This window comes from Oryza sativa, chromosome 8, assembly GCF_034140825.1.
Source record: "Oryza sativa Japonica Group chromosome 8, ASM3414082v1".
NCBI lineage: Eukaryota > Viridiplantae > Streptophyta > Magnoliopsida > Poales > Poaceae > Oryza > Oryza sativa.
This window is the reverse complement of record NC_089042.1, coordinates 9,042,785-9,102,777: the sequence shown is the minus strand read 5'-3', so window position 1 is coordinate 9,102,777 and position 59,993 is coordinate 9,042,785. Positions and strand designations below refer to the sequence as shown.

Below are 59,993 nucleotides of genomic sequence, written 5' to 3'. Positions count from 1 at the left end.
TAGTCCCAATACACGAGATAAATCACGACCTAGTTTTTCTGGATCTTGTGGCATTGCGGCACTCGCTTCAAAGACTATAAATCCCCATGCACTCCCTAGCTCCTTCATCCCGCCGCGCCAGTCATGAGGGGAGTCTTGGACTCCGATATATCAAAGGAAATGAAAGCAAACAATGGTTCATTTTACTCGATATGTCATTAACACACTCACTATCCTTTTTCTCCATTCACAACACATGAAGTTCAGAACCGGCCATGACTAGGGTGTCGTCCCATCAGAATCACCTAGTCCACTAGGTCTAGGCCTATATGAGAAAAGCGGTCGTAGTTGTTCGTTTCCTACATATTTTCTTAACTCGGTTCTTACCTAGCCAGGGTCGGCGCTAACCTTTTCCAGGAATCACTCAATTTAATTCTTGCCACCCTAGCCAAAAAATAGTTTTGTTCATTAAATTTGGTTTTTCACAAACAATTTAGGTGTGCATCGCAAGTGGCATTTCATGTCTCTACTTGCAGCAATGTAACCACTCACTACCCGAAGTGATCACTCCCATCCCATCCAATAATCATATAGGATATGAATCATCTATCAAGCATGACTAAGAATTTATCGATAATTGATTAGGGACATAAAGTAGTGTATAGCATATTAGCATCAAGGTATATGGCAACAATATCAAAGGATATACACACGCAACAATGTGGGAATACAATTTAACATAGCATGCAATTTTAGTTGCAAACAGAACATTTGACGATAGGATCAGCATGCTCGAAGGAGCGGAATATGATGACTTGCCTTGCCTAGCTACATGAACCTTCTCCTCAGCGTCAAATTGTTTTTCGCACAAATGTAACCTAGACGGCGAACAGCTAACTCAAAATACGGTCCAGTGGCTAATTAATAAGGAATTAAATACCAATAAAAATGAGAAAAATAACAAGCCAACGCCAATAGATAAAGAGAGTATCTATGCATCTTTCGAAAGATTTTTATTATCATATCACACAGATTTTTAATCTTTAGATTAAAATCTAATAGATACAGTAAAAGACAAAAAGCAACTAAGAAACACCATAATGGACACTAATTGCCATATCTTCAAGAAAAAGACCAAATCCAATATAAATTTCAAAACTTACGTGCGAAGGTTCCAAAATTATACTGTAACTTATAAAAGTTACAATATAAGTTTATAAATTACACTGTAACTTACAAGAAAATACACTGCAAATTTGAGTGAGAAATCAGGTGAAAGATAAGAAAAATATATTTCGAGTGAGATATAGCAAAATCGATTGATAAATCTTGATTTAGATGAATTTAGGTAAAAGCTTCACTAGTGGTGATGGGGTTAAGGTGGACTAGGTCAATTTGACCAGTCAATGGCCCAGAGCCATATATCGGTGACATATATCATTAAACATCTTTTGATCAGAGTTTCTAAATAACCAGGAACCATATGTTATACTAAGGATTAAGGGGGTCATTATCTTAATATTTCATTAGTGAATAAGGAAGGATTAAAGAAAGGTGGGCCCTGCATGCTAGTTAGAGTAAGGTGGTGCAGAAGGGTGGTGGCGGCGTAAGAGGGCTAGCGGGGTTGCCGGAGCTTTAACACCCGACGGATGAGCAGCGGTGGGCCTTGGGGCAGGTTTACGCAGGCAGGGTTAAACCTATCGGTTTAGTCGATTTAATCGGTGCCCACCGAAATGGCGAAATTTCCGAAATTGCAAAGGTGAATATTGAAGCTAACCAAATTTTTCGAATTATGGGATTAGCTCAATCATCTCCATGGTCGAACTTGCCCTTACCCTGATATGCTAAAAATCATATATACAAGATATATACACATAAACAAAAGATGATGGTCACGCACCATTTACTTCCTTATATTCTCCTCGGTTGCCCCTCTCGCGTTGCTCTAGGAAAGTTCCTGCATACTCCTATTCAATTTTGTTGTCACCATATTTTACTCCAATATCCCAAAATTCATCAACCTTAGGAAGCAAAAACAGTCACCATATGTAGACAGATACACAATGAGAGATGTGATGTCCTCATGTGTATAGAAACTCCACCGCTTATTATGTTTTGCTGCAGTTGATTTGTTCGATCTGTCTTATAGCATCTATATATACTACTGTACTCTTGTTCGGTTCGTTTCACAACTTCATTTTTGGAAGACAGAACATAAGTACAACTTGTGTGTTGACGAAGGATGAAAAAAGTGCCTCTAGTCATGCGATTGTTGGAGGGCAAGCATCTGGACCAGCACCATGTTTTCATGACATTGTAAAGAGAAGAAATGCTTGTGTATGGAAATTGAAAGGATCCGGTTTACATGACAAGAATCGAGGAAGTCTGACTTGTAATGGCTCCATTCCACAATCCACATCCTGTCTTGCTGTACCATCAACTTGTGCAGCCTCACTTTCTCGCTTATGCTTATACTTATTAGCTAAAATTTAAATTTTTAACTTTAAATTTGAAATTGATTTGGGTTTTTTTTATCAAAGTTTATTTTTAACCTTTAAGTACATGTATAGGGAAAAAATATTTTTCGTTTACAAATAAGCCAAACAGTGGTGTCCGGAAGTATGGTGAAAATCCGTATTAGGGTATTCTGACTGCAACGTGGATTCAATTTGCCACCATGAAACAATGCACCCATGTGTATGAATGTAACAAGAAAATAATACGGCCTGCTCAGAAGACCTGTATAGGCCCGAAAACGGAAGCAAATTACAGGCCCGTAAACTTACTCGCATCAGACTGAGAAAGGCCGTTTGGGTTCGCCGGTTTTCCACCGCCGCCACCGCCTCCCCATCTCGATCCGAATCGCCGGCCTCCTCCCGCCGGCGATCTGCCTGGCCGGCATTCTCGCCTGCCGTCTATCTGCTCGGTCTGTGCCGCCGGAGTCGATCCGCGCGGCCGACCTCCTCGAGTCGCCGATCCAAGCGGTTGCCCGCTGGCATCGGTCCACGGCGGCGGCCATCCGCGCGCATCGTTGTCTTCAGGCCTTGGCGAAGCCAGGTTCATCAGCCATCCTTGTCATCTCATCTTCTACCCCTTTCGGTTTGCCTCATTCGCTTCATTGCACAGTGCACCCGAACAACATTTTTTTTTCCTTCTGGGATAATAAAATAACAAGGCTGTATTTTTTTTTTGGTTTCCAGTAATTACATCGGTAAAAGATTTACTGGTGAAAGATAGTACTAATCATCCAACCTGGCTCTAAATATATATATATTTTTAAAAAGGATTAAATGGTAAGATTTGTGCTGTTCTTTAATGTCATATTATTATTCTGATGTGATTTTTTCATTACTAAACAACAACAACTGGATAGTGCAAAGGTGCAAACGGGAGCAGGTTCAGGGGTCTGAGAAACCAAATTGCAAGTCCAGGGGGCTAGGTTAAATATTGGCGTAAAACCAATATTTACTCTTTTAAACCATGGGTAACACCTCCAAAATACAAAAATGAAATGGATAAAAATTACAAGAAGAGAAGAAAATAAACTGTACTGACAATATTCTGGACTTCAGAAACAAACAAAGTATGCTTCAGTAAGTAACAACTTCTCAAGCAGACAACCAAATCTAGTTACATTCATTGCTTACCCAGATTACTTCGTTGCTCGAAATTCATTATCAGGCATATGTATGAGCTGAGAATGCCTTCTTTATAGCATTCAATTCCTTGACTACATTATCCATCTTCATTCTTTCCCTTGGTGATTCCTTGCAGCATGCTAGACCAAGTCGAAATATAGGATAAACAACTAGTTGTGTCATATCTTGGGTGTTTCCATTGTAGGTTGCATTAGTGTCCAATATTTCCAATAGATTGTTAGGATAGGCTGTCTTGACATAATCGATAAGACTTGCCATACCATTGATAAAATTGTCAGTTGGTCTTCTTCCAGTAAACATTTCCAACAACAACACCCCATAGCTATATATGTCCCCATCCATAGAGACCGGAGATCCTGAGCCATATTCTGCAAACATATATAAATCATAAAAAAGTTTTAGTGGATACATAGTGAGTATGGGATAAAAGGTGGATCTCGCACTACAATTTTCAGTCAAATATAACATCAATATTACATTTTGTTTTTGCATCGCTAGGTCACATTAAAATACTATCGTATCATTTTGTTAAACTAGTAAAATATATAGAATGGAAATAATTATTGAGATCCTGACATAGTTGAGTTGAATAATATCCACTTACCTGGTGCAACATATCCAATTGTTCCTTTAATTACAAATGAGCTGCTTTCTTTGCACGGTTCAGCAATATTGATTATCTTTGCTAGACCAAAGTCCGTAACATGCGCCACCATGTCATCGTCTAAAAGAATGTTGCTTGGTTTAATATCACAGTGAACTATAGGCGGCACAATATGATGGTGAAGATATTCCAATGCCTCTGCCACATCAAGAGCAATATGCAGCCTTTTCATCAGATTTAGCCTTCTGTAGCTTGTGCTAATTGCTGCCGTGCTTGCATGCAGCCACTCATCTAAACTTCCATTACAAATGAATTCTAGGACAAGCGCCTTGAACTCATCACCATTTTGGTCTGATCCACTGCATATGGTGATCACCTTGACAAGTTTCCGATGTCGAATTCTCCTAAGAGCATCACACTCAGTCAAGAAACTTCTACTGGCTCCTCGTTGGCTAAGGTTAAGAACCTTGACTGCAATAGGTACTAGATTCTGATCAATAATCAAATTTCCAATGTAAACATTGCCAAAGCTTCCAGAACCAATCAAATTTGCCGGTGAGAATGACTCGGTTGCTGCTTGTAGTTCGGCATAAGATATCCTCTCATTCGTCTCATAAAGAAATAGGTTTTCATTATCAATGATATTCGGTTTCATCCTTGTCTTAATGAAGCAGTATGCAGTCATACAAAACAAAGAGAAAATCAAAGTTCCAACAATGCAAAAGATTAAGACATGTAGTCGATGCACTGAAGCCTGGTCTGAATCTTTAGATGGGCATGAAGGGAATTGCAAATCTGGAGGGCCGCCACATAGCATTGTATTACCTGAGAGTGACACTATAGTGCCATTACAAAAAATCCCTGTATTTGGAACAGGACCTGACAGTGCGTTGAAGGAGAGGTTTAGATTAGTTAGAAGCGTGAAATTCGCTAGAAATTCAGGTATGGGACCTGCCAAGTTGTTGTTAGAGAGATCAAGGATTTCAAGGCTCCTCAAATTGTTCAGATTTTCTGGTATTTGTCCCTGGAGAAGATTTCCTTTGAAATTTAGGAAACTCAATTGGACACAGCTGCCAATAGCTTTTGGGATTTCACCAGATAGCTTATTCATTGAGAGATCCATTTTGACAAGGCTGTTCAAGAGCCCAATCTGTCTTGGAATAGAGCCACTTAGAGCATTGTTGGAGAGGCTGAGAAGTTTGGTAAGGGAAGGTATTGTAAGTATTTCTTGTGGGATTTGGCCCATCAAGGCGTTACCGGAAAGATCCAAGTATTGAAGTTTTGTGAGATTGCCAAGGCTTGATGGAATGCTTCCATCCAGAAAATTATTTGACAAAGTGAGAGAGCTCAACTGTGAGGCATTGCCTAATGATTGTGGAATCTGCCCAGTGATTCTATTATGTGATACATAGATAGAATTGATTCTTGTAAGCCAGCCAATATCATGAGGTAAAGTTCCTGTGAAGAGATTATATGACAGGTTGAGAGATGTAAGTTTAAGCTTCCACAAATCTGCAGGTATGGTCCCAATTAATTGGTTGCCACTTAGGTCAATCCATGAGAGCTCTCCGCTCAGGTTTGCAATGTTAATTGGCATTGCACCAACAAGGTTGTTCTGGCCAACATCTAGCATTTGCAAGCTGCTACAATTGGTCAATGATGTAAAAAATTCCAAATCACTAGGCCGTGTGGCTTGGAGCACATTGTCTCCTAACGCAAAGAACTTCAGGTTACCATGGATGCCAATTTCCCTAGGAATCATGCCGTGATATTTGTTTCCACGAAGTTGCAAGGATTCGAGAGCAGATGCGTTTGAGAAGGTCGGTGGTATTATGCCCTCAAAATGGTTAGCAATAGTGCTAAAAATTTTTATCCTGGGAAGCTTAAAACCAATATCGAGTGGAAGTGATCCTGACAGTCTGTTGAAACCAAGATCCAAGAATCTAATGGAAGAAATATTGAAGATCGGTAGAGGAACATGGCCTTCCAACTGATTATCTTTGACATTAAAGTAAATAAGATTAGCCATTTTACCAAAAGATTCAGGGATGTTACCAGTGAAACGGTTCCCTTCAAGAACGAAGTGTGTCAATGATGTGAGGTTACCCATCCAGCTCAAATCTTTGCCATCAATGAAGTTCGTCTCTATGATAAACTTCACAAGTGTTGTGAGGTTGGAGAATGACTTGGGAACATTACCAGTAAGATTGTTGTGGCCGACATCGAAAATGGCAAGCTTTGATGACTGACCAAGATCATCAGGGATTGAACCTGACAGGTGGTTCGTGCTCAAGTTCAATGTACGAAGCTTTCGACAACCACCAAGGCTAGCTGGGATATCACCATCGAGGCTGTTGGCTGACAGATCAAGGACACGGAGGTGGGTCAGGTTGCCGAGCTGAGGGGAGATGGTGCCGACTAGGCCAGCGCCACTCAGACGGAGAGTGGTTACGCGACCTGGATGCCGGCGATTGTTGCAGGAAACACCAGTCCATTGGCAGATGACAGGTGCTGGCATGTTTGTACCATTGCCAGCGGTGTCCCAAGATGACATCACCTCTCTTGGGTCATCCCTTATGAGGGATTTGAATGACAAGAGTGCTGAGAGATCATCACCATTGATGGTCTGAGAGGTGACTGTTTGCAAGAGGAGGGCATGTGTGAGAAGAGAGAGCATGGTTTCCATGGCAGAGGAAGGAGGTTGAGAGGTTGCAATATGGTGATAACACTTGTTAACAAGAGTATGTCAGCATATAAGGTGTAGAAGAACGTAGGATGACTGCACTTCATTACATTTAGAAGAAATAAACAATTACAGAGAAGGGACCAAAACTCCAAAAGGTGACCCCTTCACACCAAAACCCACTCACACATCTCACCTGGCCGGCGCACGACCACAATATCCCTTGTGAAACGACTTTTGTGGTGATATTGTTTAATTTCACATGTTTTGTAACTTTTGTCTTGTTGATCAATTCATGCAATGGTTGTCAATGGAGATATAAACTACGTGATTCCCTCTTGTTGCATTGGCAAGCCAGAAATATTTCAGCACTCCTGAGAGCCACTATATTTGGAAGGTTCTGTTTTTTCTGCAAAATTAGTGATGCAACTTACATGTTTTCTTATTTAGTATTTATGACACCAACACACACTACCACCACTTTTACTGGCTGTGAAATGGATCCTTAATATAGTGGCTGTGAAATGGAGCCTTAATATCTCTCTTTCATTCTTATGCAAAGGAAACGTATAGTGGCTGCCAAATGCAGCCTTAATATATCTCCTTTACGTTAATTCAACAAATAATACAGAAATGTTTGTATTTTTCAAACTGTAAAATATTTGAAGTTAACAATTCAAAATGAACTTACTGTAGAGGCTTACATTTTCATGATGCTTAGGGGTTGTTTTTTTAAAATTATCAATCCGTATATATTTCAAATCTTTGTGATGGCTAATTAAGCAGAATTGACCCTGCAAATGATGTTTTGAAATAAGTAGATAACATTTTACTTTGAGAAGTATGGTCTCTATCAGGAATTAGTATTTGTGACAAAGACTATAGCATGCAAGACCAAACCTCGAACTGTTCAAGTGATGCTGAAATCTCGTACATGAAAACTAACAGTGTAAAAAAATTAGTCGTAAAGAGATAAGTTGTGTTGAATTCACTGTTCACCTGGCACAATCAACTCAATCAGAAAGTGACACATTTTGATAGTTCTATGTAAAATAGTTTGCCCACATGATTTTGCAAAACAATGGGTATTTAATATTGAGATAGTCAATTTTGAAGTTTACAGTTTCATCTGATTTGTTCAAAATATATGTTGATGCTTTGATCATTTACAATTTCGGTCTTCTGTTTGAGAAGACCGAACTTTCTTTAGACCATAAGGACCAGACCGAACTATTGGTCCAGACCGATTGCCCACCCCTAGTTAACAAGTTTACTTTCACTAACATCTGAACAAAAGAATCAGCAGCCTTTCTATTCACCGATTTCAAAAATACTGAAAATGGGAATATCCAATTCAGTTGTAGATTTGGAGGCAATTTTCCAATGTCGGCACAACATGACCAACATGTGAACTTTGTGATTGCACCATGCTATTATTTTGTCTTGCAAAACCTCTTTTCTAACTGTCCAAAAGATGGTCCAATATCAGATATGACATTTGACCTAACACCTATTCTAAACCACAGGGCTGTCTCCATAGCAGCCTGCATCATTTGGAACAGGAACACAAACAAACTGTTGCCTGGGAGCAGCAGTTTCATATGCTATTGTCTAGTGCGATGAAGTCACGATGCTTTTCAAAATTCGTGTTGTAACATTCGTGTTGTAACTTTGCTTCAAAAAAAAAAAATTCGTGTTGTAACATTTGTCATTTGTCATTTCCCCAGGGAATCCAAAGGTTAGACCGCATAACTTTCAGGTGATATTAGGGCCCTACAAGTTAGTGCTGTGCCGGCCATTGGAATATGATACTTGATGTAACGAAATGATCAATTATTGAGGCCTAACAATGTTCTTTACATTGATCCACGAGGAGTGTTGAAGTTGAGAAAGATGCTGACAAGATATCAACCAGACCCACTCAGCATCCTCATCCTCTCAACTGAACCTGGTTCTGCTGCAGTTTGCAGTGTATCTACAACTTTTAAGCTGCCACCTGTTTGTTGTTGTTGGATAAACCCCAAAACACTTCATTTTAGGAGTTTCATTTTCCCTTTGATTTCAGCACTTTTCGCCGTCGGCGCAGCGTGTTTATAGCAGTTCGTGTGCAACTTCTGTTTGCTATTCTAAATTAGAGGTAAAAAAAATCAAGAAAGTGTGTGGTTTTGGCTGCACAACCGTGTTCGATTTGTCCAATTTATCCTTCTTGATATGTGCTTTGTTTTTCCGTTTCCAGTCCATTGTCAGATTCTTGGTGCTCCTACTGCAAATCTGTTCATGGCAAGGCACAACTCCAACGGCTGTCAGATCCAAATCCAAGGGCTCACATGCTCTATGGTACTATAGAAATACTTAGGTTACTGTAACATCAGTATTGTGGCTATGTATCTAATACGTTCATCAGAAAAAAAAAACTGAAAAAGATGGATAAAACAGCATGGAGTCCTTCCCAATTGCCTCTCAAGCATATTCGCCAACAACGATCAACGTTTATCTTTGGGTTCAAACTAGAGATGTTGCTGAGTTGACGCATTGAACATTGACTTGCTTGTTAGTAATTTGGTAGACTTGTTGACTGCTTGATCTTTGATATCCTTTGACCTTTGATATGCATGCCATCTGTACTGTAACTCAGGAGAGTGAGAGAGGGGAGAATCGTAAGACATGACATATACTCCCTCCGTCCTAGAAAAAACTCAACCTCGTATTACGATGCGACACATTCTAGTACAACGAATTAGGACATACTCTATATCTAGATTCGACATCCTAGTACTATGTTGTCTTTTTTTTGGATGGAGGGAGTACTTAGTACATTCAGTACGTACTTGATTGAACTTATTGGTAATACTACAGGCGATTCAATCATTGATTACAGAAAAGCCTTCACTAGACATAACCTCGATTAAAAGGGGAAAACGACAGCTGACATGTTATCATCATGCAAATCATGGTGCGGCTCTCACGCGGTTGTTGTTTATGGTTGGACCCAAGCACCGTAGGAAGAGTGTGAAATGTACTAGCAAAAATTAAAAAATGCAATAGTATTGTGTAATGATATGTATATTTAATTTGTGCACGATGGTTTCTAATTTGTCATCATCGCTTCTCCAAAAAATATGCTCCTGGTTTTTCCCAAGTGAACTTTAGGTAGGCACCTCGGTACATTTCTAATTTTAGTGTTACTCCGTTAATGTTTTTTATCCATCCAATGTAATATACTATTCTTTATGACTCAACGTTTATTATCATGGACATCTTCTCAACAGTTTATTATCATGAACATCACCACCGGCACATTTGCTATCGGCATTACTTTCATCTTCGGCCAACTATTGTCAACAAAGTTATTTGCTTCATGAGTCTGGACTTCGTCAACGCTAAAATCCGACTGGATCACCAACATCATTATCTTCATCAGCAAAAGGAAACTGGAGCCATATCCGGCTATGTTTTCCTCTTTGTAACCTTGTCCGTCAACCTATATACATTAGCAAAAGATGGCAAGCGAGCCCTCCAAGGACATAAGCACGATCAGATCGTCAGATCAATATACATTCGGCGGATACAATCCCTTGAAATAAGTAGGGTATTACCTCTTATCTAGAGGGTCTGAACTTGTCTAAATCCATGTCTTCCGCATCCATTCACTTTTAGATCTCGTACGCTACCCCTTTTATTATTGACGGTTTACATAATCGATAGCTTACAAACTGAATTGAATTATTAAAATTTTGGCAAATAAACTCCTAATCAAAACAAAATGATAATGAACCTAATCTGAAATGCCAGTACACACCATCGTAAAGCGTCCGAGCCTTATCACTGCTCTTTTTTCTTCCCACGTCTGGTTGTAACCGATTCCCCACATAACATTAGACACATCTATCATCACCAAACTTTGAACATAAAATTAATCCATCTGTTCTACAGAGAAACCCTAGGAACCAGCACTACCTAGGAATCCTAGTTCACCCGCCACCATGGATGACCTCGCCGCAATCCGCTCACTTCCATCACGGACGACCTCTCATGGATCTGCCTGCTGGCCGTTATCGATAATCCATAGCTATCACCACCGACCAACTCCGCAACCTTCAACTGCCGAATTCAGTGTGCCCGAGGTCTCAAAGCCGCTGCACACACTGCGCGAGCCGCAAACCTTTTGACTTTTGTAGACACAGCCCACTTCGCCGTTGTCGATACCGCCTCGCCACATCCGTCTCCATGGTTGTCGTTGCTGCTAGATCTGTTGATCCTGAGCACCTAGGAAGCCAAATTCATCATGGAGACCATCAGGGAGGAATGGTGGCAGTTGCCAGAGTGGTGGGGGGACTACGAGGGGTGGAAGAGCGGGAGGGGGGGGGGAGCCAAGTTGTCTACCAATAGGGTGCCAATACACCATTATACATTTATAAAATGTTTATATAGCAACGAAAGATTTTTTACGATTGCATCCGCTCTTGTCCTACAATATAATGAATTTTATGGGAGGTAAACATGTCATCAAAAAGTGTATACATGCAAAATAACCAGAGACTTTGACCAAATAGAAAATTGGATGATCCAACCAACTAGCATACGGCCTGAAATTGCTAATTAGCGCGTACGCGCTATTAGCGCAAGTTGCGCGTGTTTCTAGCCCACGTGGCCCACGCCCTCACGAAGCCCATCTCTTTTCTCTTTTTCTTTTTTTCTCGCTTCTTTTTTTCCACCACGGGGAGACTGTGAAACGTTTTTTTTCCGTGATTTTTTATTTTAGAAATTGAATCTTTCATCTTTAATTTCTACTGAAAGTTTTGAATTTGAGTTGAAAGTTTTTAAGATTCGAGATGAAAATTTTTAAATCTGAGTTGAATGTTTTTGAATCTGAGATGAAAGTTTTTAAATCTGAGCTGAAAGTTTTCAAATCTTTAGTTGAAAGTTTTCAAATCATGACTTAAATAGTTGAAAGTTTTTAGGTTTTGAGATGAAAGTTTTTAAATTTGAGTTGAATGTTTTTGAATATGAGATGAAAGTTTTTAAATTCGAGTAGAAAGTTTTCAAATATTGACTTGAATTTTTCAAATCAAGATTTTAAAGTTTCAAGATGTGAGTTGAAAATTTTTAAATTTAAGATGAAAGTATTCAAATCTTGACTTGAAAATTTTTAAATCTGAGTTTAATTCTGGACTTGAAAGTTTTCAAATCTTAGTTGAAAAGTTTCCAAATCCTAAATAAGGCCCTGTTTAGTTCCCAAAACATCACATCGATCTTTTTATACATGCACGAAGTATTAAATATAGATAAATTTAAAAACTAATTGCATAGTTAGGGGGGAAATTGCGAGACGAATCTTTTGAGCTTAATTAGTCCATGATTAGCTATAAGTGCTACAGTAACCCACATGTGCTAATGACGGATTAATTAAACTAAAAAGATTCGTCTCGCGGTTTCCATGCGAGTTATGAAATTAGTTTTTTCATTCGTATCCGAAAACCCCTTCCGACATCTGGTAAAACGTCCGACGTAACACCCAAAAATTTTCCTTTTCGCGAACTAAAAAGGCCCTAAATATGAGTTGAAAGTTTGTTTCAGTCAACTAAACAAGAAGACACAAACGCATGACAAATTTTTATCAAAAAAAAACTTAAAAAACGGCGCCGTGAAAGTGCGCGCCTCCGTTGCTAGAGCGTACGCGCGGAACAGGAATCCCCCATACGGCCTGCTCGGAAGAATTGTATTGGGCCGAAATCAGATTAAATGACCATAAACTTATTCGCATCAGACCGAGAAAGGCCGAGTGGGTTCGCTGGTTTTCCACCACCTCCGGTTGCCGCAGCTGGTGACAGCCTCGATTCGATTAATGCGGTCTCCTCCCAGCGTCAATCTGCTTGGCCGGCTGCCGGCGTCGATCCGCTCGGCCGACCTCCTCGCATCGCCGATCCAAGCGGGTGGCCGTTGGCATCGACCTACGCCCTCGCGATGGTGGCGACCCACCGTTTCTGAGCCAGCCAAGGTTAAGACCGCACGGTTCCCTCACGAACGATCACATGTAAGTATACCACATCTAATTAAGTGGTGAACACATGATGAATTTTCTTCCACACATGTTTTGCAGATCGGTAGCAATATGGGCAGATGGCCTATTTATCGGAGACGACTACGCGTCGGATGTCCGACAAAATACAAAAAATCGGACGTCACGCCCAGCTCAGCATCTGTCACACGCAAGAGCGTCCATCTCAGCCTCTGTCACATGCGCAATTATATATCAGTCGAAGAGATATGGCATAGCCACTTACTAGTAGCTACATGCATGCTTAGTAGGGTAGTACAAGCTAGTAGGGTAGGTATAACACTTATTTTCCAAATTTTAAACTAGTTTATCTTTTAAATTATTTATCCAATTTACGATCCGATTACATCATTTAATTCATTGCAATTAAATCTTTAAAACAAGACCACACATGCATATATTTCGATGAAAAAAATATTTTAACTTTCTTAATGGTTTTCTTTGAAATGTTGCACATGTTATATTTAAATGTTTCAGCTAGTATACATATGTTGTTTCATTAGTTAATTTGCAAATTTTGTAGGTTGTTTTCCTTAAATGTTTCACTAAGTATTTAATAATGTTTCAATAGTTATAGTTTAATACTCATTAGTCATATAAAAATATTTGAACAATATCAAGTTTTTAAAATATTTTGTAAATCTCATATGACTTTTCTTGTTTCGCTCTCTGAGACTCAATGTTTCATATAGGTGGTTAATGGTGTTGCAGTCGATATTTTTTTAATGTTACATTTCTCTAGAACATTTTATACAACTGAAACAATTTTTTTAAGGGGGTGAAACAACATTTATTTTTTTTATCAAAATATAATTGTGTGATATCTTTTTATAAAAATATAATTGTAATGAATACAATGGTGTAATCGGATTAAAGAACGAATAATTATTTTAGATACAAGTTGTGATCCGATTGCACCGTTGAATTTGTTGCAGTTAAATCTTTACAAAGAGATCTCACATGATTATATTTTGTATAAATAAAGCATATATATTTATATTACTAATTGAAACATTTCTATATTATAAATAGAATATTGATTTGTAATCGCTGAAACATTACAAAATACACGTTGAATTATCGAAAGAACAACACGTGCAACAACCTAAATGACCTAGTGAAACATTTGCTAAAACATCCAAATAATACAATATGCAACATTTCAAATGAACTACTAAAATACCTTCTGAGGCATTCAAATAACACCACGTGCAACATTTCGATTGAGCTAGTGAAATACGTTCTGAAACATCACAAAAATACCTTCTGAAACATCCAAAGAACACGACATGGAACATTCCAAATGCAATAGTGAAATATCACAAAATACCTAGTTAAACATCACAAAATACCTAGAAAAACATCAAAATAATACAATGCAACACTTCAAAATGACCTAGTGAAACATTAGCTACAATATCACGAAATACCTCATGAAACATTCAAAGAACACCACGTGTAACATTAAAAAAATGATACCGTGAAACATCAGCCGAAGAAATCACAAAATACCTCCTGAAACATTAAAAAACACCATATGCAACATTTCAAAATGACCTAGCGAAAACATCATTAAATACCCATTGCAACAATTAAAAAATCCATTAAAAAAATAAAAAAATATATAGTCAAGTAAGATCTTGTTGTGAAGATTTAATTGCGGTGAATACAATGGTATACTCCAATTACGGATTAGATAAATACTTTATGAAATAAGATTATTTGAAGTTATACATTAAGAAGTACCAGCAAGCATATGAAAGGGAATAAAAAAAGGAGAGGGTGGACTACTTCATGTCAGAGCAGTGCATGCTGCATGCATGCAGAAGTTAGAGTGAGAGGGGAGGGGTTGCAAGTTGCAACGGGCAGGATAAAAAACATTCATCACATGGTTTGAGAAGAGGCGTGCGGGTGTCCGATTTTTTTCTTACCATCGGGCGTCCAGATAGGAGCGTTTTCCCTATTTATCACAACATTGTTCTTCCAAGATTGCTATCTTTTACCCAACTAATGTTCTTCCAAGATTACTATTACAATACTACTCTCTTATTTGTACTACCTGCAATTCAGACTTTGCTACACTGTTTGTCCATGTTCTTTTTATATCAATTTTTTAATTGGTGCTCAATTTAATCCTAAGGCAAATTTTGCTACAGGACACTTGTTATGTGTGGTTTTAGCCCTAGGATACTGCCCAAACTCACTTTTGGGGGAAAACACACCATAAACGTGGTAATTTGCCCGTGGACACCGCGCCGATTAAAATAATACTTTCTGGTTGGGGAGGAGTGAGAAATTGCGTGAAATGCCAAAAATGCCCTTGGGTCCACATGTCAGATCTATCTCCTATCTCTCTCCTCATCTCTCTCTTTTCTCTCTCAGATGGCGAGGACGGTGGCTGGCGGAGTGGAGCGGGGCGGCGGCGGCGGTGGACGAGCGCGCGGCCGGCGGAGCCACCCCTCGCTACCGGTGCCGTGCCCGTGCCTTCTCCGCCAGGCGTGGGGCAGCCTCAACGCGCTCGTCGGCCGCTTCCGCGCCGCCTTTGAGGAGCATGGCGGCCAACCCGAGGCCAACCCGTTCGGCGCCCGCGCCGTCCGCCTCTACCTCCACGAGGTCTACGACTGCCAGGCCAAGGCGCGCGGCATCGCCTACGAGAAGAAGCGTTGGAAACGCCCGCCCACCTCGTCTTCTCACTCTCAGGCCGCCGCCGCCGCTACCTCCTCGGCGAGCCAGCCGCTAGCCCGCTGCCGCCACCGCCGTTGCCGGAGAGATCAGCCGACGTGGGAGCTTGTGTCGCCATCGCCGTCACCATGGGGTGCACGCCACTCTCGCCAGCCGCCCGCCGCCGCGGCTCCTATCGCGCGCTCGCTCGCTGCCTCCTGCCACGCACTCGCTCGCCGCCGCTGCCGCTCCGCCGGCCGCGTGCTCGTCCACCGCCGCCGCCGCCCCACTCCACTCCGCTGGCCGCCGTTCTCACCATCTCCGCCGTGACTGATGCTACCCCATGCGAGCGCGCTCTGAGAGAGAAAAGAGAGATAGATGAGGAGAGGGATAGGAGATAGAACTGACATGTGGGCCCAAGGACATTTTTGACATTTCACGCGATTTCTCTCTCCTCCCCAACCGGAAAGTATTATTTTAATTGGCGCGGTGTCCACTGGCAAATTACCACGTTTATGGAGTGTTTTCCCCCAAAAGTGAGTTTGGGTAGTGTCCTAGAGCTAAAACCACAAATAACAAGTGTCCTGTAGCAAAATTTACCTAATCCTAATGGTGATCACACTTGCTCTCTCATCGTATCTATTGATTATTTTAGGTGGTTGACTGTGCCTGATTCCTTAATGGTGGTTTTATGTGCACAAGTGCAAATTAAGAGCAAAGCCGAGGTAAGAAATTTTTTAATCTGTTGGTTCCTTTTGATTATGTTCATATGGATTGTCCTCCATTGTGTACATAGTTTATTCCAAAATTTTGCAAGTGTCTGTATCTATTTTGTGGTTGAAGTCGATATTCTTAAGTTCTATTTTCTTTATTTGTTTGACAGCGTAAAAGGCTGTGGATGCTGCCATCTGATTCACCTTCAACTGGAACCCATCTGACCTTAAAGGACAGCTCAGAAATTTCAGAGAATACAATTAGTTGGTAATTAAATTATTCTCTTTGTATTGTGTTTTCAGAATCATTGTTTCAGTGTCACACCTTAGGTGACAATCTTCGGAATCCATTTTTCGGTTGGCTAACGTGCTATTCGGTTGATTGTCTGTCTGTCTCAATTTTACCCTCCTGACCAGTTTGGAGTTGACAGATTTTGTGGGCAGTGAAATCCTAAGCTTCACAACTTCAGTTTGTGCATATACAGAAAGACCTCTCTGACTGATCGTTCACATAAAACAATGCAACCAAGCTGTGTAAGTTATGTCACAGCAGTAAACTAGACCTGCTACTGTCTCTTGGATGAACATGCTCAAAATACTATTTATTTTCACTTGATGAATTGCCAATGAGCTACAAGCGTAGCTGGAAGCATGGAAGAACTCAAGGAGAAAGAATACAGCAAACTTGAACCGGGAAGCTACAAGCATAGCTGGAATGGTACAACTCTAGGTATAAACTGTGGCTTGCAGACGTTTTCGGATTCACGAAAATTCGTGATGTGTTTATGTGTCTTCTTCTGTTTTTAATCGTTCCTTTTCATTTATTTGCCTTTTCAGTAATATGTCAACATATTATAGCACTTTGTGATCCTGAGTAGGTTTAATTTATCTAAAGAGTAATATGTAGGATTCAATTAGTTTTATGAAACTATTCATCACAGTTGTTCTATACATTCAGCAATCAGCACTGCATCTTTTTTTTTCTACTGCATATACCGTAGCAATGCGCGAGGTATCAACTAGTTATACGTATGATGTTGCCATGCAATTTAATAGAATTTTTTTTGTTCTTTTCCATACACTCTTAACTCATCACAATTGGATGTGTATATATTCAATCATTTGTTAATTTGTGGTAATCCTGGCATTATGAAAGAGAAAAATACAAATTATCCTCTAGACCCGAAAACCAGACATCTTTCACCCTTAACTATTAATATCAGACGAATTACCCCCCTAACTCAATTTAAAGTGGTTTTGGTCCTACGTGACAGTCTAGTCAGCAATTTTTTTTTAAAAAAAAACAGCAGGACCCTCCATATCTCTCTGACTCTGTCTCTTTCCAAAATCCTCACTCTCTCTCTTCTCCCTCCCTCACCTCCATCTCTCTCTGTCACCAAGGCAGCAGCGAAGGGGAAGTCAAGGATTCGACAGCGGAGGGGGAGCCGAGGATGGCGAGCGACAACACCTCCATCTCTCTCTATCACCGAGAGGCAGCGTCGGAGGGAGAGTCAAGAATGGCGACGGGCAAAGCTCGCAGGATGGCGGAATGGGCGGGTGGGTCTCATGGCAACGGAGGGGATAGGCGGAGCTCGAGGTGGCAAGCAGAGCTCGGGACAGCCGAGGATGGCGAGCGGCGGAGACGGCACTCTCTTTCTTCTCCCTCCCCTTCTATCAATCGGTTCGGATGGTGAGCGGTGTAGGCGGCGCTCTCTCGTTTCCCACCCCTTCAGTCAATCGGTTCGGACGATGAGCAACGGTGGCGGCGCTGCATTGTGGGGGCGGCGAGTGGCGGAGGCAGCTCCTTCGCAGCCTCTGCCGACGTGCGCCTCCTCCACGGCCGCCTCGTGAGCTTGTTGCTGTCATCATCGTCATCGCCGCTGAGACCTGCCGCACCCAAGGTTGTCTACAATGGTGTGCACGTGTGACGTCACCGTCGCCTCCCGCGCTCAAGGATGCTCGCAGCCACCGGCGCACAGTTTGTCCTCGGCTTCCGCCGGTGCACGGGGCTCCTCCTCGGCATCTAACGCGTGCGAGAGAGGGGGTGAGAGACGAAAGAGATAGAGAGGAGAGAGATCTAATAGGTGGGCCCCATCATTTTAATAAAAGAATTATGGACTGGACTGTCACGTAGGACCAGAACCGCTTGCAAAGCTGCTGGGGAAGGGGGGGTTTCATCAGGTATTGATAGTTGAGGGTGAAAGATGTCAGATTTTAGGGTTTAGGGGGTAATTCGTACTCACCCAATAGTGCAGGGTGTAATTTGGACTTTTCCCTAGTGAAAAGTATCATACCAATTGGCATGCTTCCTAATGTTGAGCGTTAAAAGAAGATTAAAAAATTAGGTCTGCATATAAGCACATATCCTTTATGATTAATTTTGTTCAAATGATAACTTGTATTACTAATCTTCCAACCAGGCTCCAAGTAACATTTATTTTAGAAATGAATTAAACGGTACGATTTCTGCTGTTCTTTTAACGTCATATTGTTACTCTAATGAACAATTGAATAGTGCAAAGGTGCAAATGGGAGCAGGTTCAGGGGTCGGAGAAACCAAATTGCAAGTCCAGGGGGCTAGGTTAAATATTGGCGCAAATTCATCAAGTTTACTCTTTTAAACCTTGGATAGCACCTCCAAAATAGAAAAAATGGAAGGGATAAAAATTACTAGATGAAAAAGGAAATAAACTGTACTGCAATATACTGGACATCAAGGAAAAAAAAAAGCAGCCTGCTGTAAGTAACAACTTCTCAAGCAGGCAACCAAATCAAGTTACATATCATTGCTTACCCAGATTACTTACATAGTATATTGAAGGAGAGGTTTAGATTCATTAGAAGCGTGAAATTCGCTAGAAATTCAGCTACGGGACCTGCCAAGTTGTTATAAAAATCAAGGATTTCAAGGCTCCTCAAATTGTTCAGGTTTTCTGGGATTTGTCCTTAGAGAGGATTTCCTCTTCCCAAACTGTCATGGAATTAATGGAACAACTTAGAGAATTGTTGGAGAGGTTGAGACGTCTGATAACGGAAGGTATATGTATCTCTTATGGGATTTGGCCCGTCAAGGCATTAACAGAAAGATCCAACTTTTGAAGTTCTGTAAGGTTTCCAAGGCTAACTGGAACGCTGCCGTATAGTAAATTATTAGACAAATCGAGAGAGCTCAACTGTGAGATATTACCTAATGATTCTGGAATCTGCCCAGTGATTCTATTATGTGATATATAGATATAATTGATACTTGGAAGCCGGCCAATATCTGGAGGCAAGGTTCCCGTTAAGAGATTATATGACAGGTTGAGAAATATTAGTTTAAGCTTCCACAAATCGGTATGTATGGTCCCAATTATTTGGTTGCCGCCTAGGTCAATCCAATTGAGCTCTTTGCTCAGGTTTGCAATGCTAATTGGCATTGCACCAGCAAGGTTGTTCTGGCCAACATCTAGCATTTGCAAGCTGCTACAATTGGCCAATGATGTAAAAAATTCCCAATCACTAGGCCGTGTGGCTTGGAGCATATTGTCTCCTAATGCAAAGAACTTCAGGTTACCATGGATGCCAATTTCCCTAGGAATCGTGTCATGATATTTGTTTCCACGAAGAAGCAAGGATTCAATAGCAGATGTGTTTGAGAAGGTCGGTGGTATTATGCCCTCAAAATGGTTAGCAATTGTGCTAAAATAATTTATCCTGGGAAGCTTAAAACCAATATCGAGTGGAATTGATCCTGACAGTCTGTTGAAACCAAGATCCAAGAATCTAATGCAAGAAATATTGAAGATCGGTAGAGGAACATGGCCTTCCAACTGATTATCTCTGACATTGAAGTAAATAAGATTAGCCATTTTACCAAAAGATTCAGAGATGTTACCGGTGAAACGGTTCCCGTCAAGAACGAAGTGTGTCAATGATGTCAGGTTACCCATCCAACTCAAATTTTTGCCATGGATGATGTTCCTCTTTATGATAAACTTCATGAGTGTTGTGAGGTTGGATAAAGACTTGGGAACATTACCAGTAAGATTGTTGTAGCCAGCATCGAAAATGGCAAGCTTTGATGATTGACCAAGATCAGCGGGCATTGAACCTAACAGGTGGTTCCTGCTCAAGTTCAATGTATGAAGCTTTCGACAACTACCTAGGCTGGCTGGGATATCACCATCGAGGCTGTTGGCTGACAGATCAAGGACACGAAGGAGGGTCAGGTTGCCGAGCTGAGGGGAGATGGTGCCGACTAGGCCAGCACCACTCAGACGGAGAGTGGTTACACGACCTGGATGCCGGCAATTGTTGCAGGAAACACCGGTCCATCGACAGAAGACATGTGCTGGCATGTTGGTATCATTGCCAATGGAGTCCCAAGAGGACAGCACCTGTCTTGGATCGTTCCTTATGAGGGATTTGAATGACAGGAGTGCTGAGAGGTCATCTCCATTGATGGTCTGAGAGGTGGCTGTGAGCAAGAGCAGGGCATGTTTGATAAGAGAGAGCATCCAAAGCTGCCACTTGATCGCCATGATAGAGGAAGGAGGTTGAGAGGTTGTAGTATGGTGATAGCACTTGTAAGCAAGAGTAAGTCAGCATATAAGGTGTAGAAATCGGCACCAGTAGAATAGAGTTGTACCGGTGATAGCAAGTAGTGGTAATTGTGGGCTTCCTTGGAAACGCAGGATGACTGCAATTCATTGCATCAAGAAGACATAAAAAATTACCAAGAAGGGACCAAAAGGTGAGCCGGCCGGCACACCACAACAATATCCCTTACTTATGAAACGATTTTTGTGGTGGTGGTTTTTAGTTTCACATGTTTTGTAACTTTAGTTTATTGTTGATTCATTCAATGATTGTCAATGGAGATATATAAACTAGGCGACTCCCTCTTGTTGGAGCGGCAATATATTTGAAAGGGCCTGTTATTTCTGGAAACTAGTGATGCAACGTACATGTGAAATGGAGCTATGACACGAACATGAACTCCAACGCACGCTACCACCACTTTTACTGGCTGTGAAATGGAGCCTTAATATCTCTCCTTCATTCTTATGCAAAGGAAACATATAGAGGCAGTGAAATGCAGCCTTAATATCTCTCCTTTAGGTTAATTCAACAACAAATACATAAAACAGAAATGTTTGTATTTTTCAAAGTGTAAACTATTTGAAGTTAACAGTTCAAAATAAACTTACTGTATGAGGCTTATATTATCATGATGCGCAGAGGTCGTTTTTTAAACTTATCAATCCATAAATATTTCAAATCTTTAATATGGCTAATTAAGTAGAATTGACGTCCTTGCAAATGATGTTTTGAAATAAGTTGATAGCATTTTACTTTGAGAAGTACTTTCTCTATTAGGAATCAATATTTGCGACAAAGACTATAGCATGCAAGAACATTTTACTTGGAGAGTGATGCTGAAATCTCGTACATGAAAACTGACACTGTAAAAAATTTAGTCATAAAGATATAAGTTGTGTAGAATTTACTGTTCACCTGGCACAATCAGCTCAATCAGAAATTGAGACATATTCAACAACAAACCATGCGAACAAATTTTAAATAATCATTGTTTGTTCGCATGGTTTTGCAAAACAATGATTATTTAAAATTGACGTAGTCAATTTTGAAGTTTACAGTTTTCTCTGATTAGTTCAAAATATACATTGATGCTTCGATCATTTACAGTTTTGGTCTCCTGTTTGAGAAGACCGAACTTTCTTTGGACCAAAAGGACCGGACCGAACAAAAGAATCAATTTTAGTTTCACTAACCTCTGAACAAAAGAATCGGCCCTTCTATTCACCGAATTCAAAATACTGAAAAAGGGAATATCCAATTCAGTTGTCTAGATTTGAAGGCAGTTTAACATGTGAATTTTGTGATTGCACCATTCTATTATCTTGTCTTTCAAAACCTCTTTTCTAACTGTCCAAAGTATGGTTCAATTTCAGATATGACATTTGACCTAACACCTATGCTGAGGCACAGGGCTGTCTCCATAGCAGCTTGCATCATTTCAAACTACAATATCCACCATGTCATGTTCATGGGTGGAAAACCATCTATCAACGGTGTTATGTCCCTGGTTTTTTGAAAAATTCAGTATTATAATTGACGGGAATACTACAATTTTATGAAACTTCGGGGAAACTAACTCCATCTGTTCCTTTTGTAAAAGAAAAGGAAGACACTATTGATCATGTATGTAGGGCCTATTTGGAACAGGAACAAAAGCAAACTGTTGTCTGAGAGCAACAATTTCATATGATATTGTCTAGTGCGATGAAGTCACAATGTATTCATGCTCTTTAAAATTTGTCTTGAACAATTGTCATTTCCCCTGGAAATCGAAAGGCTAGACCGCTTAACTTTCAGGTGACATTAGGGCCCTACAAGTTAGTGCCGGCCATTATATTGAAATCTGATGCTTGATGTGATGGAATGAACAATTATTTTTTTTGCTGGGTCGGCCGAAAGAAATCGGTGACCAAATTTCATTAAGAAAGGGGAGTTTAAAATACAAATATAGCTTTGCATCGACAGTAGGCTGTCGAGATGGGGTTGAGGCTGAGCCTCTTCCCCATCAAAGCGGAAAAAGAAAACAAAGCCCGAAGGCTACATCACGAAGGTGTGTTTCTATTACAGACTTGGAAATAACCTCCGGACTTCCACACGAATATTTCCTCCTTGATGCTCTCTAGAAGCTGCTCCGCCGTCTGCAATCTGTGCTGAAAAATCCTAGCATTGCGCTCCTTCCACAGCAGCCAACAAGACAGGGCAACAACACAACACTGTCGAAATTATCCCTGTAGCCGGTCCGAAAACGCAATCGCGCTATCAGCCACCAGTCTGCTAGCGTCTCCCCGTCCTGCCCCGGCAAAGGGAAATCCACGTTGATCCAATCCCGCAGCAGACGCCATACTCGTTTTGTGTAGTCGCAGCTGACAAAGAGGTGCAAACAATCTTCCTGCTGTCGTTGACAGAGGACGCATTGATCTTGATGCGGCCAGCCCCTCTTTGCCAAGTTGTCTGCTGTGAGGCATCTACTCTTCGTTGCAAGCCAGAGAAAGAATCTGACTTTGGAAGGAGCTTTGGTTTGCCAAACAAGTTGACCCGAGAGAGAAACCTCCCTTGCCATGAAGAAGAGGTCATAAGCAGATGACACGGAGAAAAATCCATCTGGAGTAAGCTTCCATCGTATTGTATCATCCTCCTGGTTCAGGCTGAGCTGCTGTTCTTTATCTTGATCCATGAGGATTGTGGAAGAGACAATGACAACCAGCTTCACTAAATTAAGAAAGATGCTGAATTGCTGACCAGAGATCAATTAAACCCACTCGCCAAACAGCCACATTGCTGGAGTGTTGGTCATTGTTGAATAAACTCCAACACATTTCATTTTTAGGAATTTCACTTTCTCTTTGATTTCAGAACTTATCTCCATCTGCTCAGCGTGTTTTTAGCATTTCGTGTGCAACTTCTGTTTGCTACTCTAAATAAGAGGTAAAAGAAAAAGCAAGTGTGCGGTGTGCCGTTTTGGCTACATAACCATGTTCAATTTGTCCAATTTTGAGTTCAGCGCCTCCTTGCTATATGCTATGTTTCCCCTGTTTTTCCCTTTCCTATTCATTGTCAGATTTTTTGTGCAACTACTGCAAAGGTGTTCATCGCAAGGGCCAACTCCATCGGCTGTAAGATCGCTCACATTATCTCCAGTGCAGTAGACAGCACTTAGGTTACTGTAAGAGCAGTATTTTGGCTATGTAATTTATCTGATCCGTTCGTCAGAAAAACTGAAAAACGGTGGATAAAATAGCATGCAGTCCATCCCAATCGCCTCTCAAGCATGAGTTGTCGAGCCGGGATGACTACTAGCATTTCTGATAATCAACCAATTTTTACAAACGTCAATGGGAAATTGGAAATCCAAAGTGGCAACATCAACGGCGGAGCCCGGGCGGCTGCCCAACTAGCCCGGGAACTAGCTCCACTGCTGCATATTCATCAACTGCAATCAATGTTTATCTTTTCGTTCAAACTAGATGTTGCTGAGTTGAGGCATTGAACACTGACTTGCTTTTTACTAATACTCCCTCTATTCCTAAATATTTGACGCCGTTGACTTTTTTAAATATGTTTGACCGTTCATCTTATTAAAAACTTGAAATATGTAAAACTATATGTATACATAAAAGTATATTTAACAATAAATCAAATGATAGGAAAAAATTTAATAATTACTTAAATTTTTTGAATAAGACGAACGGTCAAACATATTTAAAAAAGTCAACAGCGTCAAATATTTAGGGATGGAGGGAGTAATTTGGTAGACTTGTTTAGTCGTTAATCATCTTTCGAAATCCATGTAAAAAATTAGGCAAAATTTTCTACAGGACACGCAAAAAAACGTGTAATTGGCTGGGGGACACCGTAAAAACGAGACACTGCCCATGGACAGTACAAAAGTTGTGTAATTGGCTATAGGACATCGGACGCATTATTTTATCATTTTCGGGATGAAAGAGTGGAGAGAAATTTCTAAATGACGGGAATGCCCCCTCTACTCCTCCTTCCTTTCTTCACACTGCAGCCGACATGTGGACCCGCACACAGTGTCGTCATCCTCCTCTCGCCAACGCTCAATGCCGGTCGCGTCCCCGCCCTCGATGCCGCTGTTGCCTCCGTTCGCCGCTGCACCAACGCTCAGACCACCTCCTCCACCTCATATCCTCCCTCCTCACCCCGCCCACACCTCCCCTCCTCTGCGAGCCGCCGTTGCCTTCGCCTGCCACCGCGCCGACATCCAGATCACCTCCCTCCACCTCATTTCCTCCCTCCTCGCCCCGCCCGCACCTCCCCTCCTCCACTACGCCCTCGCCCACACCCGCGCTCACCCCGCTAGATTCCACAGCGGGGACATCAAGCGCTGTCCAGATCGTCCAATTCGGTGGCAATATCAGATTCTGACGGCGCATTGTCCCCCTCATCATCTCCAAGAAATCCATCAGGCTCGGCGGCAAGAGGCGACCTGTCTTCCCCTATCTCGTCGTCGGAGAGGTGGGAGGGGTTCTTGAAGAAGCCGGGCAGGTTGGGGTCGGCGTCCTCGACATCTCTGCCCTCGCTGATGACCGGGCTCAGCGGCGGCGCGACCTGCTGTGCTTGCTGGTGGACATGGCGGAGACGAGGGAGAAGGACAGATTGCGGCTCTGAGGCGGCGGGCAGAGGAAGAAGGGGCAGCTGGCGTTGAGCGTTGGCGTGAGGAGGACGACGACACTGCGCGGGCCCACATGTCGGCTGCAGTGAGAAGAAAGGAAGGAGTAGAGGGGGGCATTCCCATCATTTAGAAATTTCTCTCCCCTCTTTCAACCCGAAAATGATAAAATAATGTGTCCGGTGTCCTATAGCTAATTAAACAACTTTTGTAGTGTCTATGGACAGTGTTACTTTTCACGGTGTCCCTCAGCCAATTACACGTTTTTTGCGTGTCCTGTAATAATTTTGCCAAAAAGTTATCAACCACAAGCATGCCATCTGGTGATCTGGACTGTAACTTTTTTTTTGGTGGGAGGGGGGGGGGTGTTGGAGGGAATGGTAAAACATGACATATACTCCATTATACATTTGTACTACGTATATACGGAGTATATAGCAGCCAAATCTATACTTTCTATATAGTTGGTACCCACTAACAATCATTAGAAGCTAAAGCTCAACATGCAAATATGCTACATCATCACCCACTAGCAATTACTATTTTAGACCATTTAAAATCTCATGCAAGCATGCCACATCTTCACTCTTTTAAACCATGGATAGCAGCTCCATGGTTTAAAAATTACAAGATGGAAAAGGAAATAAACTGTACTGACAATATCAAATTTTGAATATATTTTGATAATATGTTTATTTTGTGTTGAAAATACTATTATATGTTTTCTATAAACTTAGTCAGACTCGAAAAAGTTTGACTAGAAAAAAGGTCAAATGAATTATAATATAAAATGGACGGAGTACTGAACTTCAGGGGGAAAATAAGCATGCTTCTGTAGGTAACAACTTCTCAAGCAGACAATCAAATCTAGTAACATATCATTGCTTAACCAGATTACTTCGTTGCGCGAAATTCATCATCAGGAATATGTATGTGCTGAGTATGTCTTAATTATAGCATTCAATTCCTTGACTACATCATTCATCTTCATCCTTTCCCTTGGTGATTCCTTGCAGCATGCTAGACCAAGTCGAAATATAGGATAAACAACTAGTTCTATGATATCTTGGGTGTTTCCATTGTAGGTTGCGCTAGCATCCAGTATTTCCAGAATATTGTTAGGATAGGCTGCCTGACATAGTCGACAAGACTTGTTGTACCATAGTTAAAATTGTCAGTTGGTCTTCTTCCAGTAAACATTTCCAATAACAGCACCCCATAGCTATATATGTCACCATCCATGGAGACCTGAGATCCGGAGCCATATTCTGAAAACATATATATAAAATAAAGTTTGATTAGGGGGGTAAAAGGTGGATTCCACACTAACAATTCATCAGTCAAATATAATATCAATATTACATTTTGTTTTTGCATCTTTAGTCACAGTAAAATAATATCTTATCATTTTGTTAAACTAGTAAAATGCAGAACGGAAATAATTAATGAGATGCTAACACATAGTTGAATTAAATAATAGCCACTTACCTGGTGCAACATATCCAATTGTTCCTTTAATTACAAATGAGCTGCTTTCTTTGAACGGTTCAGCAATATTCATTATCCTCGCTAGACCAAAGTCCGTAACATGCGCCACCAGGTCATCGTCTAGAAGAATGTTGCTTGGTTTAATATCACAGTGAACTATAGGCGGCACAATATGATGGTGAAGATATTCCAATGCATCTGCAACATCAAGAGCAATATGCAGCCTTTTCATCAAATTTATCCTTGTGTAGCTTCTTCTAACTGCTGTCGTGTTTGCATGAAGCCACTCATCTAAAGTTCCATTGCAAATAAATTCTAGGACAAGTGCCTTGAATTCGTCGCCATTTTGGTCTGATCCACTACAGACGGTGATCACCTTGACAAGTTTCCGGTGTCGAATTCTCCTAAGAGCGTCACACTCGGTCAAAAAGCTTCTACTGGCTCCTCGTTGGCTAAGATTAAGAACCTTGATTGCAACTGGCACTAGATTCTGATCAATAATTAAATTTCCAATGTATACATGGCCAAAGCTTCCCGAACCGATCAAATTTGCCGGCGAGAATGAATTGGTTGCTGCTTGTAGTTCGGCATAAGATATCCTCTCATTTGTCTCATTGAGAAATAGGTTCTCATTATCAACAACATTCAGTTTCATCTTTCTCTTAATGAAGCAGTATGCAGTCATGCAACACATAGAGGAAATTAAAGTTCCAACAATGCAAAAGATTAAGACATGAAGTCGATGCACTGAAGCCTGGTCAGAATCTTCATATGAGCATGAAGGGAATTGCATGTATGGAGGGCCACCACATAACATTTTATTTCCTAAGAGTAACACTATAGTGACATTACGAAAAATCCCTGTATTTGGAACTGGGCCAGATAGTTTGTTGAAGGAGAGGTTTAGATTAGTTAGAAACGTGAAGTTCGCTAGAAATTCTGGTATGCGACCTTCCAAGCTGTTCTTAGAGAGATCAAGGATTTGAAGGCTCCTCAAATTGTTTAGGCTTTTTGGGATTTGTCCTTGGAGAAGATTTCCTTGAAAATTTAGGGAACTCAATTGGACACAGCTCCCAATAGCTTCTGGGATTCCACCAGACAGCTTATTCATTGACATATCCATTTTGACAAGGCTGTTCAAGAGCCCAATCTGTGTTGGAATGGAGCCAATTAGAGCATTGTTGGAGAGGTTTAGGCGTCTGGTAAGGGACGTTATTGCAAGTATTTCTTGTGGAATTTGACCTGTCAAGCTGTTACAAGAAAGATCCATGACTTCAAGTTTTGTGAAGTTGCCAAGGCTAGTTGGAATGCTGCCATCTAGAAAATTATTAGACAGAGACAGATAGCTCAATTGTGTGATATTTCCTAATGACTGAGGAATTTTCCCATCGATTCTATTATGGGATATGTAGAAAGAATTGAGCCTTGGAAGCCCGCCAATATCAGGAGGTAATGTTCCTGTGAAGAGGTTATATGACAGGTTGACAGAAGTAAGTTTGTTAAACTTCCATAAATCTTCAGGTATGGTCCCAATTATTTGGTTGCCACCTAGGTCAATCCATGACAGCTCATTGCTCAGGTTTGCAATGTTAATTGGCATTGCACCAACAAGGTTGTTCTTTCCAATATCTAGAAATCGCAAGCTACTACAGTTGGTCAATGATATAAAAAATTCCCAATCACTAGGCCGTGTGGCTTGGAGTGCGTTGTCTCCTAACGAAAAAACCTTCAGGTTACCATGGATGCCAATTTCCCTAGGAATAATGCCATGGTAGTTGTTTCCACGAAGAAGCAAGGATTCAAGAGCAGATGCGTTTGAGAAGGTGGGTGGTATTATACCCTCAAAATGGTTAGCAAGTGTGTTAAAACGATTTATCCTGGGAAGCTTAACACCAACATCGAGTGGAAGTGATCCTGACAGTCTATTGAAGCCAAGATCAAAGAATCTAATGGAAGAAATATTGAAGATTGATAAAGGAACATGGCCTTCCAAGTGATTATCTTGGACACTGAAGTAAATAAGCTTAACCATCTTACCAAAAGTTTCGGGGATGTTACCAGTGAAACTGTTCCCTTCAAGAACAAAGTGTGTCAATGTTGTCAAGTTACCCATCCAGCTCAAATCTTGGCCATGGATGAAGTTCCTCTCGACGATAAACTTTGTTAGTGTTGTGAGGTTGGAGAGTGACTTGGGAATATCACAGGTAAGATTGTTGTGGCCAATGTCGAAAACAGCAAGTTTTGATAACTTTCCAAGATCAGCAGGGATGGTACCTGACAGATGGTTCCTGCTAAAGTTCAACGAACGAAGCTTTGGGCAACCGCCAAGGCTGGTTGGGATATCACCATCAAGACTGTTGGCTGACAGATCAAGGACATGGAGGTGAGTCAGGTTGCCAAGCTGCTGGGAGATGGTGCCGGTTAGGCCAGCATCTCTCAGATTGAGAGTGGTAACACGACTGGGGTATTGGCGATCATTGCAAGTCACGCCGGTCCATTGGCAGAAGACAGGTGCTGTCATGTTGGTACCATTGCCGATGGCGTCCCAAGAGGACAGCACCCCTCTTGGGTCGTTTCTTATGAGGGATTTGAATGACATGAGTGCCGAGAGGTCATCTCCATTGATGGTCTGTGAGGAGGCTGTGAGCAAGAGGAGGGCATGTGTGAGAAGAGAGAGCATCGAAAGCTGCCACTTGATTGCCATGGTAGTAGAAGGAGGTTGAGAGGTTGTACTGTAGTGATAGCACTTGTAAGCATGAATATGTCAGTATATAAGGTGTAGAAATCGGCACCAGTAGAATAGAGTTGTACCAGTGATAACAAGTGGTTGTAATTGTGAGGCTTCTTGAAAACGCATGATGACTGTGCATCATTGCATTAAGAAGTAAAGAATTACTCGTACAAATCAGGGACCAAAAGGTGACCCCTTCACACCAAAACCCACTCAAACATGTCACCTGGCTGACGTACAACACAATATCTTATAAAACGACTTTAGTGGTGATATTTTTTAATTTCACATGTTTTGTAATATCATTATTGTTAATTCATTTAATGGTTGTCAATGGAGATATATAAACTAAGGCCCTGTTTAAATCACACCCTAAAATTTTTCACCTTGTCACATCGAACGTTTGGACACATGCATGGAGTATTAAATATGGACAAAAAAAAACCAATTACACAATTTGCGTGTAAATTGCGAGATGAATCTTTTAAGCCTAATTGCGTCATGATTTGACAATGTGGTGCTACAATAAACATTTTCTAATAGCGAATTAATTAGGCTTAATAAATTTGTCTCGCAGTTTATAGGCGGATTATGTAATTTGATTTTGTTATTAGACTACGTTTAATACTTCAAATGTGTATCCGTATGTCCGATGTGACACGCCAAAACTTTACACCTCTGCATCTAAACACCCCTTAAGCAATTTCCTCTTGTTGCAGTGGCAAGCTAGAAAGACTTCTTAGTACAATATATTTGAAAGGGGCTAGCTGTTTTTTCGGCAAACTTTGATGAAACTTACATGTGTTTTCTTATATGTTATTTATGACACCGACATGAGCTCCAACACACACCATTTTACTAGTCATAAGTTCGTGAAAACTCATAAAACTATAATGATATGGAAATTTTTCATGCCAAATCCACTTGTCCCACTTTTACATGAAAATCTTATTATCTTAGGTGGTGTTTTGGAAGGAGGGACTAAACTTCAGTTCCTGAGGGACTAAAATTTTTGTGAGTTCCTTCCCAAACACCCCCTTAATCTATTCCCAAGAGATCTTTAAACTATGACGCAAGAATTTCAACATGAAATTTCTTTCTGAATGAAGGGTGTATAGCTTGTAACTATTATAAAAAAAAAGAAACAACAGTAGATTATCTCATACATAGTAAGAGTTATTAATCTGAGTAACTCACATCGCATCCTAATGTACAATGAACATTTTCAACATTGACGTATCCTTTTTGCTTTTTTACCGGCAAACATTCACAAGCTCTTGAGAATGCAATTTCAAAATTATTATGCAAAGGAAACATATAGTGGCTGTGATGGAGCCTTAATATCTCTCCTTTAGATTATTTCAACAACAAATACAGAAAAAACAGAAATGTTTGTATTTTTCAAATTGTAAAATATTTGAGGTTACCAATTCAAAATTAACTTACCGTATGAGGGCTTACATTTTCATGATGTTTAGAGGTTGTTTTTTTAAAAACTTATCAATCCCTATATATTTAAAAACTTCAATATGGCTAATTAAGCAAAATCGACCCTGCCATTGATATTTGAAATAAATAGATAACATTTTATTTTGAGAAGTATGGTCTCTATGACTCTATCAGGAATTAATATATATTTGTGACAAAGACTATGGCATGCAAGACCAAACCTCAAACTATTGGAGTGATGCAAATCTCGTACAGGAAAGCTGACAGTGTCAAAAATTTAGTCGTATAGAGATAAGATGTGTAGAATTCATTGTTCACAACTTCACATAGCACAATTAACCCAATCAGAAAGTGGCACATATGGCGAGTTCTATGTAAAATAGTTTGTCTTCATGCTTTTGCAAAATAATGCGAATTTTAAATTGAGGTAGTCAATTTTGAAATTTACAGTTTCGCCTGATTAGTTCAAAATATATATTGATCCTTTGATCATTAACAAGTTTAGTTTGACTAACCTCAGGTCTATTGACCCTCATAAATTTTCATAGTAGTAAACTTGACCTCTGAACAAAAGAATAATCAGCTCTTCTATTCATTTATTTCGACATAATAAAAAACTGAATATCCAATTCACTTATCTAGATTTGAAGGCAATTTTCCAATGCCGGCACAACATGACCAACATGTCAACTTGGTGATTGCACCATGCTATTATCTTTATCTTTCAAACCTCATTTCTAAATGTCCAAAATATGGTCCAATATCAGATATGACATTTGACCTAACACCTATGCGAGGCACATGATATTCTCCATTGCAGCTTGCAACTCTTTGAACTGGTATATCCACCTAGTCATGGTCTTGGGTCATCTATAAAACTAATCAAAGGTGTTATGTCTCAGGTTTTTTGAAAAATCCAGTATTGTAATTAACGAGAAACATTGAAATTTATGAAAGTTTAGGCAAGCAACTCCATTTAAGCTGAGTTCGTTTGTTGAGGTTCCCAACTCACCTCACTCGTTTTTCGCGTGCACACTTCCAAAACGGTTAAATAGCGTGTTTTCTGCAAAAAAAATCTATATGAAAGTTGCTTTAAAAATTATATTAATCTATTTTTTAAAAAATAATACTTAATTAATTATGTACTAATGAGTCGCTCCGTTTTACGTGCGCAAGGGATTTTTTTACCAACGTCAGCAGCCGAACACAGCTTAATTATTTGTCCAATCACCGCATATCTCTTTTTCTTATTTGTTAACAAACTTATATATGGTTGTGTGTCTTACGGTAGAAGCCAGAGATATAAATCATCTCTATTATCTAAAAATATAATACATTTGTTCCTTTCGTAAAAAAACTCACAATTGACCTTCTATGTAGGGCCTATTGGAACAGGAACGCAAACAAATAGCAGTTCGTGTGAGAACAATAATTTCATATATAGCCTATTGGCTAGTGCGATGAAGCCACAATATATTCATGGTCCTCAAAATTTGTCTTGAACATTTGTCATTTGTCATTTCCCATGGAAATTCAAAGGCTAGACCGCTTAACTATCACGTGACACTACAAGTTAGTGACAGCCATTGAAATCTGAGGCTTGATCTGACGGAATGAGCAATTATTGAGACCTAGGAGTAACAGTGTTCCTTATCTTGATCCATGAGGAGTGTCGAAGAGAAAATGACAACCAGCTTCACCATGTTGAGAAAGATGCTGAATTTCTGACCAGAAATCAGCCAAACCCCACTCGCCATCCTTTCAACTGAACTTGGTTTTCCTGCAGTTCTATAGTGTATCTACAACCTAAGCAGCCAGACTGTTTTTGTTTTATAAAACCCAAAACACTTCATTTTAATTCCATTTTCCCTTTGATTTCAACACTTTTAGCCATCAGCTCAGCGTGGTTTTAGCAGTTCGTGTGCAACTTCTGCTTAAATAAGAGCAACAAAAACAAGATTGTGGTTTTGGCTACATAACTGTGCTCAATTTGTCCAATTTCGAGTTAAGTTTCTCCTTCTTCATATGTCCTCTGTTTCTGTAAAATCAAAGTGGGTTTAATTGTTATTTTGTGATGAAAAATTGGCATGTGAGATAATTAGTTTTGATATGTGGAGATTATTGGCGAGGTGGTTTTTGCATCGATTGGGCCGGGGTATGTGAACCGGTCAGACCGGGTGATGATGAACAGGGTTTTCAGATGTTGAACAGGTGTTGCGGTTGTGGTAAGCCGGTCAGACTGGAGTATGGCGACTAGTCAGACCAACCAGCCCGCGGTCTGACCGGCCGACACTTTGTTAGTTTCGGTTTCCGGTTGTTTCTTTGGATATCCGTGGATAATTCATGTTTATAGCTTCTAGATGGATACTATGTGTATGTAATATTGTTGTTTGGTAACAATGAGTCAAGTTGGTTAGAACTTGTGCTCGGATATTGGCGCAAATTCATCAAGTTTACTCTTTTAAACCTCCAAAATACAAAAATGAAAGTGATAAAAATCACTAGATGAAAATGGAAATAAACTGTACTAACAATATAGAGGACTTCAGAACAAAAAAAACATGCTTATGTATGTAACAACTTCTCAAGCAGACAACCAAATCTAGTTACATATCATTGCTTATCCAGACTACTTTGTTGCTCCAAATTCATTATCAGGCATATGTATGTGCTGAGAATGCCTTCTTTGTATCAATCAATTCCTTGACTACATTATTCATCTTCATTCTTTCCCTTGGTGATTCCTTGCAGCATGTTAGACCAAGTCGAATACAGGATAAATAACTAGTTGTGTCATATCTTGGGTATTTCCGTTGTAGATTGCATTAGCATCCAATCCAATATTTCTAGTAGATTGTTAGGATAGGCCGTTTTGACAATGTCGACAAGACTTGTCATACCATTTATAAAAATGTTAGTTAGTCTTCTTCTAGTAAACATTTCCAACAACAACACCCTGTAGCTATATATGTCCCCATCCATAGAGACCGGAGACCCTGAGCCATATTCTGCAAACATATATAAATCATAAAAATGTTTTAGTGGATACATAGTGAATATAGGATAAAAGGTGGATCCCACACTATAATCTTTAGTCAAATATAAGTTCAATTTTACATTTTGTTTTTGCATCTCTAGGTCACATTAAAATACTGTCGTATCGTTTTGTTAAACTAGTAAAATATAGAACGGAAATAATTATTGAGATGCTGACATAGTTGAATTAAATAAAAGCCACTTACCTGTTGCGACATATCTAATTGTTCCTTTAGTTACAAATGAGCTGCTTTCTTTGCACGGTTCAGCAATATTCATTATCTTTGCTAGACCAAAGTCTGTAGCTTGCGTCACCATGTCATCGTCTAGAAGAATGTTGCTTGGTTTAATATCACAGTGAACTATAGACAGCATAATATGATGGTGAAGATATTCCAATGCCTCTGCCACATCAAGACCGAACTTTCTTTAGACCAAATGGACCGGACCAAACTTTCCGTCTGGACCGATTGCCTACCCATAATTAACAAGTTTAGTTTCAGTAACCCCTGAACAAGAATCATCCCTTCTATTCTCCAGTATCAACATACTGAAAAAGGGAAAATCCAATTCAGTTGTCTAGATTGGAAGGCAATTTTCCAACGTACAACATGAGACCAACATGTGAACTTTGTGATTGCACCATGGTATTATCTTTGTCTTTCAAAACCTCTTTTTTCTAACTGTCCAAAGTATGGTCCAATATCAGTTATGACATTTGACCTAACACCTAATCACCAATGCTGAGGCACAGGGCGGTCTCTATTGCAGCTTGCATCATTTCAAACTAGTATATCCACCATGTCATGTTCATGGGTGGAAAACCATCTATAAAACTAGTCAAAGGTGTTATGTCCCTGGTTTTTTTTTTTGGAAAATCCTGTATTGTAATTAACGGGAATATGACAATTTTATGAAACTTTAGGGGAAGTAACTTCATTTGTACCTTTTGTAGAAAAAAATAAACTATTGACCCTGTATGTAGGGCCTATTTGGAACAGGAACAAAAACAAACTGTTGTCTGAGAGCAACAGTGTCATATGCTATTGTCTAGTGAGATGAAGTCACAATGTATTCATGCTCTTCAAAATTCGTCTTGAACATTTGTCGTTTGTCATTTTCCCTGGAAATTCAAAAGGCTAGACCGCTCAACTTTCAGGTCACATTAGGGCCCTACAAGTTAGTGCCGGGCATTATATAGAAACTTGATGCTTGATGTGACAGAATGAACAATTATGGGACAATTGCTTATTTGACCCCGTTTTGAACGGTAACCGCTGATTTGGCCTCTACGTTTTGAACTTTGCTTATTTGACCCTCCTTTTAGAGTACGAAGCCTCTATCTGACCCCATTTCAATGACTCTGTTAGGGTTCGATTTAAAAAAAATAGAAAATGTTTCAAGAGTTCCTAATGGCGAAAATACCTTCCAAACCCTATTTTGACTCTCTCTCTCTCTCTCTCTCTTACTCGTGCATGACTCTCACAGTCTCACCTCTCTCAGTCGTGCGTGCGGCAGCGGCGGCGAGCTACGCGTGCGAGCTAAGGGGGCATTCGGCAGGCATAGTGAAACATTGTGAGTACATTAGGTGAAACATTTTTTGTAGAACAAAAAATGAAACGAGTTCCCTTAATAGAGGGTTTTCAAAATATGTGGGTGATTTGTTGCAATGGAGTATGTGGTGGAGACATGTGGTGGGGCCCAATGGGGGAGACACGTGCGCGTATTTGGGGAGCGACTGATCTGGGCGCCGGGCGCCAGTCGACCGATCCGGCGCATTTTCCATATCATTCACAAGAAGTGAGCATGCTCTCTTTTTCATTTGTTCCATTTTACTTGACAACCATTTCCATCTTCAGCGTTTACATGGGTTCTGTTTTTAGGAATGGATAAGTATTCTTAATTCACAAATGTGAGGGTAGGGGTGGGGCTGGGGGCGTAACTATGTGAGAGGTGTATTTTACCTACCCCTCCGTTTTAGGTTATGAGACATTTTGACTTTAGTCAAAGTTGAACTACTTTAAATTTGATTAAGTTTATAGACAAATATAGTAATATTTATAATATTAAATTAGTTTCATTAAATCAATAATTGAATATATTTTTATAATAAATTTGTCTTGGGTTGAAAATGTTATTATTTCTTTCTACAAACTTAGTCAAATTTAAAGCAGTTTAATTTTGACCAAAGTCAAAAAGTCTTATAACCTGAAACGGAGGTAGTATAACACAACCTATTGTTGTATAGTATGTATATATATGTTTGTTTTATATATCGCAGATGAGCACAATAGTAAAAGAACTAGTGACTTGAACTATAGACTTTTGACTCAACTCCGCATGCCAACAATCATGTTTCTAGTTAGTCATATGATTTTTCATGTTGTCTAAATTGAACTGACTAATTGTATCTGCGCATCAGGGGGATCCGTTCTCTAGCAGTAGGCCAATATCGTAACATTTCCCTTCTCCTTTGCAATTGGCGGCTGCTTTTCACTACTAGAAAAAACATTTTCGCCGACGTTGGCAAATCATTTTCGCAGGTAGAAAATTTTCTACCTATGGAATGATTTCACTCCAATATCCATGAAACCATCTCCAGAGAACAAAATGGTTACCAAGATGTGATGTGCTGGTGAACTCCACCAGTTATAATGCTTTACCGCATTTCATTGACTATATATGGCCATGTTTAGTTATAGGGGTGAAAAGTTTTGGCGTGTCACATCGGATATACAGACACACATTTAAAGTATTAAATGTAGTCTAATAACAAAAACAAATTACAGATTCTGTCTGTAAACTGCGAGACGAACTTATTAAGCCTAATTAATCCATCATTAGCAAGAGTTTATTGTAGCACCACATTGTCAAATCTTGGCGCAACTAGGCTTAAAAGATTTGTCTCGCAATTTACACGCAATCTGTATAATTAGTTTTTTTTCTATATTTAATACTTCATGCATGTATCAAACATTCGATATGACGGGATGAAAAGTTTTTGCGCGGGAACTAAACATGGCCTATTCCTTGTAGCATCTACATACTACTATTACACTCTTGTTCTTTTATTCCAATTTATTTCACAACTTTATTTTGGGATACAAAAGTGCATGTTATGTGCCAATGACCACGGAAGAAGTGTGACATCCCGGCTTAGGACTTAATAGAATTAATAGAATACTCATATCAACAAGTTACAACTTCTTTTTCAGAAATTGATCTCTAAAGAACTCCAGGGTTAAGCGTGCTTGGGATGGGTGACTGGCCGGGAAATTATTCCCGGGTGCGCACGAGTGAGGACAAAATATGCAGAAAAGACTTATGTTGATCTGTGAAGCGGGCCCGGTCTGGAAAAGGCGGGACGTTACAACAAGCATCTGGACTAGTACCATTTTTTTTTGACATTGTGAAGAGAAACGCTCATGTATGCAAGCAAAAAAGCATCTGGATTGTACGACAAGAATTGGGGAACAGCCTGAACCTGTAATGCCTCCATTTTACGTCCTGTATCTAGCTGTACTATTATTTTCTTAACTGTCAACGTCGAGTAGTATGGTGGAATCTTTATTTGGATATATTCTGACAGCAGTATCTGTGCAATGTGAATTCTGTGTACCATGAAAAGATCTATAACGAGAACAAACAAAGGAATTGCAAGGTGGATGATAATTGTATGGCAGACCTCCAGAGTTCCACTACTGTTAGATAATAATTCTGTGAGGTTAGAACCCAATGCTACAATGGATGCCTTGTTTTTAGGCTAGAAGACAGGAGGCATATTAACCAAGGTGATGCCATTGTAGAGTTCAGAGTATCGGCATCTAGCACATACAGTGCCACTAATCTGTTTGGTACAGCTCTAACTCCTAAATATAACTTCAGGAGTTAAATCTGGAGTGGAGTTGTGGAGCTGCCTAAACCCAGCTCCACAACTCTAGTATATTTTGTGACAGAGCTCCACCCAACTTCACTCCCAGTTTTGGTGGAGCTGAAATTGTTTGGCTGAGCTCCAGCTCCAGGAGGGGTGGAGTTGGAGCTGGAGCTGTGCCAAACAGGCTCTAAGACTCATGTTGAAACTTGCTCCATCACCATAGCTGAAACCTCTATTTGTATGCACTCCCATTAGAATAACGGAACGCGGGCGTGACCACAAACACAGATCAAATCACTTTGTTAGCTGGCAACTGGCTCTTGTTGCTGGACGAATATGCCATCACACTGTAAAAAGACGTTTTTAAAGGTGCCACCCTTTTACTACACAGGCGGCTGTCATTAATGCTGGTTTGTGGTTTCTTGAACTCTGCTATTGCCCTTTCAGCCATATTTACATATTCTTCACATGGATGCTTTGTTTTCTCCCATATCATAGTGTGGATACGTCTCTCCTAGCTCCACTACTGTGGTCTGTGGCCACAGATTTGTGAAAGAATTATAACCGTGCAACAATTCCTAACTCACCATTTATATTCAACTTTAATAGACAAGGGTCTTGTTAACCTCTCTCTCTCCCTTTTTTAAAAAATAACTTTTATAGACAAGGGTCTTGTTAACCTCTCTCTCTCCCTTTTTAAAAAAAATGATACTGCTGGTTTGTTAACCCAAATTAGTCATGTAAATTTTTATATGATGGCAATATTATCTGTTCACCAGATCAATTTGAACAACTAAACAAATGTATGCATATGTATTATAGTAAGATTTGCATGTATAGACTTTTCATCAAACTTCTGCTTCATTTATTTATGTGGGAGAAAATATTCTTTCAAAAAATAGTTCTTACAAACTTGTACCTATAAACACTTTGTCTATGTTTTCAGCGTCCATGTTTTCAGCTTCTTCCCATGTCGGAGAGACAAGCTCTTCCCATGACATTAATGTTTCCTCAATGTGGTTAGCAGAACCAAGGAGACTGTTGATTTGCTTTACTCCAACATCACAATGCATAACACTGCAGGTATTACACATGACCTTCCTAGCTACAGTACATTGCAACTGCAGATCTTATAAAGAATACGAAATGCTATTCTCCCGAACCACTCATATCTATAATATTGGGGTAAGCTCTGGAACATGTTTAACGCGTCAAAGAAGCATGAATGACTACAGTGCAAAAGTATGGGCTGATCTTAGATTCATGCAAATCTCCCAAAATGCTCACTAGTTCGTTCTAAAGTATAAGATGCATTAGAGTTTTTAGATGGTCTCTAACATTATGCATTGATCACTAATTTTATTCATAATGTATTATGAAAAACAATGAAATTAATGTCATATGTAAATACTTTTAGATATGAATATAGCAATACTATATATATGTTTATAGAAACAAATACACAATTTTTTAGTTCAATTATTAACTAAAAGATTCAAATATTGATTTTCTGGAAAAATAAGGATGATTTATACTCTATTTTATTTTTGACAGAGGGAATACCATATGTTAAAATATACTCCTATTTTTTTTGTATGATGTTGATTAGTTTAAAAATGAACTAACGAAAAAAAAACTTTTTTTTGGGAATTGGATAGGTTCGGTTGGATAGTTCCAGATATTTTTAGATTTAGAAACGAATTAGGATTGAAACGAAAGCAAATACAGTAAGGGCACTATCCGTTGAAATCGAAAAACAGTAGGAAACTATCCGGAATTTTTCTCCGGTTATTCTCATGTAGCAATTAATTTTTAGAAGGAAAACACGTATATATACACCTAACTTTGTCATACGAAAACAGATGAAGACAAACTTTATATCAAATTGTAGAGCTCGACAAGATATACGACTTTGTTGCTGACAGTTTATTGTTTGAATCATATATGGGGGTCCAAATATTCATTAGAAAATACCATATCTATTTTTACAAAATCTCAGATCTACAATTGAAATGACATCAGATGGAGACGTACTCTGGATATCAAAGTTATATAGTTCAGTGAATCTACTACTGTGTAGTTTATGACACTTGTATTTGAAAATATTTTAAGTGTAAAACAAATATTACAAGTTTCGAAGAGGTGAAATACAATGAATTCAATCTATAAAACGAGAACTTGACATGTGATATAGACAAGTGATATAGTAAGTAAGCTATGCATGAAGTAAGAGGTATTGGAACTAGGAAGTGGATAATCATATTAAAACGTGGGTCTTTTAGGGGAATGTCCATGAAAATCGATTTTCACATACGGTTGTGAGACCTCCTAAAAAAATTGATGATACAATTTTGGAGATGTTGATATCTTATTTTAGAAAAATAACAAGCGATACCTCTTGCTTCATTAAGGAATCTCAATTCGAGGTATTTTTTATATTCAGCAAATATTCGTTATTGTACTCATTCCGTTTTGTATTCGTTCCGTATTTGTATTCGATAATATTTGATTCCATTTCCGTATCCGTGTTTTTGATTTCGATTCCGATTTCATCCCTATGGCACAGTATACTTGTGTGCTGGACTAGTTACTACTAGTCACCAATTGAGCCTAAAAGCCTGGGTAATTAATTAATCCGATCATAGTTGATTCTCTCTCTCTTTTCTCTTCTGCTTTTTTTCAATGTGACTGTTCTTTTACATAAATGTGGCTGTTTATATGTCCATTATCATCCATTCTAATCCTTTCTTGTAAGTTGTAAGGCATATTTTACTGTACTATGGTGTATATAACAACGAATGGATCTTATGATTATATCCATGCATAGTTTGAAAATGCACATCGTCGTCTTCAGGCCTGGGTGAAGCCTAGGCCAGCTTAGCTATCTTCTTCTCTGCTTTGGTTTGTCTTCATTGCACCCAAACATTTTTTTTCTTGGGTAATAAAATATGGTTGTATTTTTTTTGCCCAATGATTACAGTCGTAAAAGATTTACAGCTGAAACATTATTACTAATCTTCCAAGTAGCCCCTACATAACATTTTTTATATGGATTATTTTTTGAGAAACCCATTTTTATATGGATTAAACGGTAAGATTTGTAATGTTATTTATTGTCCTATTATTATCCTAATAATGATGTGATTTTTCATCGTAAACAACTGAAGATTGCAAAGCTGCAAACCAGGACAGGTTCAGGGGACTGAGAAAGTAAAATGCAAGTTCCGGGGCCTACGTTAAACAGTGGCTCAAATTCATGGAGTTTACTCTTTAAAACCATATATAGATAGCACCCCCAAAATACAGAAACAAAAGGGATACAAAGAAATACAAGATGAAAATGAAATAAACAGTAGTGACAACAATATAATGGACTTCAGATACACCAAAAGCATACTTCTGTGACAACTTTTTGAGCAGACATAACCAAATTTAGTTACATATAATTGCTTACCCAGATTACTTGGTTGCTCGAATTTCATTTAGGCATAGCTGTGCATGCCTTCTTTATAGCAATCAATTCTTTGACTACATCATCCATCTTCATTCTTTCCCTTGGTGATTCCTTGCAGCATCCTAGACCAAGTCGAAATATAGGATAAATAACTAGTTCTACCAATTCTTGAGTGTTTCCATTGTAGGTTGCGCTAGCATCCAATATTTCCAGTAGATTGTTAGGATAGGCCATCTTAACATAGTCAACAAGACTTGTTATACCATTGATAAAATTGTCAGTTGGTCTTCTTCCAGTAAATATTTCCAGTAACAACACCCCGTAGCTATATATGTCACCATCCATGGATACTTGAGATCCCGCTCCATATTCTGTGTATATAAATGAATGTTTTAGTTGCTACTAATAAGTAGGGATAAAAGGTGGATTTCACACTACAATTTTTCAGTCAAATAGAAGATCAGTATCACATTTTAATTCTTTTAGCATCTTTAGGTCACATTAAAATACCATACTATCATTTTTATGAAACTAGTACAATTTAGAGTGGAAAGAATTTTCACTGTGGCCATAGTTTAGTTAAATAATAATCATTTACCTGGTGGGACATATCCAATTGTTCCTTTAATTACTAATGAGCTGCTTTGTATGCGTGGTTCAGAATGCATTATCTTTGCTAGACCAAAGTCGGTAACATGTGCCACCATGTCGTCATCTAGAAGAATGTTGCCTGGTTTAATATCACAGTGAACTATCGGCGGCACAATATGATGGTGAAGATATTCCAATGCCTCTGCAACATCAACAGCAATATGCAGCCTTTCCACCATATTTAGCTTTCTGTAGCTTGTGCTGGTTGTTGTACTTGTTGCATGCAGCCACTCATCCAAACTTCCATTGCAAATGAATTCTAGGACAAGTGCCTTGAATTCATCACCATTTTGGTCTAAGCCACTGCAGACAGTGATCACCTTGACAAGTTTCCGGTGTCGAATTCTCCTAAGAGCATCACACTCGCTCAGGAAACTTCTGCTGGCTCCTCTTTGGTCAAGATTAAGAACTTTGATTGCAACAGGCACTAGATTCTGATCAATAATTAGATTTCCAATGTATACATTGCCGAAGCTTCCAGAACCAATCAAATTTGCCGGTGAGAATGACTCGGTTGCTGCTTGTAGTTCGGCATAAGATATCCTCTCATTCGTCTCATAAAGAAATGGGTTTTCATTATCAACGATGTTAGGTTTCATCCTTGTCTTAATGAAGCAATATGCAGTCATACAAAACAAAGAGAAAATCAACGTTCCAGCAATGCAAAAGATTAAGACATGTAGTCGATGCACTGAAGCATGGTTAGAATCTTCAGATGAGCATGAAGGGAACTGCAAGTATGGAGGGCCACCTCATAGCATTCTATTACCTGAGATTGACACTATAGTGGCATTACAAAAAATCCCTATATTTGGAACAGGACCTGACAGTTTGTTGAAGGAGAGGTTTAGATTAGTTAGGAGCGTGAAGTTTGCAAGAAATAAAGGTACAGGACCTGCCAAGTTGTTGTTAGACAGATCAAGGGTTTCAAGGCTCCTCAAATTGTTCAGGCTTTCTGGGATTTGTCCTTGGAGAAGGTTTCTATAAAAATTTAGGAAACTCAATTGGACACAGCTGCCAATAGCTTTTGGGATTTCACCAGATAGCTTATTCATTGAGAGGTCCATTTTGATGAGGTTGTTCAAGTGCCCAATCTGTGTTGGAATGGAGCCACTTAGAGCATTGTTGGAGAGGCTGAGAAGTAAGGTAAGGGAAGGTATTGTAAGTATCTCTTGTGGGATTTGGCCCATCAAGGCATTACTGGAAAGATCCAAGAGATTAAGTTTTGTGAGGTTCCCAAGGCTAATTGGAATGCTGCCATCCAGAAGATTATTAGACAGAGATAGAAAGATCAACTGTGAGATATTGCCTAATGGTTGTGGAATCTGCCCAGTGATTCTATTATGTGACATAAAGATAGAATTGATTATTGGAAGGCGGCCAATATCAGGAGGTAAGGTTCCTGTGAAGAGGTTGCAGGACAGGTTGAGAGAAGTAAGTTTATTGAGCTTCCATAAATCTTCAGGTATGGTCCCAGTTATTTGGTTTTCACTTAGGTAAATCCCTATGAGCTCTTTGCTCAGGTTGGCAATGTTAATTGGCATTTCACCAACGAGGTTTTTGTGTGCAACATCTAGCCTTGTTAAGCTGCTACAGTTGGTCAGTGATGTCATAAATTCCCAATCACTAGATCGTGTGGCTTGGAGCGCGTTGTATCCTAACACAAATACCTTCAGGTTACCATGGATGCCAATTTCCCTAGGAATAATGCCATGGTAGTTGTTTCCATGAAGAAGCAATACTTCAAGTGCAGATGCATTTGACAAGGTGGGTGGTATTATACCCTCGAAACGGTTATTAATTGTGTTAAAACGACTTATCCTAGGAAGTTTAATGCCGATATCGAGTGGATGTGATCCTGACAGTCTATTGAAGCCAAGATCCAAGATTCTTATGGAAGAAATATTGAAGATTGATAGAGGAACATGGCCTTCCAATTGATTATTTTGGACACTGAAGTAAGTAAGGTTAAGTATCTTACCAAAAGTTTCAGGGATGTTACCAGTGAAAATGTTGCCTTCAAGAATAAAGTCTCTCAATGATGTGAGGTTGCCCATCCAACTCAAATCTTGGCCATGGATGAAGTTCCTCTTGACGTTGGAGAGTGACTTGGGGAATATCACCGGTAAGATTGTTGTGGCCGACACTGAAAACCACAAGCTTTGATAACTGTCCAAGATCAGCAGGGATGTTACCTGACAGATGGTTCATGCTCAAGTTCATGGCATGAAGCTTTGGGCAACCGCCAAGGCTGATTGGGATATCTCCATCAAGACTGTTGGTTGACAGATCAAGGACACGGAGGTGGGTCAGGTTTCCAAGCTGCTGGGATATGGTGCCGACTAGGCCGGCATCGCTCAGATTGAGGGTGGTAACACGACCTGGATGCCGGCGATCGTTGCAGGAAATGCCGGTCCATCGGCAGAAGACAGGTGCTGTCATGTTGGTAGTGTTGCTGCTGGTGTCCCACGAGGACAGCACCTCTCTTGGGTCGTTCCTTATGAGGGATTTGAATGACAGGAGTGCTGAGAGGTCATCTCCATTGATGGACTGAGAGCTGGCTGTGAACAATAGGATGGCATGTGTGAGAAGAGAGAGCAACCAAAGTTGCCATGTCCTCTTGATTGCCATGGTTAGAGTAAGGAGGTTGAGAGGTTGCAGTCTGGTGATAACACTTGGGAGCAAAAACCAAGTCAGCATATATAGACATATGGTGGTGTAGAAGTCTGCACCAGTGGAACAGAGTTATACTCACTAGGTAGAACAAGTAGTAGTAACAGGGGGACCATATCCCACTCATGAAAGACACTTTTATGGTGACACCTTTTATTTTGTAAATTTCCTATTCTTAACTCATTTAATGATGGTCAATGGAAATAAATAAACTAGACGATTCCCCCACTACATTGCTGCAGCAATCCAGAAAAAAATTATTCCCTCCTTCCCAAATTGATCATCATATGATAGAATTCAAAATTTCTCAAATTGATCATCATGTAACCTCCGCATAGACACGGATTCCATCATAATACAATTAATGCAGCATGGAAGAATGTGTGCATGCTAAGGATTTCAAAAATTCTGACTGCAAGAATTTCCGAATGAAAAGGGTGTATAGCTAATTATTGCTCAGTTTGTTTCAAAATATAAGGCCTATTATGTTTTGTTAGGTACTTTGACCAACAATTATTTTTTATAATAAAACTAATAAGGTAACCCGCACATTCGCGTGGGTAAGTATGTTTTTTACACGTGTTTGACCATTTGTCTTATTTAACGTTTTTATGCAAACATGTGGAAATGTAAGTTATGCTTAATAAAGTTATAAACCAAGTCACAACAAAATAAATAATAATTATTTATTTTTAATTTAAATAAATTGTCGAACGTGTACCGAAAATTCAATGGTGTTATCTATCGAAAATTGTACCTTTAATAATCGTACATTTTTTTTGAAAAATATTCTTTATCGACATTGATTATTTTTAAGCTATTTGTTAGATATTTATAGATCAATACTCACTCTCTAAAGTATAAGTATATTTGGATTTTGGTACGGTGTTTGAGATCCTGGATTTTTTTTACAATTTGGTCCTTCCAAAAACTTAATTTACAAATACATCCCTTAAAAAACTTATTCCAGAAATAATCATTTTTTGTGTGCCAGAGTGGCTGGTGTTGTCATCCAATAGGGCTCCACCTGCCATACTGGCGCCAACCCCCCACCACCCCAATGCGCTAGTGCCTCTTGCATGCTCCTCCGGGGTGGGGCTAGCACTTAACCCGTGGGCCCCACCCCTTCCCCCTCCCCCTCCCCCTCCCCCTCCCCACACATTCACCCCCTTCTCTCATGCCCGAGCCCAAGAATACCTCTTGCTCTCTCTCCCCTCTTACTTCCTCCTTCTCAAATCGACTCACTTCCTCCTTCTCAAATCGACTCGTTTTGGAGCCATTTTTTGCGGGAACTTTTGAAGACATTGAAGAGCAAGATATACTCCTCCATTCCCCCCTCTCAAATAGACTTCAATAATTGTTTTGTCCTTTGTGTTGGTTTTTAGTCACTCTTTATGTATTTGCCTGAATGCTTGTTCTTTTTATGAGATTATTGTAATAAGTGCCTGTAGCTTCTTTGAAGTAAAGACCAGGATTTATTCCATTATCTACAAAATTGCCCCCTCTTTTTTTCGTTTTAATCAGTGAAATTTGTAGATCGAAGGGTAATCTTATAACCCATTTCGCCCCCCCCCCCCCAAATTTATGAATTTGAACGTTGAAATTGGGGATTTGTTGATTATAGTGTTACATGTGTGCAATGTACTCGTTGGTGCTACGATTTTTTAGAGTATGTATGTAGTAATGTTGATTAAGTTTAACATGTTTGACATGTCACTATTTTAAATATGCTTATATTTTATACTTATAGTTTTGGAACAGAAGAATTGTATGATAGGATAATGCTAACATATTAAATTGTTCTCTAATATTTGCACATCGGTTTTTGGCATGTACAGTGTTATAATATGCATCCATGTACCATATATTTCTTTTAAATTTTTTTATATATGCAATTATTAAGAAATACTAATTTAATTATTTTTATATTAATTGTTAGCTAGAAAATAGGAGGTTAGCTTAAAAGAAAGAGAAGACACGGGAGGGGAGGGAGTACATACGTGCAACTATTTCTAAACATAATAGATCTAAACAATTTAATTAGTGGGCCCACCAGTTAAGGGAAAATCAACCGTTGATATTATTTTTCAGAATATTTAGAATCTTTCTAATTTATTAGATTGCCACGTGGCGGCTTATGAGCGTTTATAGAAATCCCTGTGGCAGCTTGAGAGCGTTTGTAGAAAGTTTAATGGACTTTTTATATATAATAGATAGATAGATAGATTTCTATTAATTAAAATTTATGTTATCATATTTTTCCTCAAAAGTATTTTCTTATGATTATACTTTTGTGTCACATAAATAATATATTAAGGAATGAACCGTTAGTGAAGGACTTGTCCTAACAAAACAAAATACACCCTATATTTTTAAAATAGTGGGTGTATATAAATTAACAAATAACATAGATTGCCTTACACATACGTAGGACTTGTTAATCTACATGCCTCACATTGCATCCTATTATTCAATTGAAATTTTTAAACATTGGTGTGTCTTTTTTTCTTTTTCACCAATAAACAACTGTTCAGAATGTAATTTCAATATTCTAATGCAAAAGAAACATATAGTTGTTGTGGAAAGGAGTCTTAATATCGGTCCTCTATGTTGAACTGAACAACTACTAAACAAACAGAAGTTTACATATCTTTCAAATGTAATATATCTGAAGCTAACAATTCCAAAAAAAAAAAGAAAAGAACTTACAGTTTGAGGCTTACACTTATCAATCTCTTAATATTACATCTTTAAAATGGATAATTAAGCATAAACTATGCCTTCAAATGATACTTTTTCAATAGAGTAAAGTCCATCATCGGTCCCTAAACTTGTACCGCTGTGTCATCCCGGTCCCTAAACTCACAAATCGACCGTTCAGGTCCTCAAACTTGTTCGACTGTGTCATCCAAGTCCCTAAACTTACAGATCACTCGTTTATGTCCTCTAACTTGCTCAGTTGTGTCACCCCGGTCCCTAGACTTGGATTTGAATATTATCTGGGTTAAATAGGACGGTCTAAAGACTTTATATTTAAAAATAATTCATAACTTTTTCATGTGAACTCTAATGAAGACAAACTTTATATCAAACTTGTAGCCCTCGACACGATCTACAACTTTGTAGTTGATTTTTTTTATTTTAAGTCATTTTTTGTCCCAAAATATAATTTTAAAATTAAAATTTCAAAATCTATAAACATGCAACAATATTTTGGGACCATAAACAGTTTTAATTCAAAAACTTTTCAACTACAAAGTTGTAGGTCGTGTCGAGGGATACAATTTTGATATAAAGTTTGTCTTCATTAGATTTCACATGAAAAAGTTATGAATTATTTTTTGATATAAAGTTTTTAGATTGTCCTGTTTAAGGACCGGGGTGACACAACTAAACAAGTTGGAGAAACTAAAGGAGTGATCTACAAGTTTAGGGACCGGGATGACACAATCGAACAATTTTGAGGACCTGAACGGTCGATTTGCGAGTTTAGGGACCGGGATGACACAGCGGTACAAATTTAGGGACCGGTGATAGACTTTACTCTTTTAAATAACTATAATTTAGTTTTGAAGATACAGTCTCTATCAGAAAATATATCTGTGACAGACTAACACATGAATTATTCCAATGATGCTGAAATCTTGAACTTGAAAGCTGACAGTATCAATAATTTAGTCATAAAGAGATAAATTGTGTACAACCAGTGTTCACTTGGCAACGTCAACTCAATAAGAAAGTGATGCATATTGAGAGTTCTATGTAAAAAAAATTGTCTACATGCTATTCTAAAACAATTTATATTAAGTTGTGGTAGTCCATTTTGCATTTTACAGTTTCGTCTGATTAGTTCATAATAAATTCTTCCTAACCTCACTTTTGCTGACCTATCCTATCCTATCTTAGTATAAAGTTATAACCCACTGATCCTAGAGCTCAACATGCAAACATGTCACCTCATCATCCACTAGCAAAAATTGCATATACAAAACTTATGCAAGCATGCAACATTATCTATAATTCATTAAATTCTACAAATCAACGTCCAATCATCTTCCTTCACAATATTTTTAACATATAAATATCCATATCATTTTTATAATACTTAACATATATTCATCCATATAATCAAAGTACGGGATATCATATTTCATCTACAATCTCATATAGAGTCTACTAAATGTATTTCTCTCTAAACATAGTTTGAGAAACCAATTTTATTTGTTGTTAATAACTAATATAATTTTTACTTTTAGCTTGATTATTAAAAAAATATTAAAAGTTACATAGGAATTTCCGCAGCAAAGCGTAGGGAATTACCTAGTATATACTACCAATTGTCCGAAATAGGGTCCAATATCAGATCTGATTATTTCAGCTTACATCTTTTCGAACTGGTATATCCACCATTTATTTTTGCGGGAAAGGTATATACACCATGTCTCATGCTCATGGATGAAAAAACATATCTGAAACTAATAAAAGGGGTTATGTCCCTAGTTTTTCAAGTTTACCAGTTAGGGGATACCTAGCATTGTAATTAACAGCAATTTTACAATTGGAACTTAATGAAAGTTGAGTGAAAGTAACTCCATTTATTTCTTTGTAAAAGAACTGACTATTGACCTTCTGTGTAGGACCTATTTGGAATAGGGACACAAAATTGCAGGAGGTCAGTTAATGTACATCTCAAGTATAAAAATATTGTAATATCTCAAACAGGCAGATTGTCTTAGAGCAATTGTTTCATAATCTCTTGGGTAGTAGTACGATGAAGTCACAATGTTTTCATGGTCGTCAAAATTCCTCTTGAACTTCTGTATCATTTGTCATTTCTCTGAAATTTGTGATAAAACTTTAGCACCATGTCTGTACATAAACAAAGTGCAAAAATATAATTTTCACAGAAAATAATTAAAATCGTTAATGTCACACTTAGTTATCTTTATATACTTTTAGAAGCTATTGAATCCATAGAGTGGAATATTATTATGCAACACAAATGGGCATGAAAGGGAGAAGTAATAAAGGATAAGAAAATTGTATTATGAACATCGACGATATAGAAAATATAAGGGAAAATTATGGTGAACTAAAAAAATCTGAGGGGACCAACCTGCTGAAGTAAGTAAGATTCAGATGTAATTACAAGGAAGAAAAAATTTGCAAGGTGGAGAATAACAGAAGAAAAATTTTGGTACATAAATAAATCAATCTGATAGGAGAGCATTGTGCCAATTTCCGGTGGATGGGAATAAGGATATCGATAAATGATAAATAGACCTGATGGCTACATGATAGTTGAGATTAGCTCAGGAGAGATCCAATGGCTGATGTTTTCTAGGTTATTTAGCTTAACATAAGATGGACTTTAATATCGTCAACGACAAGGGGTTCCACTCCCATCTAAATTGAAACACAAGATTCTAGTTATTCCACATTGAACCGTTGCTTTGTGCTCTAAATTTACATGCTAAACAGAAAAGCTACTTACCATTTATATCATACTTTCTTCATATAGTTCTCGAGAACTCTATTATCATATCTGAAAATAATTATTTCCTACCTTTTTTCTGTATGTTACTTATGACATCAACATGAACTCCAACACACTATTTGACCAAGACTTTTGCTAATCATAAGTTCATGAAAACTGCAAAATAATAATAATAATAATAATAATAATAATAATAATAATAATAATAATATGAAATAATTTTAAACAAAATGTAATTATTTTTGCCTATTAGTGCAAAAAGAATTCAAAAATTCTGACGGCAAGAATTTCCTAATGTAAAGGTGTATAGCTAATAAATTCTCCCTTCTTTTCAAAATATAAGGCCTATTTTGTTTTGTTAGGTACTTTGACCAACAAGTACTCTATATAATATTTTTTATGAAGTAAAATTGATATTATTAGATTCGTCATCAAAAGTACTTTCTTATCATTATACTCTTGTGTCACATAAATAATATATTAAGGAAGGAACCGTTAGTGAATCCCTTGTCCTAACAAAACAAAATACACCTTATATTTTTCTAATAGTGGGTGTATAAAAATTAAGAAATAACATAGATTGCCTCACACATACTCCCTCCGTCCCATAATATAAGGGATTTTATATTATGTAAAGACACATATAGACGTCCAGATTCATTGTACTAGGACGTGTCACATCCACCCAAAATCTCTTATATTATGGAACGGATGGAGTACATAGTAGTTATTGATCTACATTGGCTCGCATTGCAGCCTAGTATTCCGTTGAAATTTTTAAACATTGGTGTGTCTTTTTTTTTCTTTTTCACCTACAAACATCTATTCAAAATGTAATTTCAATATTCTAATGCAAAAGAAACATATAGTTGTTGTGGAAAGGAGCCTTAATATCAGTCCTCTATGTTAATTGAACTTAACAACCACTAAACAAACAGAAGCTTACATATATTTCAAATGTAATATATCAGAAGTGAACAATCACAAAAAAATATATAATAACTTACTGTTTGAGGCTTACCCTTTTCATGTTGCTTACAGGTCGTTTCTTAAGTTATCGATCCCTAAATTTTCCATCCTTAAAATGGATAATTAAGCATAAAGTATGCCTGAAAATGATACTTTTTAAATGACTATAATTTGGGAGCGTATCCTATGCACACAGGCCCTCGCGTGTACACACCGTGTACACCAACTAAAAATTATCACAAAAAATTCTAGGAAAATTCATACATGTACTTATAGTATTACATCTAAATGCAAAGTCGCATCTTCAAATTCATTCTACATAGAGAATAACAAAAAAGATAAAATTCTGACAAAATTGCAACCTTAAAACTGTCAGATTTTTTTTCTGTTACGGCTAAAATATAATAAATTTGACGTTAAGATTTTAACCTAGGTGTATTACAATTGAAAGTATGTGTATGATTTTTTCTAGATTTTTTGGTGACATTTTTTAGTTGGTGTGTACGTGTGTACACGTGAGGGCCTGTGTGCCCTATAATTTAGTCTTGAAGATATGGTATCTATCAGAAAATAAATCTGTGACAGACGATCGCATGAAAAATCCAACTTTGAATTATTCCAGTGATGCTGAAATCCCGTACTTGATAGCTGATAGTATCAATAATTTAGTCATAAAGAGATAAATTGTGTAGAACCAGTGTTCACTTGGCAACGTCAACTCAATAAGAAAGTGATGCATATTGAGAGTTCTATGTAAAAAAAATTGTCCGCATGCTTTTCTAAAACAATTTATATTAAGTTGTGGTAGCCCATAGAGTGGGATATTATTATGCAACACAAATGGGCATGAAAGGGAGTAGTAAAGGATAAGAAAATTGTATTATGAACATGGACGCTATAGAAAATTGAAGGGGAAATTATGGTGAACTAAAAGAAAATCTGAGGGGACCAACCTGCTGAAGTAAGGAAGATTCAGATGTACTTACAAGGAAGAAAAAATTGCGAGGAGAATAACAAAAGAAACATTTCCTACATAAATATATAAAAATGATAGGAGAGCATTGTGCCAGTTTTTGGTGATAGGACTAAGGATATTGATAAATGAAAATAGACCTAAAACATTATGCATGCATGATTGTTAAGATTAGCTCAGGAGAGCTCCAATGGGCGATGTTTTCTAGGTTATTTAGCTTAACATATGATGGACTTTATAGCGACAACTACTAGTGGGTTCCACTCCCATCTATACTGAAATACAAGATTTTAGTTATTTCATATTGAACAGTTGCTTTGTGCTCAAAATTTACATGCTAAGTAGAGAAGCTACATATAATTTATATCATACTTTCTTGATATTTATTCTCGAGAACTCTATTATTATTTTTGAATATGTAGGAGATCTGTGTGTATTTTATTAATCAAGGAAGAAAAAACCTAAAAAGTCTTACAAAACACACACGCGGATAATGAAACACCAACTAACAAACATACCTAAGAGCCCTTAGCCTCAACCCTAGCTACCAACTCCCTGAAGGCTGGTAGCTCCTGCTGTGCACCAAAGGCCGCCCTCCCTAGCAATAGCAGGAAGGACTTCCTCAATATTGGAGGTAGCAACATTAAATGCGTATTCATTTCTATGTTTCCAGATTTCCCAAGCGACCAAAATGATCAAGAATTGAGCCATTCCTTCATCTTCTTTTCTCTTCCCTAGATCACGATTGCCCACCAACAAGAAAACTTACTTGTGCTCTGATTTGGGGAGACCAAAAAGAACCCAAGCCACTGAAAATCTGCGACCACACTTGCCGACTGAAAACACATGAGAACTCTATTACGATATCTGAAAATATTATTTCCTATCTTCTTTTTGTGCATGTTACTTATGACATCAACATGAACTCCAACATTCTCTTTGGCCAATACTTTTACTAATCGTAAGTTCACAAAAACTTAAAAAAAATGATGATATGAAAGAATTTCTAATGCTAAATTCGTTTATCCCATTTTTACAAGAAAATATAATTATTTTTTGTCTATTAGTGCCAAAAGATTTCAAAAATTCTGACTACAAGAATTTTCGAATGAAAAGGGTGTATAGCAAATTATTACTTCCTTCGTTTTGAAATATAGGGCGTATTTTGTTTTGTTAAGGACTTCAACCGACAATTACTCTATATAATATAACTTTTATGATGAAAAATTGATATTGTTGGATTCTTTTTAAAAGTTCTTTCGTATAGTTATACTGCTGTGTCACATAAATGATATATTAAGGAAGGAACCTTTAGTCAAAGCCTTAACCTGACAAAACAAAATACGCCCTATATTTTGAAATAGAGGGAGTATGAAAATTAAAAATGAACAGTAGATGGCCTCACACATACATAGGAGTTATTGATCTATATGCCTCATTGCATCCTAATATTCAATTGAAATTTTTAAACATCGATGTGTCTTTTTTGTTTTTCACCTATAAACATCTGTTCAGAATATATTTTAATATTCTTATGCAAAATAAACATATAGTTGTTGTGTAATGGAGCCTTTAATATCAACTCCTCTAGATTGAACTTAACAACTACTGAACAAACAGAAGTTTTCATATTTTTCAAATGTACTATATTTGAAGTTAACAATTCCAAAACAAGAACTTACAGTTTGAGGCTTACACTTCATGTTGCTTATAGGTTGTTTCTTAACTTATCAATCCCTATATATTCCATCTTTACAGTGGCTAACAAAGCATAAATTAGGCCTGAAAATTACTAGAATATTTTTGTTTTGAAAACACAGTCTCAATAAAAAATATATATGTAACATACTATCGTACGAAAAATCAAACTCTGAACTATTCCGATGATGCTGAAATCTCATACTTGAAAGCTGACATAATCAATAATTTAGTCCCAACGAGATAAATTGTGTAGAACCATTGTACACTTGGCAACATCAACTCAATAAGAAAGTGAAGCATATTGAGAGTTCAATGTAAAAAAAGTTTGATCATGGTTTTCTAAAACAATTTATATTGAATTGTGGTAGTCCATTTTGCATTTTACAGTTTTGTCTGATTAGTTCGAAACACATTCTTCGTAACCTCACTTTTGCTGACATATATATACTACCAATTGTCCAAAATTTGGTCCAATATCAGATCTCATTATTGCAGCTTGCATGTTTTTGTTATTGCAGCTTGCATATTTTTGAACTGGTATACCATGCACTGCTCATGGGTGGTAAAACATATCTAAAACTAATAAAAGGGGTTATGTCCCTAGTTTTTCAAGTTTACTAGTTAGGGGATACCCAACGTTGTAATTAAGTGCAATATTACAATTGGAACTTCATGATAGTTGGGTGGAAGTAACCCCATTTATTTCTTTTGTAAAAAAACTGACTATTGAGCTTCTATTTGATACACGAACACAAAAAATTGTACGAGGTCAGTTGGTGTACATCTCAAGTAATATAAAAATACTGTAATATCTCAAACAAGCAGTTTGTCTTGGAGCAATTGTTTCATAAGCTCTTGGGTAGTAGTACGATGAAGTCACAATGTATTCATGGTCATAAAAAATTCTATTGAACTTGTGTATCATTTGTCATTTCCCTGAACTTTCAATTCTGGTCCCCTTAGGGCCCTACATGTTTGTGACAGCCATTGAAATCTGAGGCTTGGCATGTGACGGAATGTGAAATTATTGAGGAACAGTGTTTCATTACCTTGACCATGGTAGTGTCACCGAGACAATGACCATATATCACCTTCACCCAAGTTGAGAAATACTAGTATGCGGATCAGAAATCGCCCAAGTCCATCTTTTCATTCTTCCTCTACAGCCTACACTTACCATATATCCTCTCAACTCTCAAGTGGACCTGGTTCTGCAGAAGTTTTGTGGCAGTTGTTGAATAAAGAAAAAAGTCCACTTTACTACCTCAAAGTATTTAGGGACAATTGCTTATTTGACCCTATTTTAAAACCTAACTACTAGTTTGACCCTACTTTACAATGTTTGCTTATTTGACGCTATTTTGAAACCTAACTACTAGTTTGACCCTACTTTACAATGTTTGCTTATTTGACCCCCTTTTTAAAAACTGAAGTCATTGTTTGATCCTGTTTTCACTAGTCCGTTAGGGTTTCAGTAAGAAAAAAGAAAAAAAACTAGCATGAACGGACCAAAATGCCATTGGTTGTATGTAACCTTATCCCATTCCCAACTTTTCGGCTGGCCAGCGTGCGAAGGGAGGAGAAGCGGCGGCGGCTGCTGCATGCGGAAGAGCAGCGGCGCTCGGAGGGAGCGCGGCCCCAGTGCGAGAAGGGAAGGGCGGCGGCGGCAACGGCTGCTGTTGCGCAAGCAGAGGGAGAAGGAGCAGCAGCGGTTGTCGTGTGCGAAGGAGTGCTGGCGCTCTGTGGGACAGCGGCGGCTACTGCGTGCGGTGGAGTGGCGACGCTTGGAGGGAGCGCAGCACCGATGCGCGAAGGGAGGGACAGCAGCGGCTGCTACGCGTGAGGGAGGAAGGAGCGACGACGACGGCTGTGCGCAGAGGAGCGGTGGTGCTCCACAGGGAGTGCTGGTGCCACGCCAGTGCGCGAACGGAGGGATGGCGGCGGATGCTGCTGCGTGTGCGGAGGGAGCAGCTGCTGCTGTGTGCAAAGGAGCGGCGGCGCTCGGTGGGACGGCGGTGGTTGGTACCCACGGGGATTGAGATCCTCTAACTTACTTCCCTCTAACTTGTGTCACTAACATGTGGATCCTCTACCTAGTGGGCCCACATGTCAGTATGTGGGTCCTCTACCTAGTGAGCCCACATGTCAGTGACTCAAAGTCAGAGAGAAGTACGGGCGGAGGGAGAAAGGACGGCGCCGACGTGCGGAGGGAGTCAGAGCGACGATGACAGATGCGCGCGGAGGAGCGGCGGCGCCGGCACACAGAGGAAGGAAGAGCGGCAGCGGCTGCTATGCGCGAAGGAGCGGTGCCAGTGCGCGGAGTAAGGGACGAGAGCGGCTGCAGTGCGCAGATGAAGGGAGGGAGGGAGGGATGGCGCCGTCGTATGAAGGGAGGAGGGAGTAGCGACGGCTGCTGCACGCGGAGGGAGCCGTGGCGCTGGCGCTTAGGGAGGAGGAGGCGGTGGCTACTGCTTCTTCTGCGCCATCGCCGCCGCCTGGACCGGCTCCGCTGGCTGCTCGTCCAGTCGTCCTGGTTCTATGCTTGGTTGCGTCAAGTTAACCTAGCTCTCTTCTTTTTGATTTGTCAGTGTTGTCGCATGCAGTTGGATAGTATCTTTTTGGACTTGAATTTGCTGTTGGATTTGGATATGAATTTACTGTTAGACAATATGCTATCAAAATTTTGTAGAAATTCTATCAAATTTAATCAAACTTGTCAAATTAAAGACAAATCTGTTAAAATTGTCAAAAATATGTCAAAGCAATGCTAAATTTGCTACAAATATTTCAAAAAATCCAAAATAAAAGGAAGCATGGATATAGCATGGTAGACTTAGCAAGGGCAAAAAGGACATTTTGCCTCTCGGTTAACACTGTTATCTAGCCTTCACGGAATAAGGTCAGCTCTTATCTTCAGTTTTGAAAAGTGGGTCAAATAAGCAAACTTGAAAAATAGGGTTAATTTAGTAGTTAGACTTTAAAACGAGGTCAAATGAGCAATTGCCCCAAGTATTTAGGTAGTCCACTTTACCCCCTAAACAATTTCTAGGAGCATCGCCAGCAGAAAGTGTAAATTCAATCCCAAAAATCTGAATTTGGGAGTCCTAAATGAAATTTGATAAGTCAGAAAAGTGATCCTTAGATTATGTAAAATTGACGCCCTAAACCAGAAAAATGGACCCCATAGTAAACTACCAACTAAAAATCATTCCTCCTCCTTTCGCGACGGCCTCATCACGGCGCTGGAGCTGCGCGACCTCCTGGCGTTGCTCGGATCAGAGGCATCTGTTGGAGCTGTTTTTTTTTTTTTTACTAAAATCCCTTGTAATCAGTTTTAGTAATGAAATAGGTGGACTGTTGGTGATGCTCTTAACCCCCTAAGCTATTAATATTGGTTTACTTAGGCCATCCCCAATCCTCCATGGTTTACTTAGGCCATCTCCAACCCTCCGTGTTATCTAGTGTCCATAGCATTAAATACATTGTCATATAAGCAAAAATCTGATGTGGCAATAGAGTTAATGAGGAGAGAGGTAAAAAGATGAATAAATCATTTCTTATGCAATAAACCATTTTTACCGAAAAAGTAAGAATGAAAATAAGGAAATAAGTGGATAAAAGGAAATCAAGAATAAAAACAAGGGAATAGGTAGATAAAATGAGAGAGAAGAGAGGTGATTGGATGAGAATTTAATTTGAAGATACCATCTATTGAATATATAGTTTCTATATATAGTATCTATATGACATGGTAAGTATGAAAACTACTTGATAGTTTCTGGGTTGAGATAGTCTAAACCCCTAACTTGTTTTGAATGGCAGTTTGGTGACGTGGAGGATGGTTTTGACCACATGCACAGTTGATGTGGCTGCCAGGTCACGTCGCCCATGGGCAATTATTCAGCGACGACCCTGTTTGAATAAGGAATAAAACTTTTTACTCCCTGTTATATCGGATGTCTAGACACTAATTAAAAATCCCCCAATTCTCGCTCCTTCTGTTCGATGAACCACGACGAGAAATTTCTGCATGGCGTCAAAGGGTAGCCATACCGCATGATTTGCCTGCAGCACAGATCTTCATTGCTTGCCTTCTCGCCATGTTTAGTTACAAATTTTTTCTTCAAACTTTCAACTTTTCCATCACATCAAAAACTTTTCTACACACATAAACTTTTAACTTTATCATCACATCGTATCAATTTCAACCAAACATTTAATTTTAGCATGAACTAAACACACCCTCGATCTGTTCAAACTCATGCATGACTGCATTCTTCTCGTGGCAGGCAGTGAGCAGGTGAACAGATCGCTCCTTCCCACAACCGATTATCTGATCCTAATAGCTGCTCGAGACAGTGTTCATCCTAGGTGTATTTGGTTCGTGGTCGATAGAATAGGCCATCATATTCTAATATATGATGGTCCAGTTTTTTAAGGTGAATATGGTCATCTAGTTTCTTGTTTAGTTGGGTGGATGGGAATGGATTGAATAAAAAACAACGACATATTAATTAATAATAAAATATGTTAATTATCATTAATATAGCCATATTTTATACTAATTAACAACAAAATAGACTAATTATATCTAATCAACATTTATTTTGACAAGTTAATTACTAATTAACAATAAAATACATTAATTATTGCTAATCAATAACTAATATCAAGATTAGCAAAGGTCGATATCCTCGTCCGGTTAATTTGGCCGGATACACTCATCCAACATTTTCGTGGAATATTCCCTCTCCAAACCGCTCTATCTATCTTCGCCCACCAGCCAAACACACTCAAAAACTGGATCGCCATCTTTCATCCAGGGATATCCCTCCAACCAAACACACCCAATCGAATGCTCGAAGACAGATATGTTTGCTGGTGATACATATGACTTAAAGAAACAAGAAACAGAGGAACTAGTGACAAAAGTAGAACAACATCTATATCTTAGGCCGAGTTTAGTTTCAAATTTTTTTTTAAACTTTCAACTTTTCCATCGCATCAAAACTTTCCTACACACATAAACTTTCAACTTTTCCGTCGCATCGTTTCAATTTCAACTAAACTTTCAATTTTGACGTGAACTAAACATCCTTATCGTAATGGTTTCCGGTATTCCAGTTTCTTTTTGTGAAATCGTTATCTTCACGTTTGTCAGCTTGGCAACGAGTTCCAGGGTGGAAATTTTAACCTTTGTATACCATAGATGTCAGACCAGAGTCTCTTGCCCCTATCCAGGCTGGAAATTTTAGGCCCTATTTAGATCCAATCCTAAAACTTTACACCCTATCGCATCAAACGTTTAAACATCTGTATGAAGTATTAAATATAAGCTAAAAAACTAATTGCATAGATTACGACTAATTTGCATGACGAATCTTTTAAGCCTAATTGCTCCATTGTTTGACAATGTGGTGCTACAGTAGATATATTGTTAATGATGGATTAATTAGGCTTAATAAATTTGTCTTGCGGTTTACTGACGGATTCTGTAATTAGTTTTCTTATTAGTGCCCGAACACCCCATGTAACACTCTATATAATACCCGATGTGACACGCCAAAACTTTACACCCCTGATCTAAACACCCCCTTAATCTCTACTTTTCCAACTCATCTCCCTCGTTTTCCGCATGCACGCTTTTCAAACGGCTAAACGGTTCGTTATTTGCAAAAAAAATTCTTTATGAAAGTTACTTTAAAAAATTATATTAATCAATTTTTAAAATTTATTTTAACTAATACTTAATTAATCATGCGCTAAAGCTGCTTTGTTTTGTGAGCTAGGGAGTGAGGTTTCCCCAATGGTGTGAAAGTGAAAGTTCTACTAATTGTTTAGACCCTCATGATTCTCCGAAAGTCCGAATTGTAATCCTCCAATTGCACTAGAATGAATACTAGTATGTGCTAATGTGCATACT

The 59,993-nt window shown here is 38.7% G+C and overlaps 2 protein-coding genes and 2 pseudogenes across 2 annotated transcripts; all 4 read right to left on the bottom strand.

Moving 5' to 3' along the window:
- Positions 1-3,415: 3,415 nt before the first annotated feature.
- LOC4345065 (receptor kinase-like protein Xa21) lies at positions 3,416-7,303 on the bottom strand. The gene is made up of 2 exons (XM_015793195.3): positions 4,243-7,303; positions 3,416-4,006 (listed from the first exon to the last, which is right to left on the bottom strand). Exons 1-2 carry the CDS (start codon positions 6,926-6,928, stop codon positions 3,657-3,659), a joined length of 3,036 nt encoding a protein of 1,011 aa, XP_015648681.1. The 5' UTR covers positions 6,929-7,303; the 3' UTR covers positions 3,416-3,656.
- An 11,883-nt stretch (positions 7,304-19,186) lies between these two features.
- On the bottom strand, positions 19,187-20,865 carry LOC107276939 (receptor kinase-like protein Xa21). The gene has a single exon (XM_026027595.2). It carries the CDS (start codon positions 20,854-20,856, stop codon positions 19,408-19,410), a length of 1,449 nt encoding a protein of 482 aa, XP_025883380.2. The 5' UTR covers positions 20,857-20,865; the 3' UTR covers positions 19,187-19,407.
- A 5,512-nt stretch (positions 20,866-26,377) lies between these two features.
- LOC107276554 (probable LRR receptor-like serine/threonine-protein kinase At3g47570) lies at positions 26,378-29,801 on the bottom strand (annotated as a pseudogene).
- Positions 29,802-41,414: 11,613 nt separating this feature from the next.
- LOC4345064 (receptor kinase-like protein Xa21) lies at positions 41,415-44,971 on the bottom strand (annotated as a pseudogene).
- Positions 44,972-59,993: the final 15,022 nt, after the last annotated feature.

What these genes read in the sequence shown, in the direction of transcription:
- LOC4345065 (XM_015793195.3), bottom strand. Translation starts at nt 6,928, where the DNA reads ATGGAAACCATGCTCTCTCTTCTCACACATGCCCTCCTCTTGCAAACA. An exon ending in AATTGGATATGTTGCACCAG is followed by an intron (nt 4,007 to 4,242) that starts GTAAGTGGATAT and finishes ATATGTTTGCAG; the next exon opens with AATATGGCTCAGGATCTCCG.
- LOC107276939 (XM_026027595.2), bottom strand. Translation starts at nt 20,856, where the DNA reads ATGCTCTCTCTTATCAAACATGCCCTGCTCTTGCTCACAGCCACCTCT.